The sequence below is a fragment of the Lathyrus oleraceus genome, chromosome 1, assembly GCF_024323335.1.
Source record: "Lathyrus oleraceus cultivar Zhongwan6 chromosome 1, CAAS_Psat_ZW6_1.0, whole genome shotgun sequence".
Lineage (NCBI taxonomy): Eukaryota > Viridiplantae > Streptophyta > Magnoliopsida > Fabales > Fabaceae > Lathyrus > Lathyrus oleraceus.
The window spans coordinates 267340998-267413086 of NC_066579.1; the positions used below are offsets into that span (position 1 = coordinate 267340998).

At 36.0% G+C, this 72089-nt stretch overlaps 1 protein-coding gene across 1 annotated transcript; it reads right to left on the bottom strand.

Annotated features, from left to right (window-relative positions):
* Positions 1-31013: 31013 nt before the first annotated feature.
* LOC127102610 (uncharacterized) lies at positions 31014-41106 on the bottom strand (the record flags this gene model as incomplete). Its single annotated transcript, XM_051039962.1, has 2 exons — positions 40927-41106; positions 31014-31925 (listed from the first exon to the last, which is right to left on the bottom strand). Coding segments are annotated over exons 1-2 (1092 nt in total), but the record flags the coding sequence as incomplete, so codon positions are not given.
* Between the last annotated feature and the right edge of the window lie 30983 nt (positions 41107-72089).

Sequence of the window (72089 nt, forward strand, 5' to 3'; positions counted from 1 at the left end):
TAACTTGTATATTCTTCTCTCATCTCCCCAATCATGTTTGCACAAATATTTTTTCACAAATAACAACCTACCTTACAACATTCGTAAAAAGGGCTCCTTTAGAGTACTAAGGATGTTTTTGGGTGCTTAAAATCTTCCCATTGCATAACCAACCCCCTTACCCAGATCTCTGACATTTTTTTTAGTTTTTGATTTGATAAAACTTCTCGGTTTTTGTTCGCTTTCTAACCTTTCCGTTGGATAAATAGAAGTGAGGTGGCGACTCAAATTGTATGATTTACTTTTGATTTAGTCAATAAATCTAAAGGTAACGAACACCCCGCTACACAATCGTTATCAGGTCTACACCTGAACTGTCTCCGCACTACATCCTAAATAGGCCAAGTTGGGTTAAATGTTTTACGGTCCTCAGCTTCTCGGACCCCATATCAGAGAAAGTAATGCCTAACCACAAATAACTTGTGTGACATTAGTAACTCAAAAGGATCTCCACCGAGTAGATGGGTCTCAAGCCAACTTGTTAAGGACTACTCCACACAAGTCGAACATGACTATACCATCCTCCTATCTTAATTGCACTCAAGTTTGGGTTAGACCTTATCTCACCACTCAGAGATCACCAAGCACAACAGCCATATTATATCATACAAGCAAATATACAAACATCAAATATACAAACATATACACATAAAAAGTAGGCTAAACACACTAGGGACTACTCCCCAGCAGAGTCGCCACTTAATTTATGTAGCGGTAAATTCATGACCATCAAGCTATGCATAAGCTTAACATCAATAAAACTAGAGTCGCAATCGTGCTTTTATCGTTTCCAAAGATAAGAAGTTTTCAAATCAAAACTAATAACATGCCAGAGATTACAGGTAAGGGGGTTATTTACACATAGGGAAGGTGTTAGCATCCAAAGTGTCCTAGGTACTCCTAGGGAGCCCTTTTTTATGTGGGTATGTGGTTTTGGCATAAATGATATTTGAGAAAAATAGATGTGGGGATGAGAAAAGAATTCATTGGCATAAATGATTTTTGTGTGTATGTGGTTTTGGCATAAATGATTTTTGTGTTAGACAAGACCTTCAGACTTGTGCCTACGTACCAACATAAAAATGAGGGATCAAAACCTCGTAGTTCGTGGTAACAATTTCAAAGTTGGTGAATTGCTTTTAACAAAAGGTTAATAAGAAAGGCACATAGAGCCAAAAGTTGAGTGAAGTTGTTGGTTCTTTTTTTGTCTTTTTGAAATTTTAAGTCAATATGATTAAGTTTATTTACAAATTTGATTTAAGAAAAAGGTTTGAAAATCTATTGGCATAAGGCCAAAGTTTCTATTTAAAATAAGTTCTAAGTTTGAAATCACAAGCAAAGAAAGTTTTTGAAAAGGGGGATAGATTTTGAAATTTAAGAAGTGGGAGGAGATGAAGAGGCTATCCTAAGCACATATTAAAAGTTAAGAGTTGAAAAGATCTGACAAATGAGATGCAATCCAACAGATAAGAATGTCATATAAGCAAGAAATCCCCATAGTTATCAGTTTTCTTTGTCTTCTCGTGTATCAAATGAAACATTCCTTGATCAACTCAGAACAAAGCATCAAACCTAAGATCAAAATAATAATCAGCACCAAGACAAAGTAGCAGATGAATTTAAACAAAGTCCAAGGCTTGCATCAGATGAAGGCTTGGTTCACAATAACTTTGTCTCAAAATGTTGGCATTGGCCAAGTCCTTTTTGCACATGGAATGTTGCCTAATCCTAAGTCCAATAGTTCAGATCAAGATCAACAGTCCACCAGACATTTTTTAGGGTTTTTGTTGTTATTAAGTATTTTAAGGTCCTAAGACCACAAACAAATCCATGACGCACAAACAATATATACAATCCCAAGATATGGCTCAAATGAGAAAAGTGAAAATGACATAAACATAAACAAGTTAAATGGAATGTAAATGGCAATGAATGATAAATGACTGAAATTTAAATTGCATAAGGTAAATGACTTGAAAGGAAAGCAATATTAACAAGAGTTAGTCAAATGTTAGTCAAAAGTTATTCAAGTGTTAGTGATGATTTTTTTTAATTAATTAAGTCATTCTTTGGAGAACACTCAACCATCCATTCACAAGCATGAATCCTTAAACCAAGACATCTTCCATGAGAAGGGCTCCAACTTGGATAGTTCAACAAGTATGTCACTAACTCTCATGAAAGGAAAAAAGGTCAAGTATCTATACAATACCATGAAGAATAGGAGACTTACAATCTCACTTACTAGAATGTTATGCCTTTAGGATCAAATTTAGCTCTATGTTAAGCAATCGTAATTGGACTTATGTAGAAGTCACAACTATCTGAGGTCGGGCAATAAAAATTTAGGTGTTAATTCATGTTAGAGATTTGGTATGAAGAACCAAACTCCTAAAACATACCACACACTAAAAGAAAAGAACCAAACTCCTAAAACATATCTCAGTCATACTTGTATTGGTTCATCTGACACAAGGTCATTGATGAACCAATTAGCCTTAAGACATTAGAGATTTCATTGGTCAAATGAAGGAATGGCGAAGAATAGGGATGAAGATGAAGATGAAGAGGGAGGGGAAGATAGAAACACAAATTGACCAAGGGAGGATTTTATCAAATCAAAACCATTCATTCATTTAGGGAGATGAAATGTACATTTCATCAATCCCCAAATCCAATGGTTTTGATCCAACAAAAGTCAAATCAACCTTGACCAAGCCCCAAACAGAAAGTCAAACATCACAAGACCATAAAAATGGCTCAACATAATTTTTAGACAGTTAATCAATTAAAAATCAATTTAAAAATGCATTAAAAATACATTTTAATTTGGTCAAAACCTAAAATCTCTTCAAAACACCAAATAAATGGCCAAGAGATTTATCTTAGGTCACACAAGGTCAAAGGACCTTAGACAAAAAATTTCATGATTTTTAAAAAGTCAGAAGTATTTTTAAACAATTAAAAATATGCATAAAAACATTTAGTTCATAAAAAATATCAAAATTATTCCAAAAAATAATTTTAATTCAGAATATGAATGAGAAAAATATTTAAATATTTTTGGTGAAAGTATCGTATTTTTAGGATTACAAATGAAGTTAATATGAATTAAACAAAATAAAAGGATTAAATATAAAATCAGAAATTAAAATAAAAATAGAAAAGACAAGGGCCATTAGATCTCCCTCATGAATTAAGGTGGAAGATCTGATGGCCACACGTGCGTGTTCTATGGTGGTCATCAGTCAAAGAGATGTACGCGTGGTAATCAAAAACAATGGTCCAGATTATAACATCCAATCATGATCAGATGGCTAGAAGTTGTGCTAACACACCACCGGAGCTAGGGCTCCGGTCGTCTTCTCCGGTGACCTCCACCGAAATGGTCCAACTTCATCTCAATGGAAAATGAAAAACAAGGACACTATTTCAAAGAGAAAATGCTCAGGATCATGAATCTCACCTCAATTTTCTCCAATTCCAAGTATATAGGAAGATACAAGGATTTGAATTTTAAGGATCATGAACTGAGTTGCTTCGATTTAACCTCAAAGCAACTCAATCTTGTTGCCTACATTGGTAGGACTTCAGCCAACCAAAAATCACAAAGATGGTGAAGAATTGAGAGAGAATCGAAGAGATGAAAATTATGGAAAATCACTTTTGAGTGAACTTCTAACATGCTTGATCTTGCTTCTAATTGGCCTTGGCTTGACTTCAGAAGCTTGTAGGAGTTAAATTGGATCAAGGAAAGGCTTGGATTCTTGGAGTTTCAATCTCAAAATAGAAGGAGATTTGAAACTCGATTTTCAAATGAAAACCTTCAAGATTATCCTCTAATGGTGAGGGTTTGGATTTCAGGTTCAAAGCTTGGGCAAGGTCCCTTAATTCTGAGCAATGAAGGTCTTATTTATAGGCAAGGCAATTGCTTTCTACACTTTTCAAAAATTGGCCAAAAATAGCAATTCACTTGCATGCTTGCATGGGCGTGTGATACCCCTATGAAATGATACAATCAGGTCCAAAATCCCTCATGTGCAATTCTGAAAGCATGTCATGTGATCATGCAATGGAGTTTGAAATATGAATGTGAATTTCATCCAAATGAACCCTTGAGGAGAAACCATGTGCAAGTCCTCCAATTCTTGGCCAAATGATATGATCTTGAACATTTTGGAAAGTTGAGATCAAGGGGAACAACTTTCATGTTGAATACTTTTCCCTTTGAAGCTTGGATAATGATGAATTTTGAGGTGGAAGTTTGGAAAATCAAACATATTTGAAAATTTCCTAAGTACCAAATCAAATGTTCACTTCTTCTACCTTGAATAATATTTGCTATGGGCTCCAACTGAAAACAGTTCCTTCATCAGAATTGTAGCTCTTTCAAGTATATTCAATTTGGTCACAAATTTGTCCTCATTTGGATTTGTCATGAAAGAGTTATGCATTTTAGAAGTTGAGGAAAATCACTTGTTCAATGGTAATGGCCCAAAATGACCTATAATGTTTCCTCTTGGCACATTCCCTTGCAAGTTGAATTTGAATTTCTTATAAGAATAAAACTTGGATAATACATCTTTAATTTTATCATTAAACTTCAATGGATTTCATATCATAAAAATTGAGCAACTTATGACAAAATGACCTATAATCTTTCACCATTAAAAATGACTTTCCAAGCAAACCAAGCTCTTGAACTAAACATGAAAGTTGTTTGTAATGTCATAAGGAGTAACTTTTCTCTTGGAATAATTTTCATATGACAAAAATTGTAGGAGATAGGATCTAGGGAACCCCAAGTTTGACCAGTTGTCTTTTTCTGGTCAACCACCATGAACCAACTTGAAAACTTAAAGTTATATTGATCTCTTGGACTCATGGAGGATCATATTTGTATAATATTATGTAATATGAAGTATCCCTTTAAATATTTGATCAACTGGTGAAGAAACTTATCGTTGGAGTCACACAAGATACCCAAATGAATTAGGGCTTCCAAGGCAAACAAGCTTCAAACTCTTAATGATTTCTTGGTCAATGTGAACCATCTCTTGATTAGTCTCCTTTCATTGAGGGTCTCAAACCCTAGATATGAGCTTGATGGAGCATGGGTGAACACACACGTTACCTACAAAAGAAGTAAACCATACATTGACATATTTTTGGCATTTTGGTTAGTAAAAATTGAAAAATAAAGTATGATACAATCAAATGTGCTTGGTGACCTCTCGCAATGCAAACCCAATGAATGGGGGGTAAGGAGGATGTCAAGGTGTAATCCCAAAGCTAATGCATATGATGAGATACCATGAGGGATCTTAGGGTCAAAATTGAGGTCTTACACTTCTCACTTCATAAGACTCACACATTCAGATCCAAAAAATATCCCAGAGTCTCGTTTGACCATTATGAGAAATTAACATTCTGAGAAAAACATATTTTTCATTGTGGACATACGTCCATTTTCAAATTTTTCAGAATGAAAACAAATATATCCTCAGCAAGGGGTTTTGTAAAGATATCAGTCCATTAATGACATGTATCAATAAATTTAAATTTTAAAATTCCATTATGAACATAGTCATGTATAAAACGATGTTTTTTCTCAACATGTTTTGCTCTAGAATGCAAAATGGGATTCTTAGATAGACAAGTAGTAGAATTATTATCATAGAGTATAAGGATGTTACTCTCATATATATAAAAATCTTCTAGCTGACTTTTCATCTAGAGCATCTTAGTGCTGCATGCAAAAGATGCAATGTATTCAGCTTTAGAAAATGAAAGTGCTATTATTGATTTCTTTTTGCTAGACCATGAAATTAAGTATAAGAGAGAACCAATCATACCTTTGTATATATTTTGTTCTACCTTAGCACTTACCTCATCCTTCTCAAGGATACATATAGGATGCATATGAGTCTTTGACATCTTGCATTCTGACATGTCAAACTTCTTCATAAGTTCCTTGGTGTACTTGCTCTGATGGATCTACATTCCTTATGGACTCTGATTGATCTGAATCCCCAAAACGAACTTGAGTTCTCCAATCAGACTTATCTCAAACTCTGTCTTCATTGACTTCGCAAATTCCTCGCACAAAGCAGCATTAGCCGAACCAAATATGATATCACCAACGTAAATTTGAACAACAAGATATCATTTTTGAATGACTTGCATAATAAAGTTGTATCAACCTTCCCTCTAGTGAAATCATTTTCTAAAATAAAATTGTTTAGTCATTCATACCATGCTCTGGGAGCTTGTTTCAAACCATATAATAATTTCTTAAGTTTTAAAACAAAATCTGGATTTTTAGGATTTTCAAAACCAAGGGGTTGGTTTACATACACTTCTTCAGTAATGAAACCATTCAAAAATGCAATATTAACATCCATCTAGTATTAGATGATGTTATGATTAACATCAAAGGAAATTACGGTACAAATAGACTCTACCTTGGGAACTGGTGTAAAGGTTTCCTGTATATTCAATCCCCTCTTGCTGACTATAACCTTGTGCTACCAATCGAGCCTTGTTTCTTACTACCTATCCTTGTTCATTCATCTTTTTTTATGAAGACCCACTTTGTTCCAATAACGTGAGTTCCTTTAGGTCTTAGCACAAGATCATGTACATCATTTCTAGAGAAGTGATTGAGTTCCTCTTGCATAGCCATAATCCATTTTGTCTATAAAAGCGCTTCTTCAATTGATGTAGGCTCTATCAGGGACATCAAACCCAAAAGAGTATCTTCAGAAGGTTTGAAAGAGGATCTGGTTCTGACATGTTCAGATTTGTCTCCCATAATAAATTCTTTAGAATGTGAAGATATATATTTGTGCCTCCTCATAGGAGTCTAGGCTTCAACAACTTCTAGTTTGGGAGCTTCAGAGTCTTGTGCTGGCTTCCGAAGTCTTTCCTTTAGATTCTAAATAAGTTATCTCTAGATCTGGAAATTTCTCAACTAGATTTAACTTTTCAGAGTCAAACTTAACATCGAAACTGAAATGGATTGATTCTTTAACAATTTGTGTCTCAATGTTATATACTCTAAAACCTTTCAAGCGTTCGAAGTATCCTAACATGATGCACTTATGTGCATTCGAATCAGACTTACTCAGATTGTCCTTAGTGTTTAACATAAAACAAGAACATACATGTTGTACCCCAAATTTTGACCTCCTTTCTCATAACCTAAGGTCTAGGTCACTAACATGTCGAGAGTCCATATAATCATATGATCAACCCCAATGACCTAAAAAGTCCAGAGTCCATTAAGAACTGGTTTTATTTAAGAGATCATAGATTAATGTCATACTGATTAAAAATTATCAATTGGATTAAGTGCATTATCCTTTGATTAATTCATAAAATTGGTTAGATTAGATTAATTAAGTAATTAGATTAGATTAGATTTAGTTTCTAGTTTTTTTTAATTAATTACTTGAAGTTTATTAGGGTGGTAATGATAAGTACACGGTTGTTATTTGGGCGTGGTCAAGGTGTTGACCGAATCAGGTCAAGCCCAATTCAATTGGGCCAAATAATGGACCCAAGTCCATAACCCAACTAGTCACCGATGAGTTGAGCCCTTGTGCATTCAGGCATTTTCAAAAATCAATTATTTCTCCGCCCCGATGAGTTGAGAACTTTCAAAATTTAAAAAACTCAACAAACAAACATTTTCTAGAAGAACTACGGTACTCTGATCCTTCACCTAATGTGGAGGTACGTAGGTATAGAGTCTTAACACTCTAACAAATACGTTAATCAAAAAACGTTTTCTGTGTCTAACTCCATTGATCAATTATTTTCTCTAAATAATAGCATTTTCCTTATAAATGAGAAACATAGGTTGTTTAGGGTTTATATTATTAATTTTAGTATTTTCCTTATTTTCTTTGATCCTTCACCTAAAATTTTACTATTAATTTTTATTTAAATACAAAAAATAAATTATTATTAATTTTGTATTTATTTATATTTTAAAAAATTATCATTAATTTTAATATATATTACAACATAAAACAATAATTATAGTCTTTTATTTTAAAAAAATATTTTGTGACGTGATTTTCACTTCACAATTTTGTGACATGATTTTCACGTGACAAAAAAGTTGTCACATATGCTTCTGCCGCGTGAAAGTTCACAGGCTAAAAACGTGTTGTGAAGTGATTTTTCACGTTGTGACGTGAATATCACGTGTCTACAGATAAACTTTTTGTTGCGTAGAATTTAATTTTTTTCGATAAATTATGCAATAAATGTCATCGGAAGATAAAATATTTAAATCTTAAAATGATTTTCAATGAAAAATTATATTGACTCTTTTCTTTTTTGACTTTTAAAATAAAATCTCTTCACAAAAAATTATTTAAAAAATAGATATTTTAGAAATTATTAAAAAAAACTATACTTACTGGTGGAGTTGTTATAATTAATATATCGGTAAATAAAGAGATTAAAGATAATGGAGTGTAAATTAATTTTAAACAATTAATTAATAGAATTCTAAATATAATATTAATATTTTAAAATTAAATATTTGATTTGACAGAATATAAAGGGCATGATAGTGTAAAATTACGGACATATAGTCTTATTCTTTTTTCTCTAAGATATAATAAGAAGAAATTTGTTGGCAAAGAAGCATGACGATGCATGCACGACATGCTTTGGCACACTGTACATACTAGACAAAATTTTGAGATAAAGCAAGTTTCACGCGTTAATGTAAAAGAAAAACAAAAAAATCATTGTTAGTTGAAAGAGCAGAAATAAAAATAAAATTTGCCTATGCATGCATCACGAACATTCCTAATGTATGGAATATGTTTTGCTTCATAACATATAATGCATGGATGTTGTATGTATTTGCATATGCATGCATTCCCACGAACCATCGTTACTATTAAAATATATTTGTATGTGTTGAATTTAACTTGATACCACGTGTTTAGAGATTACTACTACATCGCTTTAAAGTAACATTGTATTACTTTAACATAATTATATAATATATAATTTGTCATTTCACACAAATTAAAAAAAATAAAAAAATAAAAAAATAAAAAAAATACTTTTACTAAATTATTATTGTTTATTATTAATATATTCATATTATTAAATAAAAGAATAGTAAATTAAAAATATTAATTAGAAAATATAATTTGAAGATAAACATTAAAATTGTATTGGAAATTAAAATATAATATTATTTTAGGACAAACAATTTTATAAAATACAATAATTATTAAGAAATAAAGAAAAATACTTTATATATATATATTATGAAAAAGAGGAAATAAATCCTAATAAAAAAATTAGCACAAGTAGTCAACAAGAAACCCAAATAAAAAAATAAGCATAAAAATAGAAAAACAACCAAAAACACATATTACCAGAGTACAACAAAAAGTGAAAGGAAAATCTCATAGCAGATACTGACGATCATTTTTAAAATCAACATAATAGAGTTTCATAAACAAAAACCATAATCACTATACATTTTTAGAGAAGAACTACATTTTTAAGTTGCTATTGGTTTAGATATATGATATGGTTCTGAAGGCACTTAGAGAAGCATGATGAGTTCGCTGGTGACCTCCAAAGATACCAACTTCAAGTAAAAAAAATCTTATCATCCATATCTTTCATGTTTATTGAAGAACCAGAGAAAACTTATCATTATGCATATACCAAATTGTCATGCCACATCATGGTAAATCATGGAAAAACCACCCAAACCTTAGCCCTAACTCCTATAAATAGAAACATCTCAAAAAGAATGCTAGGACCCCTAGGAAGAGCCCCCGAAACCCCAACCACTTAAAAATCATGTGCCAAACAGTGGCAGCTAAGTTACAAATAACAGACAAGTGGGAAGCTGATTCGAGCAAATCCCTACAAAATACAATAGATTCCCTCTGAATCTACTTTGACTTTTCATTTAAACATATTCTTTCTAAAGAGGAACCTATTCTCCAGGAGTTTCCAAGAAAAATCAGTTATCCCAAATCAGGGGAAGAGTTGAAGTCTCCCTTCCAACAAACACATCAGAAAGAGATGTGAGATGCACTTAGGTATGATAAGTCAAAGCCCAGAAAAAATACCATGAGTATTATGACAGCAGACCCACCTATCACAATCCCTATTATGATGGACCTCTTGGAAAACCAAAAAGAACTCAGAGACCAAAAGTTCCACATGGGCAACAAACGGTCTCCTCCATCTAAGGTCCCAAAAAATTATCCCCTCAACCCACTTACCTATCTCACCCACAGACCTATCCTGAACTTGAAGATTTGTGAATAGTCTATAAAACATAATATTTAGAAGTATATTACTTATTCAAGGATCACCTCACCCCCAAAAGGATGTTTGAAGACCCGATCCTAGCTTCCTAATAGTTACATCCTCAAACCAATTGGAAGGATTCTTCTTTTGGGATAGAAGAAGGAAAACACCTTTCTACCATGGGGAAGCGCAATGCGACCCAAATTGCTTTCCCCCCCAAGCAAGGAAGAAACAACATAGCCATCATAATGGGCTGACAAAATGTCACACCAAAGGCCAAAGGAATCTACTATTTGTCTCCTTCTCCATTTGGCTAAGAGAGTTAACTTAACCAGCTAAAGATCTTTAACTCCCAAGCCCCTTTTCTTATTAGATTTACACATATCTGACCACTTCACCCAGGGGATCTTAGAGTCACTTTTCACAACTCCCAAAAGGAACCTCTTCTGAATCCTGAATAAGCTCTTCTACATTTTCACATGTATTTTTAAGAAGGACAAAAAGAAAACATGAATAACATTGAGACCATAATTAAAGAGTATATGTAACACCCCAACCCCCAAAAATTATATAAAAAGGTTTACTCGATAATTTAAGGTGTCACCTACGATAAAACTTCATCAAATATTTGAAATTTATGCAGCGAAATCAACATACTAATATCTTTCAAATTAACTTCGCCAATAAAGTATTAAACTTTTAAACACCAAAAACAACATTAACTCAAAAACATAACAAACGCCCAATTCTCGATGTTATAAGATCATAGCACTAAAACACTAATGTGTGATAAAAAAAAAGGTAAATAAAACCAAGAGTATCTCCAACAAGCCACCTTCCACAAACAACTACAACAACTTTACTTTCTGGGTATTTTAAAGATGTCCATGGTGGACAACATTTAGCAAAAGGGGCAGAAAGAAAATTCAATATAAACAGTATAAAGAATGCGAAGGTAGAGAAACAAACAACATAACACAAATTCAATACACAAACAACATCACCATAATCTCACGCCCATCTACAAAAATATGCACATATATATGTAATTTGAATCGTGATACAACATAACACTTATGCATGTGGTGCCAATCAACATTGGGTTCTCTCTCGAACCGGGTCCCCTCTTCGGAACCCATGAGCCCCCCCTTCTGACCTTTAAACCTCCTCTCCCTTCTATGCTTGGGACAAGACACTAATCCCCCATTTTGAACTAGCGAACATGCCTCTTTCAACAATGCAACACAATGATGCATGTCCATACAAATCAATACAACAACAAAATAATGCTTATGGTCCCCCTTCTGGCCATAAATAACATGCATTCGCACACAATAACAATTTCCCCTTCTGAATTACTATCCACCAATAGTCACAACACATGCACACCAACAATATATAATGAATCACCGTATAATCATGCATTGCAGTCACCATACCAGTCATATTCACATCATATAGCATCAATATATAAGTAACTCAATTATCCTTCAATGACGATAACTTCAGAAAATTAATTAATTCATGATAATTAATTAACGACATCCACATAGCCAAACAACCACTAAATGTCACTGAAATAGAAACACAACACAAAAAGTCTTAATCGGCAACTCAGATCATGCAACAGGGACGAGAACACCTCTTATGATAGCATGATGGGTAGCCATTCACCCTGGTAACACCCATCACCTTCCTAAAATTCCCATACCATTATCATAATGACGACCGGTTTGGAACACAAGCGATGATGCCAGTCATCTGGGTGACATGTGTCACCCTTTACTTGAAGGAAAAAATACGATTTCTCTACCATGAGAGTCCCCTTGAACTCCACAATTTGATCCCCAATCTCCCAAACACACCCAAAATATATATTATAGGTTATAACTTCAAAACAACATGCCAAATCATAGAATTACACCAAGTAATCATTCAATTTCATCAAAATCATGATTATGTTCAAACCTCCAAAACCTCCAACAATGGCATAAACACATATGTACATAAACAAAATAATACACATGTAATTAAGCCACAAAATTGAGTAATCACACATTAATTTATAAATTTTCAAAATTACATAAGTCAACAATAACTCGTGAATAATTCACGCAATCCTAAAGAGAGTAAGTATCTCTCTTCTCTACACTTTCATGCTATACACCCATAAAAAAAAGCCCTTTATCCCCCCCCCCCCTTTACCATAGATTCCTTACAAGAAATTTCAGAATTGATCAATGTTTATGATTAGAGATCTCCCTCCTTCAAGCCCCAGTGTCGTACCTCGAAAAATGAGAATACGACGCTCGCGAAATGCAATATAATACAGATATGCGCGTTAGTGTTAGCTTAGAAATTTTAGGCTTCTTGACTTATTAAAAAGGAAAGAAAAGGACAAAAAGGTTTAATTTTTATTTGGGTTCCTGACGATATTTTGAATCTCGCTCCTATGTATCTCCGTGTGCGATGGAGAACTCAAGGCTACATAATTTTCGTAGTAAATGTTTGTTTGTTGGTCGATCTTTGTCAAGATCGATGGAAAAATATTTTTTTTGTCAAAAACTGTTTAGAGGAGCGGGTAATTTGCATCACATTGAATGGGTTTCTAAATATCAACATTCACGGGAATACGTTACTTATCTCAACTCACACATTTGTGGAGGAAGTGTTATTTTGCATCGTCTCGAGACGAAATATATTTTGTTTGTGAAAAGGTTTTAAAGATAGCACGACGGTGAGAAAAAGAGTTTGATTGGTTTGATTGTTTTTGGGTTGGAATACGAGGATTTCTGGCTTGCAAACTCTTACAACTTGGGTCTAATACTCAGGACTATGACTGGACCTTTCACCCAGGTAGTCTTTTTCTTCTATTTTGTTATGAAAAAGGTCAAAGTTGTTTAAGTCAATCATTTTTGGATTTGCTTGAGAAAGGAGCTTGACGTTGGATCAAGCATTTTATTTGTGTCGTGGAATAGTTGTTAAATGATTTGAACATGAAATGAAATTGACTGGAAATGGTTGATGATTTATCTTGAGAAAAATGGTTTGACGTTGGATCGAGCGCTTATTATTTTTTTGTTCATTTTGAAATGGTTGATTTTATTTTATTTTTTATTTTTTTGAGTAATAATTTATCTAAAGGAAATAAAAGCAATAAAAATGAATAAAACTTACAAAAAAAAAGGATGAGGGTACATTTTCCATTTGGAGGATAAGATAAACGAAAATAAACCAAATAATACTAAAGTAGATGTAAATAATAAGAAGCTAATTGTAAGAAGGCTCAAGATTAAGCCACGGGACTGGAAATAGACCAAAATCAAGAGCACCGAATGTAACTCTAAACTAACTTAAAATGGATTCATGTAGGAATCACTTTATAAGAAGTTGAACAAACGAATCTATGCGTCCAAATGATTTTCGAAAGCTAAATTGAAACTAAACTTCTGAAGTAGCAATGCATGAAATCGATGCAACAATTAAAAAATAATAATTAAAGGATCAATTAATCGATTAACATCTAATTAACTAACTAATTAAACAAATTACTAATTAATTAATAAATTAAACTAAAAATAGGAAAAGAAATTAAAAGATAATAGTTAAAAGACATGATAGGAGTGTATATATGAATATGAGAGTATAAGTTAGTAAAAGGAAAAATAAAGGACCCAATCCCAAAACCAATATGTAATCTAATACAAATAATAAAACAAATATAATAAAATAAAATTAAAAAAATCAACAAAATAACAACAAAAATAGTAACAGGGGCGGCGTCCCACTCACTAAGAACCCTCCCAAGTTTGTATCAAAATTTAATCATCCACCCAATCTTTCATCAACAATTGGCATTGCTTTTAATAAAATGAAAATAAATACCCTCCCCATCTCATGCTCGTAAAAAAAATGAAGAAGAAACAAAAAAAGTAAACTTTCTTCCTCACCTCTCTCTCTCTCTAAGAAAAAGTGCTTTCTTCAAACAAAACAAAATCTAAATAAAAGTGAAAAAATAAATAAAAACTTTCCTCTTATGTAAATCACACAAAAACACATATAACCTTTAAATATATGTAATAAGAAAAACATGAGAAAAACAAAGTGATTCTCGAAATGTGGCGAGAGATTAATAAAGGGAAACATCGGTGGATGTGGTGATGTTTGTCGATGGCTGCGGTTGGTGGCTGTTGCGTTTTCTTCTAATGTTGTTATGTCGCATCATGGTTGATGTGTGATGGTGATAACATTTGTAGTTGGATGTGTGCTTTGAAGGTGAGTTTGGATTATAAAAAATGGAGGTTTTGTTGTTAATCTATGGTGGAAAAGTTGGAGGTTTAACTTGTGGTTTTGTTAGGTTAGTGGTAAGTGTGATGTATTATGCAAGTGGAGAATGAGGTTTTTAATTGTTTTTATACTTAAATGGTTTGTGTGAGTGTTATGATTTTGTAGAAATGTAAGATGAAGATGGCTTAAGGGAATAAATGATGTTTTATAGAAACATTGGTGTTACATGAAGAAGAAACGTTTAGAAATGGTGATTTGATCTTTTTAAGGAGAAAATGGTTGAAGATGTGGTGTATGTGAAGTTGGAGAAATGTTATTTATGATTATTAGTTTGTTGTGAACATGAGGAAGAGGCATGGTGTGTTGTCAAATGAAGGCAAGTTGAGTTATATTGTTTTTGCATCACATGAAGAAAATAACAGTGGCTTTTTTTGTGTGAGAAGAATGAAATGTGTCTGAGGTTTATATTGATTGAAGTGTAGGAACATGGAAGTAGTGAAATAGAAAAAGAACAGTAGACCGAAAATGTAAGAAGCAAAGTTTGCATTTTTTCCTTTTTTTTCCTGAACGAGGGAGCACCTTCTTCCTCTCTTTCTTTGTTATGCTCGTTTCTCCTCTCTCAAATTGCGCCACCTGTCTCGATCTATGTGGGCTTCCTCCTTTAATGTAACATAAATTTACAATTTATACAATGAGAGCTAGGCTTTTTATTTTGAATTTAATCCCAAAATGCCCTTGAGTTCTAAAAATGAGTTTAAATTCTAAATCAAATAAAAATAAAATGTTTTTAAATAAGCAAGAAAAAATTAAAAAGAAAATGTAATTAATTCTATTTATTTTTTATGAATATTTTGACTAAAAAATAAAAATAAAAAGACTCAAAATGAATAAATATTGGGCACAAAAGTGCTCAGAAAATTAAACTGAATACACCAAAATAATCAGCGTGAATAAACTTCTCGGAGACATACAGGTTTTGATAAAACTTTGAAATAAAAAATGATCGATTAAAAGTCTCAGGTTGATCAAAATGCGACAGAAAAAGTAGTCAAAAAAATAAAAGGAGTACGCCAAGTTAAAGTACGCGAACCGTAGATTAATAAAATTAATGTATGCAAGCTTGATTTTGAAATTTTTCCCCCGCTAATTTTACGTACATTCGAGAATCATTTAATCTAATTTGTTTGTAAATTTAAAAATTTATTTAGATCGATATTTTAAGTATTATGCAAGATAAAATGCATGTTATGCTATGAAGATGATGCAAATATCATGATGCATGTATCTATTTGTTGAATGAGGGGAAATATTGGGGTATAACAATTGTCCTTATTTAAGTATCTTCGACCAGAGAATATGAAGAAGATCATTCTTCATATGATTGCGGTGGAAGATATTTAAGTACTAAAAATACTCGAATTTTGTCGCTGGATGCAGATGAAATGAAATGTTATGAATGCATAAAGAACTTTTTTTTAGCTTTTCTTTGCTAGGGATATAATGTGATATGAGGTGAATCCTAGTAGGATATTTTATAATGGATGAAGAATGAAAGATGGACATGTGGGGACTGATGAAGACATATTGTAATGGTGAACCATATGAAATGACAAGGACCAAAGGTGAAGACTTATTGAGGATACAAATTACGTTGGAGAAAAGGTACTGGGGAAAATGCAAAGGGGTTATGGAAATACAACAAAACAAAAATGACATATTCAAAAATTCATCGGAGAGTAAAAAATGCATCACAATTACAAGGGATATCTGGAAATACATAAGATAATAAGAAATGGGTTATGGAAATACATTAGAACACAAAACCCAATTTGGGAATACATTAGAGAGACAAAATAAATAATCCGGAAATTCATCTAAGAGTAAAAGGAACGAAATTTGGAAATGGATCAGAGTTACAAGGAATATTTGGAAATACCTTAGATAACATAAAATGGGGGTTCTGGAAATACGTTAGAACACAAAACTCTATCTGGAAATACATCAGAGAGACAGACAATCCGATAATACATCGGATAGGAAATTTTTTTATGGAAATACGTCAGAAAGATAACAGAATATATGGAAATACATCAGATGCGTGGGGAAACATCTGAAAGCACATCAGATAAATTCTGGAAATACCTTAGAACTCAAAACTCAATCTAGTACACGTCAAAGAGACAAACACATATGGTAATAAATTGGAAAAAGACAAGGCACATATGGAAATTCTTCTGAGGGTAAAAGAAAAGATTCTAGAAATGTTTCAAAAATACAAGGGAATATTTGGGAATACACCAGATATAAGAAAAAGGGTATGGAAGTACATCAGAATGATAAGACATGTCAGGAAATTCATCGGATAAGTTTTGGAAATACCTCAAAACTCAACCTTAATCTGGAAATACATCATAGAGTAAAGAAAGGAATTCTAGAAATGCATTAGAATTACATCAGATAACACAAAAGGGGTTTTGGAAATACATCAGATAGATATATGACATGTCTAGAAATTCATCGGATGACAAAGTAAACAAACTTTGGAAGTGCAACAAAATTAGAAAGGAATATATGGAAATACTTTAGATAACAAGAAAAGGGTCCTGGAAATACGTCAGAACAAAAAGGGACATCTGGAAGTACATCAGATAAACCAAAAAGGAATTAAGCCTTAAAGACAAAAATTTGTTTTGATAGGTGCTAGGTGAGCTGGACTTTGAAAAGTGAACTGTCAGATGAGAACTGGACTAAAATGATAGTTTACCAGACTGGAACTAGTTTTTTTTCTCAAATGAGAACTGACTCTAAGATAGTCTACCAGAAGAGAACTGGTTTTTTCTGATATATTTTTAGACGGGAACTGACTTTAATATGAGCTACCAAATAGGAACTGGTTTTGAAAAGAAAACTGACTACCAGATGGGAACTAGAGTTTAAAAAATAGGCCACACAACGAGAATTAGTTTTAAGAAATGGACTATCCGACGGGAACTCACTCTCAAATTGTCTACTAAACAAGAATTGGTTTTTGATGTTTGATTTTTCATGCTATGGGCATGTGCTCCATGAATGAGATGATACACATCGCATAATGCTAGAGAAAAGCGACATGATAAATGCATGAGAATGATTTATGTAATGACTCTAAGGCTTCCAAAGATTCCTGTGAGGAGAGTAATAACTGGAACCCTTTGTAGCGAAGCTTCTTTGTCAAAAGACAAAGGATATTTGATGGGGTGATAACATGATTCCCCTAAACTCGTCTTGAACTTAGCAGTTGTTGACGTATGAGAAATTTTGCTTAAGCAGCTTGAAGGCATGTAGAGGACTTGCCCCTTTGTAACTCATCTTGCCCCAACTTAATGTCTTTGAATAATTACCTCGAAAGGAGTTTGGAAGAAGCTTTCCATGACCCTGAGGAGGCTTACCCCAATGTCTTAAATCTTGAAGGCATCCTTGACCAACATGATCTTGGAGTGGTAGACTTCTGATTGACCTTCCTTTGAAGAGTGCTAGACTCATTGAGCTCTTTATTTTGGTTTAGTATGAGCCTTAAAGCATTTTGCTCTCAACTAAATGACTCTTAGGGTGATTGGCTCGGGCTTATCAATGCTCAAAGTGATTTTCCCCTGACATGGACTTCTTTCACATGATTAAGTTCCTCAACTGGTGGCATATTGTTAGAATTACTTCGATACTAAATGTTAACATGCATTTAAAATAGCTCATTCAAAAATGGTAATTTTAATGCAGTGCTTACGCTTAATTTTGAAATCAACATTTATTGATGTCAACTAGGTGAAATACAGTGAACGAGTCACTAATCAGAAAACAATGTTGATCTAGCCATTCACAGTGTGAAATGTGGTGTGATCAACACAAATGATCAGCAATGATTGTTTGGAGTTAGGATAACGCAACCTTGTTATAATATCCTTTCAGAATAAACCTTGCCTCAATTAGGTCTTCTAAGGTTTTTAACATGGTATGGTTAATGGTATTTGAACAAAAGGATATCAGGATCAAATTTAATTTTAATCCACCCTTCTTCTTAAGGATCTTCATTCCTACGTTCAATTAATTCAACACATACATTCAACTTCTAAGAGGGTTCAAAGGTGTGATGGTAAAGATGAGGACTCAAGATGATATTTTCTTGAAATGGAAACCACTTTATTTTATTTATTTTAGGATTTGAATGACCTCTTTTTATTGACCTTTTTTTATTTTTATCCTGGATTTTTCCTGGACTGCTTCTTTGAAGCTTTCGGTCCACCGAGACGCCCTTATTTTGCCTAAGTCACCTTTTGTGGTGTTCGATTTAGCAGGATTTTTCTTTTTCTTTTTTGAAATATTGTGATTGCCTTATTAATGATTGGTAAGGAACAACCACTATTAATTTTTGGATTTTCACGACTTCTTCGACACTTCAATGATATGTGCAATGGAAAGCATGTGGTTGAACCTTGGGTGGGATGTGTACCGATGGACTGATTGTCTTGAAGGTTGAATGAATAGTTTATTGGAAAAATAGCAAGTGTACTATTTTTCCTCTATAGTAATAAATAGGGGAAATCCCCAGTATCGATCTCAAGGACTGCTTGATGATACAGAGTTCTTGATTAGTTTCAACTAAACAAAAGCTTGGGGGGGTTTTGGGATAATTTAGTGAAATTATGAAAGAAATTGCAAAGAAAGTAAATAAAGTGTGTGCATGGTTAAAACATATATGAGCAGTAAGCTAGGGAAGGTGTTTGATTCAATCATGTAATAATTTCAATCTCATAGTGCAATAATGCATTTTAGATGATTGATTACTGGTTCTAAGGGTGTTAACTTCTAAGTCCTTAGTGAGAAAACCTTTAATCAATCAACCTAATTTCTATGTCCATAGACAATCACGAATGACATTATATATTATTATATCAAGAATGATCTGGTTATTATAGGATATCCTTAGTCCTAGGTGATATCTACTATGATATATGTTCAAATAAATCATGAACAATAGCGGTCAAACCTAATTGTTTCACATACATCAAATCCATTTGTCCGACAGAGAGCAATAAGATAAATCATGAGAATAAATAAATGGTAATATAAATTATTGTTATTGCATATGGTAAGTCAAAATTATTACAAATCTGAACCAGGGACACCCATTAGTACTGGGGGGGTTTGCTACTCATAAAAAGAAAAGAAAACATAATAAAGATTGTTGTCATTACATACATATTAGATGAATTCGTTTTCAATTGAAGAAAGCTCTTGAAAATCTGAATCCATCTTGAAAATATGAGTTCTTCAGCCTTTAGAACGTGTTTTTGCTCTGTAAAATCATCCAACCCTCGAAAAATCGTGTTTCCGAGTTAAATAGACACATTCTGGGCTTCCTAAGTTTTCGGGCTTCATTACGCGTATGAACCTATGTGTTACGTGTAATTCCTTGTTCAATAGCATTCTTGCAGGCGTACAGGAATGTCCTTACGCATAACGCCTTTCTTGTTAGGCGTAATGCCTTGTTCAATGCCTCAGTCTTCTACGCATAAGCCTTCTTATAAGCGCACATGCATGTATCTATGCGTAACGCCTTACCTGTTACGCGTAAGGGCATAAACTCATATTTTCCTCCTTTCTGTTGGAACTCATATCATACGAGTAAGGGAATGAGGCGATACACGTATTGTCTAGGCATTATGCATTTTGACCCCTGATTTTTATGTTGGTACGTAGGCATAAGACTGAAGGTCTTGTCAAACAAAAAAATTTAATCAATGAATTCTTTTCTCATCCCCCCACTCTATATTTTATCAAACATCTTTTATTCCAAAAATATATACACACATAAAAAAGGGCTCCCCAAGAGTACTTAAGACACTTTGGGGGCTAACACCTTCCTTATGTTTAACCAACCCTCTTACCTGTAATCTCTGGCATATTATTAGTTTAAATTTGAAAACTTCTTACCTTTGGATTTTGCTCATACTTTCCCCTTTTCCTTTGGAAACAATAAAAGCGCGGTGCCGACTTTGGTTTTAGTGACGTCAAGTTTATCCATAGCTTGATGGTCACGGATTTACCGCTACAGAAATTAAGTGGCGACTCTACTGGGGAGTATTCCTCAGTGGGTTTAGCCTACTTTTTTATGTGTATATATTTGTATATTTGATGTTTGTATATGTTGTTTGTATGATATAATCTGTTTGTTATGCTTGGTGATCTCTGAGTGGTGAGATAAGTTCTAACCCGAACTTGAGTGCAATTAAGATATGAGGATGGTATAGTAATGTTCAACTTGTGTGGAGTAGTCCTTAACAAGTTGGCTTGCGACCCATCTACTCAGTGGAGACCTCTTTAGAGTTACTGATGTCACACAAGTTATTTGTGGATAGGCATTACTTTCTCTGATTTGGGATCCGAGAAGCTGAGGACCGTAAAACATTTAACCCAACTTGGACTATTTAGGACGTAGTGCGGAGACTGTTCAAGTGTAGACTTGATAATAGTTGTTATGCGATACTACACTCAGACGAGTTTCTCTTAAGACTCTGGGAACTTTTATAGAACATGATCTACACGTTTTTTATCCTTAGTACACTCCTTTGGGATGGTTCTTAACCTAACTCCATGCTCGTGACTCACAATAAACCCTTCGATTCTCGGTTGATCCGATCAAGTCTCATCAATATCAATGGAACTTGGGTGTTGACAAGGTGAAAACCATAATCCAGCAAAATGGATGATTGATCTTGATGATGAGTTGATCCATCCCTTGACCTTTATTTATGCTTGCCTTGTGTGTGATCCCTTGTGTGTGATTGTTGCATCCATGCATAGATCCACATCATGACATGCATCACACAAAAAAATATTCAAGGAAACTGAGGTCTTATTTGCAAATATTTTTCAGACCCTGGATTGTGGACGAAGGAACACTAAGAAGTAATATTTCAGATGTTCTGATTTGAAGGAATTAAGGAAATTATCATCCTTTGTATTAGATCCTTTGGACTTCAAGCAACTTCATGGGAAGCTTTTGTCCGTGTTATCTACTGATGTGGTTGAAGGACTTCTGAGTGGTTTAGTTCAGTTCTATGGCCCTCTTTATCGGTGCTTCACTTTTCATGACTATTAGTTGGTGCCTACGTTGGAGGAGTATTCCCATCTCTTGGGTATGCCTGTATCTAACAAAGTACCTTTCAGTGGATTAGAGGAGATTCCCTTATCACATGTCATAGTTGAAGCTCTCCATCTGAAGAAATTTGAGATTGATGCTCATTTGGTGAAGAAAGGAGGGATTCTTGGGTTGACTTTTGAATTTCTCATTGGTAGAGCTACTGTTTTTGCTCAAGCCGGTAGCATGGATGCTTTTGAAGCTATCTTTGTATTGATCATCTATGATTTAGCTTTGGTCCCTAACATTGACGGTTTTGTTGATGTTAACGCCATTAGATTCTTATTGATCGGAAATCCTGTTTCGACTCTATTGGGTGACATGTATTTCTCTCTGCATTTAAGGAATTCTAAGGGTGGTGGGACTATTGTATGTTGTGTTCCTCTTCTGTACAAGTTGTTTATTTTGCACTTGCCTCAGACACCTGCTTTCCTGGAGAACAAGCAATGTCTATGATGGTCTCAGAGACTTATGTCTCTCACTAATGATGATATTGTTTGGTATGATTCAACATTGGACAGTTATGATATTATTGACATTTGTGGTGACTTCACTAACATGTCTCTCATTGGTACGCAAAGAGGAATCAACTACAACCCTGCTTTGGCCTGTCGTCAACTTGGGTCCCCCTTGAGAGATAAGCCTGATAACGTTTAGTTAGAAGGTGTATTATATGAGGAGGGTAGAGATCCCCAACATTCGAACAAGAGGATGATACATGCTTGGCACAATGTGCATAGGAAAGAAAGATCCAAGATTGGTCCATGCAACTGTGTAACTTTGAAAGCTTACATTATTTGCATGAAGAAAAGAGTTTTTGAGCTGAAGATGTTGTACGCTTGTAAGAGACCTATATCTTTGGTTATGGCTGAGCCATCAACCCTCCTTAACCAAGATGTAGAGGAGTTGGAAGATGAACTTGCCAAGATGAAGCAAGACAGATATTTGTGGGAAGAGCGGTTTCATGCTTTGAACCAAAAGCATGAGGAGTTGCAAATTGAGGCTAAGGACAAAGATACACTTATTGAGATTCTTAAATACCGTGCAATTAAGAGACAGAGAGAGCCAGCGGATTTATTTTCCTTTAGCATACCTCCAGCTTCCGGTTATTGAAAGAAGATTGTTGATCAGCTTGTCCTTGAGAAGGCTCAGATGAAGACATCCTTTGAGTCTGAGATTTGATGCATCTGCAGGAAATACACTCCTTTATCCAGATCATTTGATACACTTACTAAGGATCCTTAGGATGATAGTTTCCTTTTCTCTTGTATTTGTACTTTGGTTTCTGAAGTTGTACTCAGTGTAATCCTTCCATTTTTATGAATAAAAAGAGATTTGATGGTCCATTAAATTATTATTGTTATTGGTATTATTAATTGAATATATAAATTTGAAAATAAGACTTCATATATTCCTTGAAATTACAAACAACCAAAAATATTGCATTACATGCATCATTTGCATAACATGTTTCTTCCGCTAGATGTCTTATCAATTCTTCTGCTATGCATCAGCCAAGCTAACTCACCACTACAATACTCGTGCTAATCGACTGAATAGAATAGAGCATCTAAAAAAGGTAATAGAGATATGAAGGATGAGATCTCCAGGCTTACGGTGTGGATGGAATCCGTGATTGCTGCTCAGAACCAGTTGTCACTGTCTCTTGCAACTCCTCCTCCTCAGGGGACTGCCATTCCTGAGATTGCTTCTCCGTCTGTAACTGTGACAGCTGCCAGCTAGCCCATTCCTGTTATGCCTCCTAGGTTCCCTTGGGGAATGCCACCAAATTTCGTGCCAGAGGGGTATGGGCCCACATTTGTTTCTCTGCCGGCATCTAGCCTGGCCATGTCAGTGCCTCCTCCCATCGTTCATACTCTGCCGTGTGTTGAGGAGACTATCTACCACTCTGAGCCGTCTAAAGGTACAAATGTCTATGAGAAGATGGATGAGATGAAAGATCAATTCCTTGAGTTGCGCAAAGAATTGAAGACTCTAAGAGGGAAAGACATGTTTGGGAAGAGTGCTGCTGAACTCTGCTTGGTTCCCAACGTTAAGACTCTAGTGACATTCAAGGTCCTAGACTTTGAAAAATACAAAGGGAATACCTGTCCATTGAGCCATCTTTGTATGTATTCCAGGAAAATGTCTACTCAAACTGATAATGATCAATTGTTGATTCATAACTTCCAAGATAGTTTGATTGGAGCTTCCTTGAGGTGATATATGGGCCTGGATAGTGTTAGCATTCGTACTTTCAATGACTTAGGCGAGGCCTTTGTCAAGCAGTATAAGTAAAATGTTGATATGGCACCATATAGAGACCAATTGAGGTCTATGTCTCAGAAGGACAAAAAGACATTTAAAGTATATGCTCAAAGATGGAGAGAGCTTGCAGCTCAAATTAGTCTGCCTTTGAAAGAGAAGGAAATGACCAAGATTTTCCTGAAGACACTGAGTTTGTTTTATTATGAACGCATGATTGCAAGTGCCCCCAATGATTTCACTGAAATGGTAAACGTGGGGACGAGACTAGAGGATGGAGTCTGTGATGGACGTTTGTCTAAAGAAGAGGCATCAGCTAGCAAGAAGTATGGAGGGAGTTTTTCTAAGAAGAAGGAAGGAGAAACTAATGAAATATCAGCTAGGAGGCTGAGGCGGCCTCATGTAAGGAAAAGTTCTCAATCCCGTCAATATCAGCACCATGTTTCTTCAGTAATTCCAATTTTTTCCAACAATTCAAACAATCAATCAGTTCCAATTCAACAACAACCGTAACAAAGAACCAACTACAACAACAGCAATCATCATCAGCAAATTTTTGAAAGGAAGAAGGTCTCCTTTGAGGCTATTCCTATGACGTATGCAGAATTGTACCCATCTCTGGTACTAAAGAATCTTATTCAGCCGAGGAACCCTCCTCAAATTCTTGAGCCACTACCATGGTGGTTCAAGCTTGATCGTCGTTGTGCTTTTTAGCAGGGAGCCCCTGGTCATGATATAGAAAATTTCTATTCGTTGAATATGAAGTTCAAAAACTTGTGAGGTATGGTGTTCTTCGAGGACAGAGTGCCAAATGTAAAAGCCAATCCGTTGCCTGCTTATGGTAACACTTTTGTCAATATGGTGAAAGGTTGTCTAAGAAATTTCAGAGTTTTTGATGTGCGATGTATTTGGAGATTTATGGTGGAAATGCATAGAACTTTGTGTTTAATTAGTGAATATGAACATGACCATGATGGTTGTGTCATTTGCAGTGTGAACCCCCGTGGGTGTATGTGTCGCATCTCGGAGAAATGCATACACAAAACATAGACACCACCAATGTTATTTATCCCATGAGAGGGAAAGGAAACACTGAGTAAATACAGAAGGATGAATCTAATGATCTCGCAACCTAAAGATGGGTAAGGGAGTCGATTATGCAAGGGGAAGGTATTAGCACACCTCACATCTATAGTACTCTACAGGATCCACTATTGTTGTTCTAATAAAAAGGGTGTATTTATTCTAAAACTTACTGACTAAAAGGAATGCATGCAAAAAATTGAATTATAAACAAAAGAAATTTTTTATTATTGCACTCGCTTAGGCTTTGCAACCCAATGCCTACGTATCAAAAAGAATCAGAGAATTGTAGTTCTTCTTAAACATGTTGGTTTGTTGGTGCTTTTTATGGGTAACCACCCTTATCGAAAATTTTCATAAGAAAATCCAAGCGGAAAAATAAATTGGATTGGTTGAGTATTTTGTTGATAGAATACATCAAATGATCCATCCAAAGCAGGAGGCATATGTGCACTTCTTCCTTATTGTTGAAAGAGTTCAAGTAGTATTAGGATGTTTTTGGATTTTGATTAAGAAATGGCTTTTGTTTTAGAATGAATGCAAAGGAGAAAGGAAAATCTAAGGGAATTCTAAAGAGAACCCCTATTGTTAGCATGCAATAGTGGTCCTAAAGTTAGGATAAAAGGGAAACATCTACCTAGATTAACATGCAAAGATTGACCTAGGGTTAAGGATCAAGGGGGTCTACCTAATGTTGTCATGATTTGTTAATAAGCCTAAGATCTACTTTAATTCAAACTTAACCAAGAATGAACTAAAGAAATCTTGTGGGGAACATGTTATCCACACAAGGAAAAGAGATAAAAGAAGACAAATGCATATCAGGTTATGATGAAAGTAGAAATTGTAACACCCCTTTTTCTACCCCAAAATACTTAACATATAATCAGAGTAAATAAGCACGCATATAAACAAAAGGGCGTCACATCGACGTTTTCAAAAACTAAAAGCTTTCAAAAACCAACAACTTTCCTCTTCAATATACAATACACCTGGTCATTTAAAATAACACACTTCAAATATCATGAGTCATCAAGAATATGCGTCCGCAGTGGAAAATAATGAATACTCATGCATTTCGTAAAATGATCAATGTCCCATACCATGATCATCTCTCAATAATCTCCTCAAGATAAAATAAAACCATATTCAGAATATTTGGCACTATGGCCTCTCGGACAACAATTGCAAATAAACAGGTTCACAAGTAATAACATAATACATATCTAAATAAGATATGAGTTCAATACTACTAATCTACCCCGTGTTACATGACTAGAGCATTGACTCATTACCAAGTCTCTAGGCTAAAACACAGAAACTCTCCGGCTAAATCTCGAGTGAGCTACCGTCCACTTAACTTCAGCAATACTACTCTTGAATATTTACACGATGCCCATGTAAAGGCAACATTCGAACAGAAGGGTGAGAATTCAAATCATTATGAAGAAGTATAATAAGGCACAATGATTAAATCAACAATTAACGGAACTCATCACACCTTGTATAACCATGTCAATAATATTAACCAACATTTATTTCACATGTTTCAAACATCCATCAAAACCCAAGTAGTACAATATTAAAATCCAATACTATAGTCCCAAATATACACATAACTACAATTATCACATAATCACATATTTTGCAAAGTTATGTATCCAAACATCATCAAATTCAATTGCCATATCTCATACACACCTCACAATCACATCAATGCATACATTCAATTATCACATAACTCTAATGTGACTCAATGCAAGACATGTGTCTCTATGCATGTGGTACCGCAATGTGAACTCAACGTTTCATTGCTTTCCGATTCAATATCTAGAATCCAAGCCACGCTTCCGATCCGGATAAGATCAAAGCCACTACGCCTATTTCCAATTAAGGATCAACGTTTGCTACGCCTATTTCCATTCAAGGATCAACGTCTATTACCATGTGAACTCACAGTTTCACCGCTTCCACCATGAAACCGACCATGCCATGAATGAATGTACAAATACCAACACATATGCAATTAAGATCATCTCTACCATCTTAACATTCCACATATCACCATAATTCAACTCTATGAATTATCCACCAATGGTACATATACACATTCATAACAATATATCATTCACAAATATAGGTTAATTATCAAATATGCACACTTAGAGTTCATTTCAAAATGAATACAACATTTAAAATCTCAATTTTTCATTTTTCAACAGTGTTAACCGGTTAACGCTTTTAGGTAACTAGTTAACGCGAAACAGAACGCACTTCCTAGCAGTTTTCAACAGTGTTAACCGGTTAACGCTTTTGGGTAATCGGTTAACGCAAAACAGAATGCAGAATTTTCTGCGTTTTTCATCGTTGGAGGCCTTTCGAACCTCCGATTCCGATTCCGTAAAAAGCCAAACGCTCAGAAAATTATAACTCATACGATACTCTAAGTATATAAAGTTAATTTGCAGTTTTAAAACAATTATATCACCACAAATCCAGAATACTCATCAAAACCTAACAATTCCAAACAACCATACAAAATTAGGGATTTTAACCTAAACATACTTCTACCCATTGACCCAATCATACTAACTCATAATAATAAGGATTCTCCCCCTTACCTCTTCAATTTTCTAGAAACCTTAGCTTCTCTCTTGTTCTTCCCCTCTTCCCCTTACTTTTCCTCTTTTCTTTCTTTGTTGCCGTCAATTGATCAAATGAATCCTACTTCTCACTCTCCTCACCTCTTACTATTATAGTATTATATTTGGGCTTAAAGAATGATACTTCTAATTTAATTATTAGGCCCAATAATACCTAGTATTATAATATCTCTATTTAATTCAAATAAATTAAACTAACACAATATACACACCAAGTTAATTAATATAATCAATTATTCAATTATATTTCATATCAACTAAATAATTAATTAACACACCAAATTAATTAATATAATCAATTATTCAATTATATCTCATATCAACTAAATAATTAATTAACACACCAAATTAATTAATATAATCAATTATTATACTACCTAACAAACAATTAATTAATTAACACTCCAAATAAATAAAATAAAATATAATAATAATAATTTAAGAAATAATTACTAAAATTGGGTTGTTACAACTCTCCCCCACTTAAAAGATTTTCGGCCTCGAAAATTTACCTCAAACGAACAACTCCGGATACGATTCCTTCATCTTATCCTCGAGTTCCCAAGTAATATTGTCATTGGCGGTTCCGCCCCATATCACTTTCACCAAAGCAATCTCCTTACCATGAAGCTTCTTCACTTCTCGATCTTCAATTCACATAGGTGATGTATCAACCGTCAAATTATCCCTCACTTGAACATCATCTAATGGAACAACATGCAATGGATCCGCAATGTACCTCCTCAATTGAGACACATGTAACACATCGTGAAGATTAGAAAGTGACAGTGGCAATGCAATCAGATATGCCACTTCACCTACCCTCTCGGAAATTTGATAAGGACTAATGAAACGCGGCGTCAACTTACGCGACTTCAAAGCTCTACCAACACCCGTTATTGGCGTAACTCGAAGAAACACATGCTCATCTTTCTCAAACTCAAGAGCTTTCCTCCTCTTATCATGATAACTCTTTTGACGACTCTGAGAAGCCTTCATCTTCTCTTGAATCATCTTAATCTGATCCGTAGTCTCTTAAATCGGCTCGGGTCCAACCACAACACTCTCTCCCGATTCGTACCAACACAAAGGAGTTCTACACCTTCTACCATAAAGAGCCTCAAAAGGTGCCATTCCAATACTCGAATGGAAACTGTTGTTATACGTAAACTCGATCAAAGGCAAGAAACTATCCCAATTTCCTCCTTGTTCCAAAACACAAGACCTCAAAAGATATTCAAGTGACTGAATAGTCCTCTCCGTTTGACCATCAGTTTGCGGATGATATGCCGAACTCAACGCAACTTCGTACCCAAAGCACTTTGCAAACCTTCCCAAAATCTCGAAGTGAACCTCGGATCTCTATCCGAAACAATGCTCGACGGAATACCATGCAAACACACAATCCTCTCGATGTACAACTTAGCAAGTCTCTCCATCGAATAATCCATCCTCATCGGAATAAAATGAGCACATTTCGTCAACCTGTCCACAACGACCCAAATCGCCTCACAATTAATCGATGTTCTCGGCAAACCCGAAACAAAATCCATAGAGATACTATCCCACTTCCACTCGGGAATAGATAACGATTGCATCAAACCAGACGACTTTTGATGTTCAATCTTTGACTTTTGACAAGTCAAACATGAATACACAAATTCTGCTACATCCTTCTTCATACCTTGCCACCAAAACATCTTTCTCAAGTCTTGATACATTTTAGTAGCACCAGGATGAATACTCAAACCACTTCTATGCCCTTCCTCAAGAATCCTCTTTCTCAAATCCACAACATCCGGAACACAAAGTCGATCACGACACCTCATGATACCATTCTCATCAATCCGAAAGTCACCACCTTTTCCTTGATTAATCAATGTCATAACATCGACTAATTTCAAATATGACTTCTGACCTTCTCTAATCTCGTCAAGAATGCCACACGTAAGCTTCAACATACCAATCTTAACACACGAAGGCGTTGCTTCACAAACCAAACTCAAATCTCTAAATTGCTCCAACAATTCAAACTCTCGAATCATCAACATAAACATGTGCAATGACTTCCTACTCAATGCATCGACTACAACATTCGCCTTTCCCGGATGATAATTCAAACCAAAATCATAATCTTTCAAGAATTCCAACCATCTTCTTTGCCTCATGTTCAATTCTTTCTGATCGAACAAGTACTTCAAACTCTTGTGATCACTAAACACATCAAATCGCGATCCAAACAAATAATGTCTCCAAAGTTTCAACACAAACACAACGGCGACCAACTCTAAATCATGCGTCGGATAATTCCTCTCATGAACTTTAAGTTGCCTTGAAGCATAAGCTACCACTTGCCCTTTTTGCATCAAAACACCTCCCAAACCCAACAAAGAAGCATCACAATACACAACGAAAGTTTCTAACGGATCCGGTAAAATCAAAATAGGAGCCGTAGTCAATCTTCTCTTAAGCTCTTAAAAATTCGCTTCACACTGCGAAGTCCAAATGAAAGCTTGACCTTTTCTAGTCAACTGCGTCAATGGTAACGACAACTTAGAAAATCCATCAATGAACTTCCTATAATAACCAGCCAAACCAAGAAAACTTCTAATCTCAGCAACAGACTTAGGAGCTTCCCATTGAGATACAACTTCAATCTTCGTAGGATCCACAGAAATACCACCACCCGAAATCACATGCCCAAGAAAACTTACTTCATTCAACCAAAACTCACATTTAGAGAGTTTAGCAAACAACTTCCTCTCTTTCAACACCGATAACACAACCTTCAAATGCTCGGCATGATCTTCTTCACTCTTAGAATAAATCAATATATCATCGATGAACTCAACAACAAACGTATCCAGATAATCATGAAAAATCCTATTCATATACTCCATAAATACACCAGGTGCATTAGTCACACCAAAAGGCATCACGGAGTACTCGTAGTGACCGTACCTTGTTTGAAAAGCAGTCTTTTGAATATCCTCAGCCTTTACACGAATCTGATGATACCCAGACCTCAAATCAATTTTGCTAAACACACAAGCTCCAACCAGCAGATCCATCAGATCGTCAATCCTCAGAAGTGGATACTTGTTCTTAACCATCACTTTGTTCAGTTGTCTATAATTAACACATAATCTCATAGAACCTTCTTTCTTCTTGACCAACAGAACAGGTGCACCCCACGGCGACACACTAGGACGAATAAACCTCTTCTCAAGCAAGTCTTCTAGTTGACTCTTCAACTCTTTCAACTCAGAAGCAGACATTCGATAGGGAGCCATCGATACAGGACTAGTTCCAGGAACTAAATCAATCAAAAACCCAACCTCACGTTCCGGCGGTAAATCACTTATATCTTCCGGAAATACCTCCGCAAACTCACAAACTATTGGCAATTCTTCAATCGTCCCCTTCTCACGAATATCTAAGGTTGCCAATAACATAAACAACTCGGCACCACCTTGCACCGATTCATCAACTTGCTTAGCAGACACAAACCAATCTTCCTTAGCACCAACCTCAGGAAAAATAATCGTCTTCTCAAAACAGTTGATATACACCCGATTAAATTCTAACCAATTCATACCCAAAATCACATCAAGTTGCTCTAAAGGAAGACAAACAAAATCAATTCCAAAATCCCTACCAAAGATACTCAACGGACAATTCAAACACACATAGGAAGTAGAAACAGAACCCATAGCAGGTGTATCAATAACCATACTTCTACGCATATCAAATAATATAAGATTCAATCTCTTAGCACAATCCAAAGAAATGAAAGAATGTGTTGCACCGGTATCAATAATGGCAATCAAAGGTGTACCATTAATAAAGCACGTACCTTGGATTAGCCTATCATCGGTAGTGGCCTCCGCACCAGACAATGCAAACACCTTTCCCCTCGCTTTCTCCTTCTTCGGATTATCACATTTGGTACTAATGTGACCTTTCTCACCATAATTGTAACAAGTCACACTCGAACCAACTCCACACTGGTTTGCTCTGTGACCACTCTTGCCACACTTGAAACACGTCACAGAATCCTTACTACAATCAGCAGCACGATGACCTTCAACGCCACATTTGAAACACTTAAGTGGAGTAGAAGATCCTCCCCCACTTGGCTTCTTGCCAAAACCAGATTGTCTCCTCTTGTCATCATACGCTTTCCCACGATCCTGGTTTTTCCCCTTCAAACTCTTGTAGAAAGAAGCACTTTCCCTACTATCCTCATCATAAATCCGACTCTTGCTAACCAACTCCGCAAAACGAGTAATCTGTTGGTAACCAATGGCCTTCTTGATATCATGTCTCAAGCCATTCACAAACTTCAAGCATTTAGATCTCTCAGCATTAGCAGTATTGTAATGAGGACAATACTTGATAAGCTCCTAAAATCTAGCAACATATTCAGCAACAGTACCATTTCCTTGCTTCAATTCAAGGAACTCCACCTCTTTCTTCCCACGACAATCTTCTGGAAAATAGTTCTCCAAGAAGACATCACGGAAAATAGCCCAAGCAACCTCAATGTTGTCTTCTTCAAACCCCTGAAGAGTGTTATTCCACCAATCTTCAGCTTCCTTCTCAAGCATATGAGTACCCAACTGCACTTTCTGAGCATCAGTACAGTTCATGACTCTGAAGATCTTCTCAATTGCCTTCAGCCAAGCTTGAGCTTTATCAGGTTCATGCTCACCCTCAAAGACAAGAGGATTGTTCCTCTGGAATCTCCCCAAAGCCCGGAACTCATCATCATCCCCATTTTGGTTACCAGCATTCGCTTGAGGGATCTGACCAATGGAGTCAGCCAACATCCGCAGCGCCTCAGCAATGGCATCATCATTCTTGCCTGCAACCACCGTCCTGAACAGCCCGAACAACCAGACAACCAGTATTTGATCGTGTCAGATACACAAATCAAAGACAACATGATGGAAAACACTAACGACTATTGACCAACTGGTCGGCCATGCTCTGATACCACTAATCTAACACCCCTTTTTCTACCCCAAAATACTTAACCTATAATCAGAGTAAATAAGCACGCATATAAACAAAAGGGCATCACATCGACGTTTTCAAAAACTAAAAGCTTTCAAAAACCAACAACTTTCCTCTTCAATATACAATACACCTGGTCATTTAAAATAACACACTTCAAATATCATGAGTCATCAAGAATATGCGTCCGCAGTGGAAAATAATGAATACTCATGCATTTCGTAAAATGATCCATGTCCCGTACCATGATCATCTCTCAATAATCTCCCCAAGATAAAATAAAACCATATTCAGAATATTTGGCACTATGGCCTCTCGGACAACAATTGCAAATATACAGGTTCACAAGTAATAACATAATACATATCCCAATAAGATATGAGTTCAATACTACTAATCTACCCCGTGTTACATGACTAGAGCATTGACTCATTACCAAGTCTCTAGGCTAAAACACGGAAACTCTCCGGCTAAATCTCGAATGAGCTACCGTCCACTTAACTTCAGCAATACTACTCTTGAATATATGCACGATGCCCATGTAAAGGCAACATTCGAACAGAAGGGTGAGAATTCAAATCATTATGAAGAAGTATGATAAGGCACAATGATTAAATCAACAATTAACGGAACTCATCACACCTTGTATAACCATGTCAATAATATTAACCAACATTTATTTCACATGTTTCAAACATCCATCAAAACCCAAGGAGTACAATATTAAAATTCAATACTGTAGTCCTAAATATACACATAACTACAATTATCACATAATCACATATTTGCCAAGTTATGTATCCAAACATCATCAAATTCAATTGCCATATCTCATACACACCTCACAATCACATCAATGCATACATTCAATTATCACATAACTCTAATGTGACTCAATTCAAGACATGTGACTCTATGCATGTGGTACCGCAATGTGAACCCAATGTTTCATCGCTTTCCGATTCAATATCTAGAATCTAAGCCACGTTTCCGATCCAGAAAAGATCAAAGCCACTACGCCTATTTCCAATTAAGGATCAACGTCTGCTACGCGTATTTCCATTCAAGGATCAACGTCTATTACCATGTGAACCCACAGTTTCACTGCTTTCACCATGAAGCCGACCATGCCATGAATGAATGTACAAATACCAACACATATGCAATTAAGATCATCTCTACCATCTTAACATTCCACATATCACCATAATTCAACTCTATGAATTATCCACCAATGGTACATATACACATTCATAACAATATATCATTCACAAATATAGGCTAATTATCAATTACGCACATTTAGAGTTCATTTCAAAATGAATATAACTTTTAAAATCTCAATTTTTCATTTTTCAACAGTGTTAACCGGTTAACGCTTTTAGGTAACTGCTTAACGCGAAACAGAACGCACTTCCTGGCAGATTTTCAACAGTGTTAACCGGTTAACGCTTTTGGTTAACCGGTTAACGCAAAACAGAATGCAGAATTTTCTGCATTTTTCATCATTGGAGGCCTTTCGGACCTCCGATTCCGATTCCGTAAAAAGCCAAACACTCAGAAAATTATAACTCATAGGATACTCTAAGTATATAAAGTTAATTTGCAGTTTTAACAGAATTAAATCACCACAAATCCAGAATACTCATCAAAACCTAACAATTCTAAACAACCATACAAAATTAGGGATTTTAACCTAAACATACTTCTACCCATTGACCCAATCATACTAACCCATAATAATAAGGATTCTTCCCCTTACCTCTTCAATTTTCTGTAAACCTTAGCTTCTATCTTGTTCTTCCTCTCTTCCCCTTACTTTTCCTCTTTTCTTTCTCTGTTGCCGTCAATTGATCAAATGAATCCTACTTCTCACTCTCCTCACCTCTTACTATTATAGTATTATATTCGGGCTTAAAGAATGATACTTCTAATTTAATTATTAGGCCCAATAATACCTAGTATTATAATATCTCTATTTAAGTCAAATAAATTAAACCAACACAATATACACACCAAGTTAATTAATATAATCAATTATTCAATTATATTTCATATCAACTAAATAATTAATTAACACACCAAATTAATTAATATAATCAATTATTCAATTATATCTCATATTAACTAAATAATTAAATAACATACCAAATTAATTAATATAATCAATTATTATCCTACCTAACAACCAATTAATTAATTAACACTCCAAATAAATAAAATAAAATATAATAATAATAATAATATAAGAAATAATTACTAAAATTGGGTTGCTACATAAATAAATTCACCAAGTAGGCCATATCAAGTTATGGTAAAAGAAAAGTAATGGCAATCCATATCATGTCATGGGGGGAAGAAAAAAGAATATAAAGGCAAAGCAATCCATATCATGTCATGGAAGAATACATGAAAGATAACAAAGTAAGACATACCAAGTCATGGTAAAAGAAAAATAATAGCAATCCATATCATGTCATCGGAGAGTATATGAAATATAAGCACAGTAAGCCATATCAAGTCATGATAAAAGAGATGAAAGATAATCAGAGTAATCCATATCAAGTCATGGTAAAAGAGATGAAAGCTAAGCAGAGTAATCCATATCAAGTCATGGTAAAAGAGATGAAAGATAAGCAGAGTAATCCATATCAAGTCATGGTAAAAGAGATGAAAGTTAAGCAGAGTAATCCATATCAAGTCCTGGTAAAAGAATAGAAACAAATGATAAGTTATCAAGTCGAAATGAGCAACAACATCACATCCACATAAACATAAGGACATGTCTTACTTCTAAAGGTTATGCATATATGGTTTAAGCAACAAAATACACAATCATCATGTAAATTTGTAAAGAGAAATATCCATAAGTATGTGAATAATTAAACATGGAAAAAGGCATAATATAGGATTGAGGTCAAAATATTGCATCAATGCATAAATAAACTCAAGGCATCACAAATACACCATAACAAAGCATACTCAAAGGCTAAGACATGTAATAATCAAAACCAAACCCTAGTCATGCTCCTAAAGACTAATGAACTTCATGCAAATATAAATGAATTAGAATGATGGGAAAACAATATCAAATCAAACAAGTCAGAAGTACATAGCGCATTAAACTTTATATATAAGACACTTAAACATCAAGAATGAATCACACAAGCCATGCCCCAAGATAGGCCAAAAGATGAGCAAACAATCACACAAGTTCAAAGAAGTTTAAGCATGAAATAATCAAACAATGGAGGAATACACATGCTATTAAGGTATGTGATACTTGTGCAATAAGTTAACTCAAGATAAGGTCTAAGAGTAACAAAAGAAGTCATCTAAACTTCATACACTAATCAAAGTCAAGCAACTTGATAAGCAAGTAAAGATATCATCCTAGAAAAGGAATCCCTTATTAAAATACACAAGTCGAACAAAGATTAAAAAAGGTATGCTCATAGGTCATGGGACAATAACAAATTCCTCTTCAAAGCATAAAATACAACTTCCAAACTTCAAGAGGTATCAACAAACACACAAACTCAAAATTCATGTACAACTCCCAAGTCAAAAGGTAGACATCACCCAAGCAAGGAATACTTTGTCAAACCAAAGTAAGAAGGCAATGTAAAATGAAATTGAGACATAAAGAAAAAGGATGAGTATATCACTAAAATACACAAGGATGGATCCTGAACTCCTAAGAGTTTCACCATCCACCAAACTCAAAACTAGGTTAAGAAAAAGAGGAATGTAGCTCCTAATGTGTCGTCAGGATGAATGGCAATGGAATACCATTCAAAGAATCATAAGATCAAGGTACAAGGATACCAAGACCAAGGAAATCAGAAGTGTAGACAAGGGGGATCAAATTCAACTGCCCCCATAGTACTCAAGTTGGAAGGCACAAGACACAATCCAAACTATGATCTCAAAAAGCAAGCAAATAGAATTCAAGGCAATCAAACAAAGAAACATTAATTTGAAAGTACCCAAAAGGGGTCACATGGATGAATTTAAGACCTATAAATGATGATGATGATGAGGTCAATGACAATGATAAATAGATACTACATGGTTGCACAAGTGCATTCCAAAATATCCAACTATATGCAAAATATGTCATAAAGAATCAAGCTTTCTTGGATAATTCAAGAAAAATGTTTAAATGCAAAGAAAAATTATGAAAATTTACACAGAGCAAGGTGAAACCCTAAACTTAAAATGTACCAAAGTATATTCAAAATTATATGCACAAGGGTTCAAACTAAACTATCATTCAAGCAAAGCATCAATAGTGGATCAAACAAACCCAAACTTCAAAATAAGACTCAAAAATAACTTAAAATTATTAATCTTTATGTAAAATGAAAACCCAAATGCCCTATGTACGTGTGCCTAAGAGTGTACAAAATATTGGGTCAAAAATTAAATGGGAAAATAAAACACCAAACCCTAATACACAACTTGAATTAATTAAACCTACTTAAATACAATAATTGAAATAAGAGTGCACAAAATATGGTTTAGTTTAGGAGAAATAAGGCATGAAAGTCGAAGAAAAGAGATTGTAACCAATATTTCAACAAACTAAAGTATTCAGATGAAAATAACATATTGGGCTAGCTTCAAGCAACATTCTTAATCATTTTATGGCATGTGCATATTGAAAATGTAGGTGATATAATGAGTAGATGGCCTACCTATTGGAGAAGATCCATTGCTTCTTGATCCCAAAAAGGTTTTTGAAGCAAGGCAAATGAAGCTTGGTCCTTTTCTTGAAACCAAAATGGTGTTGAATGAGTAGTGAAAATCCAAATCCAGAAATGAAATGTGTAAACTCTTTGTGATGTGCTGCAGCTCCCGAGTTTTTTCTTTCTTTTAAATGGTCTCTCTTATTCACAATTAGGTTAAAGTTAGTTTAAATATCCTCTTGCAGATGAGGTTTCATGCCTTGCCTATGTACAAATCCGTTGGAGGGAAAGTTGGTCAACTCACGTATAAAAGATGTCTGGCATGCAAGTGTCATACCTCATATGAGAAAATGGGAATACGAACTAAGCGAAGCGCGATCGCACGCTCGCAATGATGGACTGAACAGAGTCACCACCGAAATTTATTTATTCCTAAAAAGGGAAGGGAAAATATCGATAAAACCCAATACAAAATGACAATGATTATGGTCGTCGCAACCAAATCAGGGTTCGGGAGTCGATTACGCAAGGGGAAGGTATTAGCACCCCTCACGTCCGTTGTACTCAACGGGAACCATTAGGTCATTTGTGCGCATTAATGTTAGTTTGAAATGTTAGGCTTTTCAAGTTATTAGGTGGGAAAGAAAGAATAGAAGAAAGGAAAATGTTTTTGGATTTTTGACGAAGGACTAAACCTAAGTTTTTTATTAGTGGGCCTGACAAGATTTACAAATCCTGCTCCTACGTATCTCAACAGAGAAATCAAGGCTTACGTAGTTCTGGGTAGAAAAATGTTTGTTTGTTGGTCGATTTTAGCAAAAGCTACTTTGTGTCAAATCGACGAAAACATTGTTGGACTACCCAAAACAGGTGGAAAAACATCACCTTGCATCATTTTGAAACAAAGTACCTTTCGTTTGAGAAAAGGTTTGGAGGGTTAATCGCACGGCGGCGAGAAAAAGAAATTGATTGGTTTGATGTGTTTTGAGTAATGGCGAGAACTTGGATGAGCGAGATATCCATCTCGAATCCTAGTCTCAGGAGTGCATGGTATACACCACGTTCCATTTCCATCTTATTTACAAAAATGTTTAATAAGCATTAAGTGTTTTTTTGAGGTTTGATTGAGAAAGGGTTTAAAGAAACCGCATTGACAAATTTAAATGATGGCGAGAGCTAAGATAGGCGAGGCATCCGCCTCGAATCTTAATCTCAGGAGTGCATGGTATACACCATGTTCCATTTCCATCTTTATTGAAAAATGTTTAATAATGGAATTAAGTATTTTTGAGTTTTTGTTATGAAAATGACTTGACATTAGATCAAGCATTTGATGAGCGATTGAGAAAGATTTTAATGAGTGTTTGAGCGAAATAGAATAGATAAATTTGGATGATGGCGAGAGCTAGGATCGGCGAGATATCCATCTCGAATCCTAGTCTCAGGAGTGCGCGGTATACACCACGTTCCATTTTCATCTTTATTGAAAAGTGTTTAGATAGGAATTAATATTTTTTGAATTTTTATTATGAGAAATGGCTTGACGTTGGATCAAGCATTTGATGAAGTTTTTGAAAGAAATGGAATAGAATGGGAGGGAGAAATTGATTTGATTTGTTTATTGAGAAAATACTTGACATTGGATCGAGTCTTATTTTTGATCTTTTGGAAATGGTTGATTTTATTCTTGTGTTAGTAGCTAACTAAACAATCAAACCAATAAAGAAATAAACCAGTAAAATTATTACACTTTGGGGGAGTGGGGTACATTTTGTCAAATGGGGATTCAAAATACTGGAATAATTAAATCAGGCCCAAACAACAAATAATGCAATTTATGAGTGTAAGTGCAAGCGAACTGTCTCATTGTAAGAAGGCCCAAGAGTAAGCCATGTGAAAAAAATAACACAACAAGTTATATTTACAACAAACTTAAAAATTAAATCGAAAAAAGGTAAAATCGGGATTTGCACTGATGGAAATTGAGGGACACACAAAACCTAAATAATATGCTCAAAGTTGGCTTGCACATATTGACAACAATTGAAATGTCATATGTGATTAGTCGAAATGTGGCGAAATACTATCAATGTATCGATAAAAATAATCATGGATAAATAGCACGAGAATTGCCAAATCCATAGATTAAAAATCGACGTTGAAGCAGTAAAATAAAACAAGGGCAGACATTAATATCAACAAGTGTCAGAAAAATGGGAATGAAACATAAAAGTATTAAAAGAGAAAATAATACTTAAAAACGATAAAATAATATAAATAAATGGGAAATGACATGCATAAGGATTGAACCCACCATACAAGGGGAGATGAGACATCTTCCCCTCCACCCAGCCACAGGTGGTCAGCTGTTACTTTAACAGCGACTCGAATATGAAAACAAGGAAACCAAAAAGAATAAATAATAAGAAAAAAATGAAGAAACTAAAAGGACATGGGCCATATGCGTTTGGGCCGAGTTAGTGACCACCTGCTCCAAGTGCTGACCCAAACACGAAAATGACGAAGGGAAACCAAAAGGAAACAACCTGGCTGCATGGTTGTCTTGGTTCTAGCAAAAGGATGCTAATAATCATGGCTGACATATAATAATTGTTGGGGAACACGCAAAAATTAAAAGGCAATGCATTGGAGATGGAAAGCTTTATATACACCGATCCAACAAACTTAAGTCATTTAATAAACCAAATAAATACAGCAGCATGGGAATAAACAAATAGGAAAGATGATAAAGCCCACAAAGGACGCTCATCTGCCATTTCAGAATACCATCCCTACTTCTTTATCCCAAATATACCTTTTCTTTCCATTTTGACCATACAATAAAACATTAAAAAAATAAATAAAAAGCAAGATAACTCCACAAACACGCGTAGGTGACGGTAAAGCTAAACCAAGTGGAAACTAGAAGGAAACCAAACCGGCATGCAAATAACTCCCTCAGAATGATGCAAAGCGAGACCGAAGCATGGATTAGAATTAAAACTCGTAAATGAGACTAACCAGTTGCAGCGAAGTCGACCGACGGATGTAAAGAGCGATTTTGGATTCCCCTTTAGAACGTTAGCTGTTTCGGCTGCTCAACTTCAACTTTGTATGAATCTTCTGGTAGCGTTCCGATGAATCCTTCGTGTTTTCTCTGAGGAAAAGTAGAGATTCTAGCTTATCTCCTTCATCTCTTTCTTTGATTTTGTTAGGGCTTTAATGTTCTCGCCTCCTCACCGTCAAAGATTCTTAGGGTTTTTAATTTTTGTTATTTTGCAGAATTTTCTCTCCTTTTCGTGAATAGTGGACGCGCCTCCTCCAAAATTAGGGTTTGTGTGCTCTTATATGCATGAACAACAGGGGCCACAGGAGTGAATTCGTAGTCTCATAGTACGGAGTTGCCTGAGGAATTTTGTCTTCTTTCAACAGGTGGTCCCTCCTTCAATCCTTTCCATCTCCAAACTTCACCACTGGTAACAGGTGAATTTACCGCTGTAAACCCACTAAGACGAAAATAGGATGTATTTTTGATGTAAACTGATCTCTGTGTGTTTGTTGTTGCAGCAACTTCCATGGTCTTGGAGAAGTCAATGTTCGATCCATGGATTCCGTTTGAAGTTAACAAGTTTCTCTGGATGATTTGAAGGTCAAAATTTCACCTTCACTTGCCTGTACACGCTCATTATTACCCCATTAAGCTTGTTCATTCGAAGCTTCAAGACTTGAAGACTGATAAAATTTCCAAGTTCTGGTGGCAATGCACCGGTCAATTGATTCTCAGCCAAATTCATCAAGGCCAATTTCTTACGATAACCTAATTCAGGAGGTATCAAACTTGTCGACTGATTATTATCCAACTCTAAGTATGTCAAATTATGCCCGGATTCATTGCAGGTACTCGAAAGAACTTCTCTTGTCAAGGAATTTCCACCTAATCTTAACCTGACTACATCATGTGAAACGTTTACAGGTACAGACCCTTGCAACCTGAGTCTTGACTATTGTGTGGTTTGGTGCAGCATGTATCTCATTCACAAGCATTTGTAATGCCGTTTGAAACATTTTCGTGTATGGAGACATCTTTTTTTAGAGAAGTATCCAGGACATCACATAAACGAGCAAAACTTTGGTGAGTATCCGTGGCAATGGTTTAATGTCTATTGTTAATGGTTTAACGTGCATCTCATTCGGCTTGTTTGGAAACCAAAACCTACAGGGTTGAGGTATGCAGCATGGCTCGATGACAGGTCGGTTTGTGGATAGTCACGGCATAGAACAAAAATGGTTAACTTCTTGGTCTCTAACCACCATTCATGTGCATTGCAGAGCTAGTGAGTTTATGCAGAAATGATCTTTGGTTGGTCCTTTGTAGATCACGCACGCATTGGAAAGAAGTAGCATGAAGACTCCCACTTGCACCTGCTGGAGAATTAAACTGCTGCTTGTGAAACAGGGACCAATGACGACTGTGCGGCGGTGTTTGAATCTCTAGTACCAGTTTGATCGCCAATTCTACCCACGTGAATTATGTGCTCGTTAACTTCACTCAGTCTTTTATCAGTATCGTTAATTGAGAGGTTGATGTCGTCGTCCAAACCTCTGAAATATTGGAATTCAGGCAAGTAAGAGTAACCCTTTAAACGATAGAATGCAAGTAACTGAGCCTTAACTATTAAAAATTCCAACCGATCAAAGCCTCCCGTTGGAAACTTGGATAAATCTTTCTAATATTGCATAAGCTTCTCAGGTAAAAAGGAGCTAACACTTGAAGATTCATCAACTCTGTTTATGAAATTTGGCTCTTGTTGAATCCCACAGTTTTCAATAGTCTAGTGTACATTGCAAGCTTGCTTTCATAAGTTAAAACTTGAGTTTCTTCACCTGTTTTAGGTAGCATTGTAGCAGAAATACTCCAGCCTGAATTTCGGGCTGCGGCGGCTAGAAGAAATGCAGAATTGGCATGGCTTTGAGATGCAGGGAATATCATTTGCTGCTGCTCGCTATTTCGACCTCTGAGCTGAGCATCTTGATTTGGATCAAATGTCCCACACTTGAGTTTGGTTGGATTTCCATCGAATAATCTTAGTCCAATTTGAATGGAGAATAGATTGTGAAGGGCACGGTGGATTTGAGATATTGGTACTTTATTTTGTAACATTGCTGATTTAGCATGCTTTGTTAAGTAATCACCACATTCTACATCAATTCCAGCTTTAAGTGTATCGGAGACGGCGTCCTCTGGTGTTTTTTTGCATAACCTTGCCTATCATGTATGATAGCTACCGCTGCACAATCAGATGTAATATACCCATTGAAATTCCACTTTTGCCTTGCGGTATTTTCAATATGCACCAGTAAAGAATGCAGGGGCTCTAGTTTATGTGTTTCAGCAAACCCTGAATATATATCATTGGATTTCTGATGAAGCTTCCCATTGAATATTGATGCTGTTAACCAACGCAAATTTTTTGACACTAACGAGTCATCATAAGACGCTTCTCGTAGTTCTTTTTTAAGAAAATGGAAATAGGAGGTGGGCTCATAAGTATGGCTTCAAGAGCAAAATTCGGGTTAATGCCTTTTGAAGCTTGATTACACACACTGCCAGCCTGGTATATCTGATATAAACCCTCTATTGATAAGGTGAAATGTGGTTGACATATTTTCCTTTTCTGAGAGAGTTTCAACACCGACACTATCATTTGTAGAAAAGGATTAACTAATTCCACAGATTCATCTGTCATTGTTACATCATGGAGTACGAAACTGGATAGATTAGATGAAAGCTCGGTGAGCTGCTCAAACCCATGATTTTAAATCCACTAGGACATGCTTCCGGACAAAATAACATCATTGACGACCTTCAATACTACCAATACATGCTTCATGAAAAATTTATTTTCATCTCCATTAAGCCCAACTCTTCTAGTAACCGAGATGAGAGAAGATAACCATGAAAATAGAGAGCAATGTTTCACTAGATGACGAGCAATCTTTTGCAGTTTAATGGATTTCTTTATCACTTCAATGACCAGGTCCTTTGACACAGCATCTTCATATTCAACTTAGAAGACTGTATCAAGAACGTATTTATAGCTGCATAATGATCATGTGAGGAAAATAACAATACACAAGGTGCCTCTGCAACAAACAGAGCAATAACTGATGGGATTCTTTTCCATGACTCTTCAATACTGTTTTGAATAGAGTTTATTAGAAGCCGAAGTCTCATTACATCCTTCCTCTTTTGGCACTTCTCTAATGCATTCTTATATTTAAGAAGTGTGTCATAAGCTAATCTTCGTATCCCTTGATTTGGAGAAGACATGCTAACAAATGCAATTGCAAGCAAACCTGATCCAGCAAACTCTACAGGCACTATAGATGCTTTAGACAGGCCATAATTTTAGAATCGCAAGATAAATACAGGACCATAATGTTCTTTAAGTTCAACATGAGAAGAGTACATCTTTTTCCTGATATTGTTAATTTCAGTCTTGTTTATAGATGGCAGTTCATCAGAAATACTTCTGTCATAAGAAAAAAAAGAGCACTGTTGACACACATACGTCTGGTAAAAAGATCCCGCGACGGTCTTGGAATATCTGTTACGGAGGTACACGACGAAGAATACGACAGAATTGCGGTGGCCGGAAAATGGGAAGTGGTGGAGAGTCCAACAACAAATGACCAGATGGAATGGTCATGAAAAGAAGAATGCAAACGAATGATTGATGTGAAAAAATTTCAGGGCCAAAATCGGGGTATGACAGCAAGGTCGTGTTTGAATTGTATGGAATGCGGGTGTTGTGTCAATTTTGGCAGCATGGTGTGGAGTGAGGGAGCACAGAGTGGTTACTCAATGGAGAGAGAAAAAGGTAGATATAAACATTTCCCAATTTTTCCAAGTTTGGATAGGATGTCTAATTGCACGAGTCAGGTGTTGTTGGTCCATTTGAGGAAAAGAAAATGTGTGTTGGTTGTCTGGAAACGGATTTGTTGCAAGGGAATGCATTATCCTTCACCAATTCGACCAAAAAAGTGAGGTAATAGAGTTTGCAACATGGTGACTTTGAACTAGTATAACTTCATGTCCCCCTGGTCAAATGGAGTGAGTTAAATCTTTTTGAAGAGAGGGAATTGAGAGGAACCTGTTTCATGTTGGGGGGAAGTTGAAACAAATCCTAGAGCCCTTTTAAAAATGGCCACAAAGATGACTACCTGAAACTGCATATCAAGATGACAATCATAAGTCAATTAGTGATCACTGAGATCCTAACTTGTTATGTCCATAACTTGTTCCTCAAGTTACCAAATGTGAAAATGTTTGAATCAAAAGTGGAGAGGAGAAAGTGCCTTACAACTTTCATGTTGAGATTGAATCCAAATAAAATTTGTAACCTTATGAAAAATGGGCATGAAGTATGTGGTTTGGAATGAACAAAAACATAGAAAAAAATTCACTAAGTATAAAGGCCACTAAAACAATCCAAGGTCATGACTTGTGAGAGTGATATCTTGAGATATGATGATCCAAATGACTTGTTCTTGGGATCAATGGAAAGGGGAGACCTAATACTATAACTTTCATGTTGGAAACCAATTGAGATGAAACCCTGAAGGTCATGAAAAACTTCCATGAAGATGCTTGGGAATCCTGACTTAGGATACATAGAAGTTTTCTAAGTCTTGGTACAAATGGATGAATTTGAAACACTCCACTTTCAACGACCATATCTTGAGCTATGGTGATCCAAATGCTTCAATCTTGGTACCTCCTTGAAGCTTGGTGAGAAGATAACAAAATCCATGTTAAGGTCCACTTTATTTGAAGTCTTGAGCATATAAAACAAAGGCCATGAAAGTAGTTGTTCATTAACACCGAACTTGCCAAAAATAGTAAGTTCCAAAACCCTAATTTCCAATTTAAGCAACTTTCCACAATTCTTGATTTTTGATGAATCTATTGACTTTTCTTGATCAAATTTCACACATAGACCAAATTTGACTTTATGAATAAAATATTGACCAAAAAAATCAAAAGTTGACTTTTTAACCTGCCCAATTGACTTTTCCCAAATTGAATCAAACCAATAATCATCTGAACAATTGAACCTCTTATGAATGGAATTAATGGTCAATCCTCTACACATAGACACTTAAGGAAACATAGAATACCATGGAATCAAGTCTTGCTCAAAATGTCAGAAATAAACTGACTTTATCATAAACCCTAATTTCAGTCAAAATGGTAAGATAGGAGTGTACACCTTCAAAACCTTGATTCTTCTAGGGAAAGTGAAAAGAACTTAGGAACAATGATGTCTCGTATGATAATATGATGAAGATGATTCAAAAGTAGTCCATAGGTATGCCACATACTGAGATAACCAACATTCCTAGCTCAGGGTTCAAAAGATAGGAGAGTGTGATCCACTTCCATTTTCTAGCGGTTCCCATTCAACTGATGAAGTAATGGACCATTTGAGATTCCTAAGGAATGAGGAAACCCTTGTAGCTTGAGTGATCAAGAGGTTGAGGATATCCCACCCTCCTTATATTGATTGTCATTTCTCTCCCTTCTAAAGCTTGAAGAAAGTCACAAGAGAGATGCTTTGATCTCAATAATCATAGAACCAATGATATGCATGAATGTATGTGATGATAAAATATAAGCCAACTATGGTAACAAAAGAATACGGTAAATTTTGGGGTACAATAGCAGTCCATATTCAAACTTCTTGCACCTGATAGGTTGAAAAAGCGGCAATTTCAAACGTTCAAGGTGGGAGAGGATTGAATATCCAAAGAACCCAAACATTTGCACTCTGGAACGAAGGCAAAAAGGTCAGTAAGAAAGTCCAAACTTTAGCGCGTAAGTGAGCAAAAAGATTTAATCACAAAGACTGCCAATCTAATCAGGCACGTCCTAGGACAGAGGGTGTTGTTCCAGGAAAGAACTGGACCACCAACAAAGATTACCAGGATAGAACTAGATTTATCAATCACGAAGACTACCAACCTAAACGGGTATGTCTGCATATAGAAGATGTTATGGCAGGAAAGAACTGGATCACCAACAAAGATTACTAGGATAAAACTGGATTTATCAATCACGAAGACTACCAAGCTAAATGGGTATATCTGCGGACATAAGATGTTGCGCCAGGAAAGAACTGGATCACCAACAAAGATTACCAGGATAGAACTGGATTTATCAATCAAGAAGACTACCAAGCTAAACGGGTATGTCTGTGGAAAAAAGATGTTGCGCCAGGAAAGAACTGGATCACCAACAAAGATTACTAGGATAGAACTGGATTTAGGTCGGAAGAGTCAAATGAATATTGTAAGGATAGATAAATGACTGGAGAAATACCAAGGTACTGATAACTTTTCCAGGAAAGTAAGAAAAACATCATTGGCTTATGTTATGATGCATGTTTGAATTTTTCTATGGCGTAATGCTCCGTGTAAATAGGAGTGTCACGCATTTTTATGGATGTGGTATAATGATGCATGATTTTGTATGAGAATAAATAAAACAACAAAAAAGTCTATTGAAGACAGATCTCTAGAATATCTAGAACTATATGGGGAGGAGATTCGTAAAAAATAAATTACAATCTCAGTGACTCTTGCTGGGAAGAAATATCCCTTATATGAGAAGTCTTGATCTATAAGTCTCATCACCGCAACTCTACTGGGTGAATTAAGAAATTCTCAACCAAGGATGAAACATTGCTCTGGGGACTATACAATCTTCAATAAGCACAACTGCTGGGGGAAACAAAGTAAAATTAAGAGTCATTCTTGCTGATTCTTGGTCTCATGTTGGCATGTCATATGTCTGCGTGTGAACATCCTTCCTACAACACAAATCACCACCAAAATGTCCCAAGTATTGTGTAACCACTTTGTCTACCAATCCGACCACACATACAATCACAAGCATATTCAAATGTCTTTTTATCGTATTATGTAAAGCCCGAAATTTCCAAATGCAATGATTATAAAAAATTCGGACGTTTTTGCAAACAAAAACAGGTAAAAGAAAAATAAAGAACACATTTTTGAATGAAAAGAAACTTTTATTGATTGAGAATTCGCCTGTAAATAGGCCTTTACATTAGGAGGCAATCTTTAGGAAGAGGTAATTGGAAAAATAACAATAAAAGATTTATTACAAGAATGGCAATGTGAAAAACAAATTCCCATCAGATTCCGATTTTACTACAATTCCTTATGACCTTAACGCTCTCATCCCTTAGCTTTCTGAAGAAAATGATTCGAACTGATTCCTGCCCCTTTGGTTTTTCAAATTGTAGTAGCATGATGAAATGAATTGATCCAATATCAGAAGTAGTCGTTCGCTTTAAAACCCTAACTTTTGCCTGGATCGCTCTTTCAGGTTTTCGATCCACTGGGATACCTTTTTTTTCCTAAGTTGCCCTTTCGGGTTTTCAACTTAGCGGGTGTACTCAATATTTTTTTATATCCCTAATTTTTTCCCGAATCTTATTCATTTTTTCTCGGTTCTCCGGAATGCCCATTTTTGCCTAAGTCGTCGACTTAGCGGGTCCTTTTTTATGCGAAGTATTTTTTACTACATTTGAATTTACAGGGAGTGGAAAATCTTCACCATCCATAATAGATAGCATCATGGCTCCGCCAAAGAAAATTTATCTTATCACATATGGCCCTTCATAATTCGGAGTCCACTTTCCCCTGGGATCAGACTGAGGAAGAATAATTCATTTCAGCACAAGGTCACTAGCTTGGTAGCTTTGAGGAAGAACTCTTCGATAGAACGCTTTCTTCATTCGCTTTTGATATAGCTACCCATGGCAGATATCATCCATTCTTTTCTCTTCAATGAGGTTCAAATGATTGAATCTGTTTTGCACCCACTCGGCCTCAACGAGTTTTACATATGTCATCAGCCTTAAGGAAGGGAATTCAACTTCGACCAGTAAAACTGCCTCCATGCCATAAACCAATGAAAACGGAGTTGCCCCCGTTGAGGTGCGTACCGAAGTCTGGTAACCGTGCAGAGCGAATGGTAATAACTCATGCCAGTCCTTGTAGGTCACCACAATTTTTTGCACTATCTTCTTTATATTCTTATTGGCTGCCTCCAAGGCCTCATTCATCTTTGGGCGGTAAGCAAAGGAATTATGATGTTGAATCTTGAAACTCTTTCACAACTCTATCATCATCTTGTTGTTGAGATTGGACCCATTGTCTGTTATGATCTTATTGGGGATCCCATAACGACAAATGATATTGTGTTTGATAAAATGAGCGACCACCTGCCTAGTTACGTTGGCATAGTAGGAAGCTTCCACCCATTTGGTGAAGTAACCAATAGCCACTAGGATGAAGCGATGTCCATTTGAAGCCATAGGCTCAATACGTCCGATCATATCGATACCCACATTGCGAAGGGCCATGGAGAAGTCATAACATTTAAGGGCACGGAAGGAACATGCACTTTATCAACATAGATTTTGCATTTATGATATGATCTGGTGTGAAGATGGAAGTAAGTATTCAATAATAGTCTGCTCTCAAAATCCTTTTCACCATGGCATGACCACTAGAGTGTATTCCAAATGATCCCTCCTGAATCTCTTCAATAATTTTGTCTGCTTTGTGTCTGTCCATGCATCTGAGTAGAACAGAGTCATGATTCCTCTTATACAACACATCATCACTTAAGAAAAACCGGGCAGACAATTTCCTTAATATTTTCTTGTCAAGGATGGTCACATCCTCCGGGTATTCTTCTTTCTCCAAGTATCTCTTGATATCATAAAATCAAGGCTTATCATCCCGGCCTTCATCATTATTATAACAAAAAGCTGGCTCATCCAACCTCATAATGCTGATGGAAGGGGCTTCATTTTCCCATTTGACTTGGAACATTGACGTTAGAGTGGCTAGCGCGTTTGCTAAATGATTATCTTCTCTTGGAATATAGTTGAATGTGATTTCCTCAAAGTATGGAATAAAATTCATCAAATTTTCTCAGTATGGAATTAAATTTGGATGACGAGTCTCCCAATCTCCATTAATTTGGCTAATGACCAAGGAAGAATCCCCATATACCTCAAGATGCTTGATTCTTAAATAAATAGCAGCTTCAATCCCATAGATGCAAGCTTCATATTCGACCATGTTATTGGTGTAATCAAAACAGATTCTGGCAGTGAAAGGAATGTGAAAACCCATGGGAAAGGTAATGAAGGCTCCCACGCCATTTCCTAAAGCATTTGAAGCACCGTCGAACACGAGCGTCCATCGCGATCCTGGTTTTGGGCCTTCATCTAGGTCTGGTCGGTTTTAATATTCGTTGAGAAACAACACGTCTTCATCGGGAAAATCGAACTTCATAGGATGGTAATCTTCCATAGGATGATGATCTAGGTAGTCAGCAATTATACTACTCTTGATGGCCTTCTGAGTCGTATATTAGATATCATATTCTATTAAAATCATATGCCACCAGGCAACCCTCCCTGTGAGAGCAGGCTTCTCAAAAATATATTTGATTGGGTCCATCTTCGAAATCAAAAGAGTAGTGTGGGTTAACATGTACTATCTTAGCCGGTGAGCAGCCCACGCTAGAGCACAACAAGTTTTCTTAACTAGTGAATATTTGATTTCACAGTTGGTAAAATTTTTGTTCAGGTAGTATATTGCATGCTCTTTTCGGCCAGACTCGTCATATTGGCCTAATACACACCCCATCGACTCGTCGAGGACAGACAAATACATGATTAATGGTCTACCCTCTATTGGAGGCATAAGAACTGGAGGTTCTTGCAAGTACTCTTTTATTTTCTCGAATTCTTTTTGACAATTATCGTTCCACACCACTGCCTGATCCTTTCTTAACAATTTGAACATCAGTTCACATGTAGCTGTAAGATTAGAGATAAACCTAGCAATGTAATTCAGCCTCCCTAAGAAACCACACACTTCTTTTTCGGTTCTTGGCTCAGGCATCTCTTGAATCACTTTTATCTTCGCAGGGTCAACTTCAATTCCTCTTTCACTTATCAAAAAGTACATTTGTTGGGGTTTAGCCTTAGACTGAACTTCCTCAATCTTTCAAATAACTTCCACAAGTTTATTAAATGTTCTTCCTCTGTGTGGGATTTCGCAATCATATTTTCTACGTAGCATTCAATTTATTTATGGATCATGTTGTGGAATAGGGTTACCATTGCACGCTGGTAGGTTTCCCATGTGTTCTTCAGACCAAAAGGCATAATTTATAACAAAAGGTTCGCCAACGTGTAATAAACATGGTCTTCTCCATGTCTCCAGGAGCCATTTTAATCTGATTGTATCAGGAGAAGTCGTCCACGAAAGAAAATACTCAGAACTGTGTCGTGTTGTCGACCAATACATCAATGCGAGGGAGAGGAAAATCATCCTTAGGACTTTCTTTGTTCAAATCACGATAATCAACACACATCCTTACTTTACCATCTTTCTTAGGTACTGGAAAAATGTTAGCTACCCACGGAGGATAAGAAGTAACTGCCAGAAAAATTGTATCAAATTGCTTTTGCACTTCATCTTTGATCTTTTTAGACATATCAGGACGCGTTCATTGGAACTTCTGCTTAACAAGTGGACTCTTCTTTCAAATACAGCCTATGCACCACAATATCGGTGTCCAATCCCGGCATGTCTTGATATGACCAAGCAAATATGTCAATAAATTCTCGTAGCGTGTCGATCAACCTGGTCTTCACACTTTCTTCCAAAGAAGACCATATTCTGACATCTTTTAGGTCGTCCTCAGTTCCAAGATTCACGACCTCAATGTCTTCTTCGTGCGACTTGATGACCTTTTCCTCTTGCTTTAATAATCTTGCCAACTCTTCAGGGAGTTCACAATCTTCGTCTCTTTCTTCTTCGGCTTGGTAGATCGGATTGTCAAAGTCATAATGAGCGATAACAAAATTGTTATCAATGGGGTCCAAGGCGGACGTGGATCTGCATTAATGATGTTTTATGCTTTTTAGGAAATGTGTGGTGAAAGGAAAATATTGCCATTTTTAAAGGAAAGATAAAATGAAATATAGAAAGACAAAGATCAAAAGATTTGAATGCGAAAACGTCGATTATTTTATGATAAAAGTTGAAAATGAAACAAGGTGACCCTATATGATTCACCACACCTTGGGCAGAGCACATGAATTATTGCATGATAAGAAAACAAAATAAAATTACTCCTGATTAATCGTGACTTGAATGACGTGCTTTACATTCCAATAGCAGAGTTTTTCACCTTGAACACTTTGCCGAATCCAGTTGTTGATGTCGTAATCACTGTCATCATCATTACCAATAGCATTGACTTGATCATTATTTATAAATCCAACGCTTGTAAATCTCACCGAAGTGAGAAAATTTGCAGCTTGGGGAGCTTCAGGAGCTACATCTTGCTGGGAGTTACTGAATATGAGGCCCAATTTGTCAAATTTCAAAGGAAGATCTAACACATAACCTCAACCTTCGGGGTGACCACTCTCGACCACTGCTCTGGCGTCCTTCAAGGAAGACATGGAAACTAAAGGCCTCTTATCCTCATAACGAGGGGTTTTGATCATTTGGACTGCCTCAAATGCTTGAAGTGGAGTTTCATGTACTTCCCCTTTAACTCTACATACCGAAAAGATGTCAAATGACTCACCATATACTCTTCTTCGCCACACACGGTAACAATCTTACTACCACTTGGGAATTTCAATTTCTGGTGTAATGTAGATGTTACAGCGCATGCCCCATGAATCCATGGGCGTCTTAGCAAACAACAATATGCGGGTTGTATGTCCATGAAGAAGAATGTCGCACCAAAAACTTGGGGTTGAATTTTGATAGGTAGGTCTGCTTCACCAAAAACAGCTCTTCGAGACCCATCAAAGGCCCGGACTATCAAGTCATTGGGGCACAATTCATATCTTGCATAATCAATCTTCATCAGGGAATATTTAGGCAGCACATTCAAGGATGATCCAGTGTCTACTAACACACGGGATAATGTAGTTTCTTTGCATTCCATAGAAATGTGCAAGGCTTTGTTATGGTTGCGTCCTTCTAGAGGAAAAACAAAGTATGTAAAACCCAAACGGTTATCAATTGAAATACTGGCCACAACCCCTTCTAGTCGGTTGACAATGATGTTTTGTGGTACAAAAGCAGAACTCAATAATTTCATTAGGGCATTCAGGTGAGCTTTAGAACACAAGAATAAGGACAAGATTAAAATTTTAGACGGCGTCTGGCTCAGAGATCTGTCACTTTGTAGTCACTTTTTCTGATTAATCTCAATAACTCTTCAACTTCTTGAGACGAAGAATTCCCATGTACTACATTCAAAACATTAACTTGTACGGATCCTTGAATTATCACTCACCACTTGTTTACTCTTGGATCTTCCTAGGCATTAACATTATCTTGAATGTTTTATGGAGAATATATCCTACCTCTTCTGGTAATTCTTCCTGTACCGACGAAGTTGTAAATATTCAAACTCGTGTCTTCACTTGGTTTGTCTTTGGAATTCCTCCCTTCTTGCTTTACTCCATGGTAATAAACATCTGGCCCATAATTCCAAGGTACAACATTCTCGTTGGAGTAAGGGGTAGGACCAGGAAACATAATTGTCAAGGGTGTAGGCCTAACAGGCGCCAAAATATTTGCAGGAGTATATGGAATGGAAATTACTATCACCTCTTTCTCTTCAACTTTCTCATCTTTCACGATCCTATCACACTATAGGATATCTTTATTGATCAAATTTTGAATCCCAATCCTCATACTATCACAACCCTCGGGCCCATTCTAGCATTCACAACAATTTGGAGGACAACCAGGAAAAACACCATTTATGGTCAGGTAACTCTTAACACACAGCAAAGGAGTGGATAACAGGTTCACATCCATGATGAAATTCAAACTCTCACTCTCTTCCACCATATTAATAGTAGGTCCATCATAGTTGGCATCGGATTTTGAATGACATTAGGCCCATTTTCCTAGGTGAACTGAATGGCCTTGGAGTCTAATAATTCTTGCACTTTGTATTTAAGGTCTCAATAATTCTCCACATTGTGGCCTACACCGCCATAATGAAATTCGCCACGAGCATTAGGATTATAACCTGCAGGGAGCCTCTTAGGAGGATGTGGCATGCACATCAAATTAACCAACTTCAATTGTAATAAATGCTGGAGTACTTGAGAATAAGTCATCGGGAGAGGATCAAACATTTTCTCGATTCTGGGTTGTCTTGGCTGATTGTAGTTGCGACGAGGAGTGGTTTGCTGTTGTTGCTGTTGTTGGTACTATGGTTGTTGTTGTTGTGGAACTGCGATGACTGGAATGGCCACAACATTCACCTGTTGTTGTTGACGTGGTTGGTGATGTTGATAATGTTGTTGATTCTTATAGTGTTGTTGGTGCTGATAGCGTTGTTGATGTTATGGTTGGTTTTGTTGTCTACCTCTGCATCTCTGAATATATGCAACGCTTGATTCACCCTTCTTCTTCTTAGGGTAACCATTGAACAACTTCTTACTAACTCCACTTGGAGAACTCCCAATAGTGGTTGACTGTATTTTACCCATCTTGAGGCCAACTTCAATTCTCTCTCCAACCATTACCAACTCGGAAAAACCAATAGAAGTACTACCCATCATTCTATCGTAGAAGGGACCTTGCAATGTACCCATGAACATGTCGACCAGTTCTCTCTCCATCAATAGAGGTTGAACTCTAGTAGCTAGTTCATGCCATTTTTAGCGTATTCCTAGAATGATTCACTTGGTCCCTGAGTCATACTTTTTAACTAGGTCCTATTTGGTGCCATGTAAATATTGTATTGGTAGTCTTTCACAAACGCTTCCACCAAATCCCTCCAATTTTTGATATATGTTCTTTCAAGATGCATATACCATTCCAAAGATGCCCCAACTAGGCTATCTTGGAAAAAATGCATTAACAACCTCTCATCTTCAGAATAAGCCGACAACTTGCGATAATAAGCTTTGACATGTGTCTTTGGACAAGTTGTACTAGTATATTTGTCGAAGACATGAACCTTGAACTTAGGTGGAACCCTTACCCCTGGCACTAGTCCCAAGTTAGTAATATCCATCCCTAAAACACCTTGTCCCTCTACGGCCTTCAACCTTTCTTCCAATAGACGGTATTTCCTATCATTAGCATGAGCACTTATGTCACTGTTATGTATGGAATACATATCTTTGTTATGATCCATTTTCAAATATTGCATTTGAGGGTTTCCTCTTACATTACGATGCCCCTGCATGTTCCCAAAAATGAGATACATCCTTCATTATTGTACAGTGGTGGTGGAGGTGGGGGAAAATTTCCATGCAGACCCTGGTTACGAGCATGATAACCATTAGCATGTTGATCATTAAAATTCGGCCCAACAAAATTCAAAGCAATATTGGGACGAGGCTTCCCCACAGAAACATCTTCAAATATCAACTCAGGTCGTTCATTCTAAACACAAAGTCTCTCCACAAGAGCCCTCAATTCTTCCTGATTATGAGTCACATTAGTAATGGCCTCCTTGAATGTGCCATCCTAGCATCCATTTGGTTCCTCGTCTCTTCAATGTTAGCCTGAATTTGATCCATCTGACGTCTCTGGTTTCTTCTTGTGGCGTAGCAGTTAATGACTGGGTTTGTAATCTCTGCTAGTAAGAGCAGAGTCAATAAGAGAATTCTAACCAAAAAACCTGTTATTAATGTAGGATGAATGCATGAATGAATGTAATGCATGTAATGACATGTTTGCGTATTTCCAGGGTCGTAAGGTTTTGATTCAAGTTATATAAGTGAAAGGTAATAGAAGATAGACAATGAACACTGGATAGACTGAACATCTAATTCATTAAAAAACCAGAGTAACATAAATAGTTCTTACAAGAGGAATAAGTAGATAATCAAAGAAAAAGTGCAAATCAAAAGACCCCATCAACAATCCTGATGGTGGCCACTAAATGGAAACAAATAAGACAAATCAATCTTTCCAATCCACATAGGTCAGAGGTCCTCCACTAGTGAGATACTTCAAGCTCCAAGCTTTGGACTCTTCAAACAACTTCTTTGTTTCTTCCTGATTGTGTTTCTAGACAAAGCTTTGGATAACTACATCTTTTCAAAATATCTTACCATCCAAGTACCTACATTGATCAATCAACTTATAGCATTTGTTGCATTCTGGGAGTTGGATTTGTAAGGGAGCGTCATCTATTTCTTTCAGCTGAGCTTAAAGGTTTGCAATATCCCCCCCCCAACTTTCTCCAAATTAATGTGGCTTCCTTTGAGCTGAATTTCCACTCTTATCCTCTGAGTATTTTCCTCTTAGAATTGAGCATTCTTATCCTGAAGCTGCTTCTCCAGTCTTTTAATTTTGTCTTTGTACCTTCTCTCCATCTTGGCTTTAGAGACTTTAAGTGATTCATGTTCTCGATGCGTTTGCTTGATTTCTTCTTTAACCTCTTCAAGAGCTCTCTTTTGTTCTTCAATAACCGTAGAAGTATCCCCTCTAATTCTGTCAATTTTACTCTTCTTTCTGACTCTTCCATCCATAGCTAGACCATATTCGCCAAGCAATTCATCCCTTTCTCTAAGTTTATGAGCCAAATCCATCTTTTCTTGCCTAAAGCTAAAAAGTTGCATGCTCAAATCTTCCTTTTCCCGCTTCAACTTCTTATTCAAAAGCAATGTCTGACTGAGGTATTCTCTAGGCAAAAAATCAGGGTAATCTGGCTCTTAAAGATATAATGGCTTCTCTATCGGAAAAGGAAACAAGACAGTTGGAACTCTATCTTTGATCCACTCCGTGTAAAGAGGATTAGTAACACAATCTTTCTTGCCAAAGAACTATTTTCCTTTACGTGAAATGTGGTTCCAAGCCTTAGGAGCATTCTTCTTCATCTCAACATCATCAGTCACATTGTAGAACAAAGATTCTTATATACTTTTATCCTCTAGAGGTCCTTTTAGAGCATGACCAAATTGTCTTTGAGACAACACATGATTGTAATTTATACGTCCCCTAATGCCCATGAGTGGCACATTAGGAAATTCTCCATAACTCACAATCACCTTAGACCTTTCCATCATATCCAACATCAAGTTATACCACACTAGGTCTTTAGAAGTAAGCCCCATCAATCTCTTGGACCATTTCGAGGTTTCCTTGTTATTTGCGAACGCTCCTTTACAAGGGAGATGACTTCGGAACCAATGATACAAAAGAGGAGCGCAACACCATACTAAACCACCTTTCTTCTTGTGATTTCTAGAATGAATGGAATGATAAACATCTCCCAAAAGTCTTGGTACAGAGCTCCCCATCTTGAAGATACAAATGACGTTCATATCGACAAAATCAACCACGCTGGTGTAAGACCCCAATTTTTACCCTAAGATCCCTCATGCAATTTCATCATAAGCATTAGCATTGGGATCATGTCTTGGCATCCTCCTTACCCCTCCTTCATTGGGTTTGTTCTGGGAGAGATCCCCAATCACTTTGTGGTTATATCATACTTGTATTTTATCATTTTACTAACCAAAATACCAAAAATATGTCTTTGTATCTATATAACTCTTTTGTAGGTAGGGGCGTGATTTCCTTGATTCATTGATCACATCTAGGGTTTGAGACCCTCATGAACAAAGAGTACAACCAAGAATTGATTCAAGAATGGTTATGAACGTCATATATGAGTCCCAACCATCTCTACATGTTATATTGATCAAGTTTGCTTAAAGAGTTTGAGGGTGATTTGCCTTGGAAACCCTAGTTTGACTGGGTATCTTGAGTAACTTCTCCAACAAGCTATCTCACCAATTGATAAAGTTTCTCAAAGGACACTTCAAATATCATCATATTATGCATATATTATTTACCATGAGCCAATAAAGTCAAGAGAATTAGAAATTAGCAAGTTGGTTGATGGTGGTTGGCCAGATGAATTCATTTGATAAAAACTGGGTCTCCCTAGACCCTCTCTCCTACAATTTTCACCATATGAAAATGATTCCAAGAGAAAACTTACTCTAAATGACATTATAAACAACTTTCATGTTGATACCTAGAGCTATTTTTGCTTGGAAAATCATTTTCTATGTTGAAACATTATAGGTCATTTTGTCTAAATCCTAATTTGAAAGTCAACTTCCCAAGGCCATAAGTTGCTCAATTTTTATGAGATGAAAGATTTCCAAGTTTAAAAATCATATTCAATGTGTCTAATTAAACTTTGGTGTTTGGAGTGGGAGCTAATTCAACATCTTTGAACATGTGATATTAGGCCACATTATAGGTCACTTTTGACCTATACCATTGATCAAGTGATTTTTCCAAACTTCAAAAATGCATAACTCTATCATTTCAAATCCAAATGACACGAAATTGGTGACCATTTTGAAGGTCTTTGAGATAGATACAACTTTTATGAAGACACTTTTCTCATTTGAATCTCCCATAAAAAGTTAAGCAAGGTGGAATATTGAGACATATGGCTTGACACTTAGAAAATTTTCAATATGTCAAAATTTTCCAAACTTACACCTCAAATATCTCCAAGTTCCAAGCTCCAAATGAAAAAGTGTTAAACATCAAACTTGTTCCTCTTGATCTCACCTTTCCAAAGAGCTAAAATTAATTCATTTTGGATGAGAAATGCATAGCTGCGCATGGCTTAAACATGCTAATATCATTTGTCATGGATCAATCTTCAAGTGACAATGCACATATACCTTGCAATCCAATCCATCTCCAAAGCATTTGATCATTCATTTGGACTTTTAAACAATCATTCCATGGGCCTATGCATGCCCATGCACCATGCTTTCATCATTTGCCAAATTTGGAAGGTTGAAAAGAGTGTGCAAATATCACATGGATTTGGCTATAAATACAATTGCATATGCTCAGAATTCACACACGCATTGCGCCAGCTTTGAATCCCCATTGAAAACCCTTCATTCTAAGAGGATAACCCTGATAAATTCATTTGAATTTGAGCTTGAATCTCCACTGTTTTGGAATTCAACTCTCCAGGAGTCCATTGATTCTAAGCCTTTCCATTCCTTTTCTGCAAGCAATTGAAGTGAAGCCAAGCACGATTCAGATCAAGATCTAGCAAGCTCAGACCTCTATTGAAGGTAATTTGCAGAAATTTTAAACTCTTCGATTCTCCTTGATTCTTGCTCAACTCCATGATTCTTGAGTTGTCTGAAGTCCTACCAATGTAGGCAAGAAGATTGAGTTGCTTTGAGGCCAAATCGAAGCAACTCAGATCATGAACCTCATTTTTCAATTCCACATATCTCTCAATATAGTTGGAATTGGATGAATTGGAGGTGATATTCGTGCTCAGTGATGTTTTCTATTTAAAATCATGTCCTTGTTTTTCATTTTGGTGATGGTTCATGTTGACCAGTCCGGTGAAGCTCACCGGAGAAGACAACCGGAGCTCTGGCTCCGGTGATGATGTGTCTTGAGTCTGAACCGTCTGATCCATGTTCCACGTTTTAATCATAGCCATTCCTTTTGATTACTCACGTTATAATGCATTTGACTAAGGTGTACGTGGAGCGCTCATTTTGGATCATCAGATCTGCCACCTTAATTAATGAGGGAGATCTGATGGTCAACGTATTTTAGCATTTTCTGAATTTCCATTTAATTCCATTTTCCTCAATAATTTATAATAAATTTAATATTGTTGATCATTGAGGTCCTAACTGTAGCGGGGTTTTCGTTACATTTAGGTTTATTGACTAAACAAAAAGTAAACATACAATTTGAGTCGCCACCGCACTTTTATTTGTCAAAAGGAAAGGCAAAGAAGCGAACAAAAGCCAAGGTAAGAAGCTTTATCAAATAAAAAACTAATAAAAATGTCAGAGATCTAGGTAAGGGGGTTGGTTATGAAATGGGAAGGTTTTACGCACCCAAAACATCCTTAGTACTCTAAGGGAACCCTTTTTGAAAATATGTGTTGTAGGTTGGTATTTGTGAACAAATGTGCAAAAGATTGGAGGGATGAGAAGAGAATAGATTATATTTACAAGTTTGTTGTTTGAATGGATGAACCCATTGCCTACGTACCATCACAAAGGTAGGATCAAAACCTCGTAGTTCGGGGTAAAAATCATAAAGATTGGTGAATTGATTTGATCAAAAGCCTTAAGGTCTTTTGTTATCAAAGGGAGAAAACTCAACCTAAACCAATAATCCACCATGTGAGGAGAGCTTCAACATACTAGTGAGGGGTTAACCCTATAATAAGTATGGAAGACTTATAATCCAATCACTAAGGATAAGGTGAGATTTACATCAACCACAATGATATTTCAAACCTATGACTAATGTTTGTGAAAAAGGCTTTAATAAGGTGGCCATTGGAACCACAAAAACAACTTGAAATGAGTTATATTTACAAGTTAGATTTATTTACAAAATGAAGTCAAAGTTGGATTGAGATTTATTCACAATGAGTATTTATGAAAAATGGTTTTGAAAAGTCAAAGGCATAAGGCCTAGGTGTCTAATTTGAAACAAAGTCAAAGTTTGAAGAAAAGATTTTTGGCTTGGGTTAGAGTGGAGAGAAGAAGAAAAAGGCTAGTCCTAAAGCAATTCAAAGATAAGAGAGAAAAGATAAAACCCTTGGAGTTCCTTTTCTTGAAATCATAGGGATGATTCAAGATGCTCCTTCCCTTTGGACTTAGCACACAATCAAGCAACCAAAATATTTGGATTCAAGCTGCTAGGATCTCCATTTGACTTGTCTCTCTTAACTTGGCTATTCATGACAATGGTCCCACTTACTATCTCAAGATGGAATCCCTATCACACAAGAGCAAACATCAAAAAGTTCACAACACAATAAGATGAATGGACAAAGAATAAGTTTTGGAAAGGAAGTCCTTTAAAGTCAACTTTGAAATTTAGCATTCTAAAGGCATGAGGCCTAGTTGCTCTTCAACAAGTTTAGCATTCTAAAGGAATGAGACCTAGTTGCTCTTGAACTCCTTTAAGCATATGTATGTCCTAATTCTAAGTCCTTTCTCCTTTTTGCATCAGGTTCACACAAAACAAAGACAAAACAACCACAAGACAACAATATATTTATATACAATAATGAGCTCAAATGAGCAAAAGAAAAATGACATAAACATAAAATATGTGCTCAAGTGAGCAAATTGAAAAGCAAGATGAATAAATGAGTAAGAAATAAATGGCATTAAAGTAAAGGGAAAGAAATTAAATGCTCAAACTAAAGTTAGTAATTAGTGGAGTTATGTTAGTTTGTCATAATACAATATAGCGCTATGTTAAGCAATCGTAAGTGGACTAATGTAGTAGTCACACCTATCTGAGGTCGGTCAATAAAACTATAGGCAAATAAACACAAGTTAGATATCATGACTAGTAAGCCAAGCTCCACAAACTTATCATGCCAAAACAAAAGGGGAAGGGCCTTGTATGGACTTTAGGTTTTTTGCTTGATCAAGAAGCAACCTATCTTAGACACAAAACAACTCACTTGATGTTGGATCAAGTTGAGTTTGGTTTGTATCAAAGAAGGTTAAACCTCTCATTTGTCAAGACCAACCATAAGACATTAACTCATTGGCCAAAGTATGAAAAGAAAGGGATGAAGATGAAATGGATGGAAAGAGAATTCAAGTGTCAAACTCAATTGATCAAATGTGAACCAAGTCATCATCAATCAATGCCAAACAGAAAAGAAATGAAGATTACAAGTCAATAAGTCAACCATAATTTTCTAGTAATTTTTGAATTAAAAATAAAATGAAAAATAAAATAAACAAAATATGGTCAAATCTCAAATTTAATTCAAATCAACTTCAACAAGTCCAATTAAATTCTCATAGGTCTAACATGGTCAAACAAACTTTGACAAATTTTTTCAACAATTTTAGAAATCAGAAACTATTTAAAAACAAATAAAAACAATGGAAAATAACACAATATGAATGAAAATCTCAAATAAATCTCAAATCAAATAAGAAATTGATGAGACTATTTTTCATTGACTTATCATGATCCATAGGTGTTAGGAAAATATTTTTGGATTTTTCAAATATCAGAAAGTAATTAAAAATTAATTAAAACTATTAAAAATCAAATAATTCACAAAAAATACTAAATGAAGTCACAAAAATTATTAAAAATCAAAATATTAAACTAGATTTTTCAAGAAATTTTTTCGCATTGGTCTCGTATTTCTGTGACTTCAAATAAAATATTGATGAATTTTTGAAAATAAAGGGAATTAACTGAAATTAAAAGAAAATAGGAATAATAGAAAAAATGTGCAACCATCAAATCAATTCATTAATTGACGTGGCAAGGGATCAAAGGCTCAAAGGCGCGGATGCATGGTACGCTGGAGTCAAACGCGTGACATGTTGCATTAAATCAAGTAAACATAAAGACTGGTCCAGATTAGAATGTGGAAGCACAATCCAAGGGTTGGGAAGGCTACCACGTGGGGATGGTGGTGGAAACCACCATCTTCTCCGGTGAAGTACTAGATTCCGACCACCACGCGCAGGAAAAAAGTTTGTAATGAAAATAAAAAATGAGGACATCAAAATGAAGCTCAGGTGATGTACATCACCACTGTATCCATGGATCATCCTCACTCTTCCTATTTAAAGAGAAATGTTAGATGGAAGATCATGGTATGTCAACTGGAATGGCACGATTTGAACAATTAAGACCACCACTGGCCTGCCTCAAGTATGAGGACTTCAGGAAACCTCATAAACCAAAGAAAATCACATTGAATTGCAAGATCTAGATCAAAAAAGTTTGAGGTTCTACCACTGAAATGAAGCTTCAAATGCCACGAATTCTTCAAGATCTTGATCTGCTTTTACTCTGGAAGTGTGATGGAGATGATAGGTTAAGGAATTGAGCTTTGAAAATCAACTAATGATGTTGAATTTCAAGCTTGAAAGAGAAAGAGAAATCTGAAAATTCCTTTAGTGAGGGTTGGGATTTCAATTCTGCAGCACTTCAGGTCTCCACTTCGTTGTAAAATGAATGGGATTGACACTTATTTATAGCTGAAATGTGGCTGAGATCATGCTTCCCTCATGCGCATGTAAGGCCCAATAGCGGGTGATAAACCATGCTTAGATCAACTAGAATTAAATTGGACGTGCAATTGTGATGGAAATAGCTTGCACATGAAGTTACAACATGAAATGCAAAAATGACCATAAAGAGAAAGCTCTTTGAAACTCCCACATGGAAAGTCCAAAAAATAATGTGAGTAATGGTTGGAAAGCCCTTGAAATGTGGAACAAAAGTCATGTTGGAAAAAATTCATTTGGCATTTGGAAATTAGTGAAAACTGGCTTTGAAAGTTTGGGCACAAAACATGTTTAAGTTACCCTTTGAAAATTTTCACCAAAAGTAAGCCTCTTCAAGTACTTCTATTTCAATGATGCAAGCTTCAAATGGAAAACTCTCCAACAACAAAGTTGTATATCTTTTCAATATGATAAATTTAGACTTAAATTTTGCATCATTTGTGTTTTTCATGAGAAAGTTATGGGCATTTGAAGTTGGGCATTTTTCAAATTCAATGACTTAGGTCCAAAGTGACGTATAATGTTTTGTATTATCACATGTATTTATTTCAGGATTATGAAATTTTGTCCAACATAACATTTGAATTAGACATCTTAATATTTCCAATTCATTTTGTCTCACCTCAAAATCATAAAAATTAAGGAAGTTAGGTCCTTGGGAAGTTGACCCAAAATTAGGGTTTCAGTCAAAATGACCTATAATGTTTTGAAATGAATGATGACCTTCAAAGTTTAAAATGGATTTTTTATGAACATGAAAGTTGTTCATATGGTACTTAAGAACATTGTTTCTATTGGGGTCATCTTCATTTGACAAACACATTAAAAGTAGTATCTAAGTCGACCTCAGCTTAATCAGATGACTTGACTGGTCAACTTTTCAATGCCAAACTTCCAATCTTGATGAATGAATGATTGAGGGGCCTCACATAGGCTCATATATGCATAAAATAGTGAATGAAATAACTTCCCTTGATTAAGTTTGATCATAGGTTGAGGTTTCTTCATGCGCAAGGCACAATCAAGACATAGTTGAATTAGGGTTTCCTTGGGAAACAAACCTCAAGTCCTTTGGGTTATCTTGATCAAATTGGCAAATTGAGATACTTGGGAGACATATATGATGATTAGGAGCTTTGTGGACTATTTTCATGCTTGTTCTCATCTTCATCTAGCCATTTCATTGAGCTTAAGAGTCTCCTAGGAGCAGGGGAGCACATGATCACTTGAGCTTCAAAACAAAAAGAGTTAGTGACATATTTTTATGCTTTTGGTTAGTAATAAAAAATAAGAAAAGCAATACTATACAATACAAGCATGCTTGGTGGTCTCAAACCACTCAAACAAGTCCCAAACCTAGGGTTAAGGAGCAAAACATGTTATGATCTTTGAGGCAATGCACTGAGCAATGATATGAAGCCATGAGGGATCTTAGGGTCAAAATTAGGGTCTTACACTAACTCTTTATGTCCATAAATTGTTACACAAGGTACCAAATGTGAAAATGTTTGAAGAAAAAGTGGAAATGAGAAAGCTCCCTACAACTTTCTGTAAGAACAAAATTGGTTCTACAATAGAATTCAAAGGTTTTGATGATAACAAAGGATGAAACCAAAAATGGCACCCTAACGAAATTTTTCTAAGTGTGCAGGACTCTGAACAGCAACGAAGGACTCTGATCATTTTATCAGATACAAACACTGATCAGATACAAAGTGCTAGAAGATCAGACACCGCTAAGGAAGAAGTACGCCCAAGATGTTTTGAATCTGACCAAAGCAAGACAGTAAAAAGAACCAGAAGCTCTAACAACTATTGGTCTTAGTTCTGATGTTCAAAAAGACTAGTACTCTGAGAAGCTCTGATGAATTCAGACATGATTTCCTTCTGAAGAATGACTCCGATACAACAAGACTCTGATGAAGATTCACCAAGTCCAGAAAGAGTAACAGAAAGAATTTCTCAATATGGAAAGGAAGTATTTTAAGAAAGAAGTTAATCAGGGAGACAAAATGGTTATAGCAAGAAAGTAATGACATTGAATGCTCATCAAAGACCAAGATTTTGTCATCACTCCAACGGTCCTTCTCACTACTATATAAAGGATAGTCTACCTCATTAAGAGACAACAACAACGCATAGAAAAAGTTATTCATATTCTCTCTCATTTTTTCACGAGCTGCTGCTCTTACATGAAAAACTATTGCTCCAATATTTTGCTGTAATACTTGCTTACTCTTAGAAGCACTTTTGATTAAAAATCCTTTTCGCTAAATTGTTTTTATTCCTCAAGTGACTCTGCGCAGTTTGTATACTTGAGAGGACTAAGAGATCATTCTCTTAGACGATTGGTTGTGTAATCTTTCATGATTAGTGGATTAAGTCCTTTTTGAAGACGAAATCACCTTGGCCGGGTGGACTGGAGTAGCTTCGTTTTCTAAGCGAACCAGTATAAAATTTTGTGTGTTCTTATTTCTGAAAAAGATTTTATTTTTTAAAATAATTCAAATCCCCCTTTCTTTTTTTTCTCACCTTCAGTTGGTATAGAGCTTCGGCTCTGTTATTGATTTTCTAATCAAACACTTAACAGTGTAGAGAGATCCAGAACGAGAAAAACTATGGCCAACACCAATGAAAGAGATAGCTACAACGCTAAACCTCCAGTCTTTGATGGAGAGAAATTCGATTATTGGAAAGACAAAATTGAAAGTTTCTTTCTGGGCTACGATGCTGATCTCTGGGACATTGTCACAATTGGTTACATACCACCTGTAACAGATGCTGGAGTTGCCATTCCCAGAAGCAAAATGACAGATGATCAGAAGCGTGAATTCAAGAATCATCACAAAGCCAAAATGATACTTCTCAATGCCATTTCTTACAATGAGTATGAAAAAATCACCAACGGGGAAATAGCTAAAGAAATACTTGACTCCCTGAGGATGACTCATGAAGGAAACACTCTAGTCAAAGAAACAAAGGCTCTGGCTCTAATCTAGAAATATGAAGCCTTCAAAATGGAGGACGATGAAGCTGTAGAGGTAATGTTTTCTAGATTCCAAACTTTAATTGCAGGTCTCAAAGTCCTAGATAAAGGATATACAACTGCGGACCACATCAAGAAGATAGTCAGAAGCTTTCCAAAGAAATGGAGACCCATGGTCACAACCTTAAAATTATCAAAGGATCTAAACAACATCAGCCTTGAAGAACTCGTTAGTTCACTCAGAAGTCACGAGATAGAACTGGAGGAAGATGAACCTTAGAAGAAGATCAAGTCTGTAGTACTAAAGTCCAGATCAGAAAGGCACAAATCTGAGAGAAATAAAGCCTTCCAGGCTAAAGAAGAAGAAATTGATGACTCTAAAAAGGAAGATTCTGATGATGAGGAAGAATTATCCCTTATAACCAAAAGAGTAAAACAACTCTGGAGAAAAAGGAATAATAACTTCAGAAAACCAAGATCCAAAGGAGATCGATCAGAACAAGCTTCAAAAGGTAAATCTAACAAAGATGTAACTTGTTATGAATGTAAAGAAACAGGTCATTACAGAAACGAATGTCCAAAGTTAAAGAAGGAAAGCCCTAGAAAAGAGAACTTCAAGAAAAATTCCTTCAGAACCAAAAAGGGAGTGATGGCTACCTAGGACGACAGTGGATCTGACTCATCAGAATCAAACTCTGATGAACAGGAAAATGTGGCATTCATGGCTACCACCTCCAAGAATACTTCAGATGAAGAATCTAAATCTGAAGAGGTATTTTCTGACCTTTCTCGATCTGACCTAGAATCATGTCTATCTGAAACTCTAAACTCATATCAGAAACTTAAACAAAAATTTAAAGCTGTAAAAGAGGTGCTTCAAGAAACTCTGGAAGAATGTGGTAAACTTGATATAACAGTTTTAGAACTAAAAGATGAAAACCAAACCTTGATATTAGAAAGAAATTCCATAAACAAAAAATGCTCAAAACTTGAAGAAGCGTTATCTCAAGCTCCACAAACTTCAAACACAGTAATTTATGAATATGAAAAATCTTTTCAAAAGTTTCTGAAGAATGGGATAGAGAGGAGCAGAATGGGATCCATGATTTATGGGGTCAGTCAGAACAATAGAAGAGGAATTGAGTATGATACTAGTGAAGATAAAACTTCTACTAATGACCAACCTAAATCTCCATTTTCCTATCACTATACACATACACAAGCACAACACTTTTATAATGCTAGAAAACCCAAAGTGTTAAGAAACTCTGGGAAAACTAATCACAAAGGACCTAAAAGATTCTGGGTACCAAAGGATAAGATTGTTTATGTTGCAGATATCTTATGCAGCAGAGTTAAAACACCAGTCATGGTACCTGGACTCTAGATTCTCGCGACACATGACAGGAAGAAAGTATATGTTCCAAAACCTGGAACTTAAAAATGCTGGATTCGTAGGCTTCGGAGGAAATCAGAAAGGAAGGATCAGAGGCTCTGGAACTATTGGTAATGGTACTCTTCCCTCTATATCTGATGTTCTCTATGTAGAAGGATTAATGCATAATCTGTTACCAATAAGTGAATTAAGTGATAACGGGTATGATGTAATCTTCAATCAAAAAACATGTAAAGAAATAAATCAGAACAATGGATATGTCGTATTCACTGGCAAGAGGAAAAACAATATTTATAAAATAAATCTTTCGGACTTAAAAGAACAAAATGTAAAATGTTTAATGTCTGTTCATGAAGAGCAATGGGTATGGCATATACCCTTGGGCCACATTAGCATGAGAAAGTTATCTCAGCTAAATAAACTCGAGTTAGTCAGAGGTCTACCTAAGCTGAAGTTTTCTTCAAATGCTCTATGTGAAGCATGTCAAAAAGTAAAGTTTTCAAAATCATCTTTTAAAAAGAAAAATATTGTTTCTACCTCTAAGCCTCTGTAACTTCTTCAAATTGACTTATTTGGTCCTGTGAAAACAACATCAGTCAATGGGAAGAAATATGGATTAGTTATTGTTGATGATTTTAGTCGCTGGACATGGGTAAAATTCTTAAAGCACAAGAGTGAGTCTCACTATGTATTCACTAGCTTCTGTTCCAAAGTGCAAAACGAATTTGACTCTAAAATCATCAAAGTCAGAAGTGATCATGATGGAGAATTTGAAAATAAATTTTTTGAAGAATTATTTGACTCTAATAGAATATCCCATGATTTCTCCTGCCCTAGAAATCCACAACAAAATGGAGTTGTAGAGAGGAAGAATAGGACACTCCAAGAGATGGCCAGAACCATGATCAATGAAACAAATGTCGCTAAGCACGTCTGGGCTGAAGCAGTAAATACATCGTGTTATATTCAGAATAGAATCTCCATAAGACCTATTCTGGAGAAGACTCCCTATGAACTGTGTAATGGAAGAAAACCCATCATTTCTTATTTTCATCCTTTTGGATGCTCTTGCTTTATTTTGAATACTAAAGAACATCTGAACAAGTTTGATTCAAAAGCACAAAAAGGTATTATGTTAGGATACTTAGAACGCTCTAAAGGCTACAGAGTATACAATACAGAAAGCAAAATTGTGGAAGAATCAATTCATGTCAGATTTGATGATAAGCTTGACCCTGAAAAGTCAAAGCTAGTTGAGAAACTTGCAGATCTGAAGATTACTCTTGCAGGCTCTGACGAGAAGATCAAAGCACCTGAAGCATCTAGCACTCAAACTTCAGTAGGAACTAAATCCCCAACAATCCCAAAGAAAGCTAAAAGTCGCCTCAACATATCTGAAGAGTTGATTCTGGGAAGCAAGGATGAACCTATCCGAACTAGGTCAACCTTCAAGGTACCTGAAGAAACTCCTCTTGGACTACTATCTCTGATCGAGCCTACTTCCTGTGATGACGCACTTCAAGATAACGAATGGGTTCTAGCCATGCAAGAAGAGCTAGATCAATTCACAAAGAATGACGTCTGGGATCTTGTTTCTAAACCTAAAGGCACTCACATTATTAGAACCAAATGGGTGTTCAGAAACAAGCTGAATGAGAAAGGAGAAGTTGTCAGAAACAAAGCTCGACTAGTGGCTCAAGGGTACAGTCAACAAGAAGGCATCGACTACAATGAAACCTTTGCCCCAGTCGCCAGGTTAGAATCTATTCGCTTACTTGTTTCATTTGCTGTAAATCATTCTATCAAACTGTATCAAATGGATGTCAAGAGTGCATTTCTTAATGGATATATATTAGAAGAAGTGTATGTCAATCAACCTCCAGGCTTTGAAAATTCAAATTGTCCATAACATGTTTTTAAACATAAGAAATCGTTATATGGACTAAAACAAGCTCCCAGAGCTTGGTATGAAAGATTAAGTAACTTTCTTCTGGAACATGATTTTATCAGAGGGAAAGTTGACTCTACACTCTTCTGTAAAAACATTAATAATGATCTCATGATATGTCAGATATATGTTGATGATATCATTTTTGGTTCAGCTAACTCCTCTGTATGTCAAAAATTCTCTGAGCTAATGCAGGCAGAATTTGAAATGAGCTTAATCCAAGAACTAATGTTCTTTCTAGGAATTCAGATCAATCAAGCTTCAGAAGCCACCTATGTTCATCAAAGTAAATACATAAAAGACATTCTGAAGAAATTCAAAATGGCGGAATGCAAACCTGCTAAGACACCCATGCATCCAACTTGCATTCTGGAAAAAGAAGAAGTTAGTCAAAAGGTTTGTCAGAAGCCCTATCGTGGTATGATATGCTCTCTTCTCTATCTAACTTCTACACGTCCTGATATTCTATTTAGTGTTTGTCTCTGTTCCAGATTCCAATCAGATCCTAGAGAATCTCATTTAACAGTTTTTAAGAGAATACTCAGATATCTGAAAGGAACTCCTAACCTAGGCTTGATGTATGAGAAAACATCAAAGTATAGACTATCTGGTTTTTGTGATGCAGATTACGCAGGAGACAGAATGGAACAAAAAAGTACATCTGGAAATTGTCAGCTCTTGGGAAAGAATCTGATATCTTGGGCCAGCAAAAGACAATCAACCATAGCCTTGTCTACTACAGAAGCAGAATACATTTCAGCATTATTATGCACTGTTAGACGGTGTGGCTAGTGATCGAGAGGGGGGGTGAATAGATCACCTTTTTAAAATTGAACGGATTTAAAATTTTATCAGAGTTTTTAAACTTGGCGGAAAATTTCAGTCCCGAATCGTTTCCGTCTATTCTGAACCGCTACTAGAAAACCGGACACGCGAGTTTAATGCTGGATTTGGATAAGAATGACAGAAGTTATTAACACCAGAATCTTAGCTAGTTGAATGCACTTATCATTAAAGTCTATTTCCAATGAATAAAACCTGGCTAACAATTTTGTCAAACAGTTGGTGTGTATGTGCTTAATGATGAATAATGGTGGACTTTAGTTTGAAAGTTTTCTTGCCACTATTGTATCGCAAAGAGTTCAGCCACAACACACAAACTGATATTGCAAAACTGATGAAAACGTAAAGAAAAGTAAGGAAAGAATACGATACGCAGAGATTTGGTAAGGAAGTTCCCCACGTCGTCCTCGCGTGTGGGTACGTCTCCCTCTCAATTTCAAATGAAATTGAGAACTTTGATTATCAATTATGCCGAATTCGTAGATACAAGGTTACGATACAAAGACAGAATTCTAAATTCCAAGAACTTCTTCTTGTATGAAACCTCCACTTGATCTGAGCACGATCAAGAATTTCCTGCACGAAATTGCAAACAATTCACCGGTTCCACGACTTGTTTGCGAAATCCCCTGATCTCCAAACGCAACGCTGCGGTTGAATCTATTCTGCAAACGTGACTAACAAACCCTCAAGAACACTCCAGTTCTTGAAGGACAAACCAATTGGTTTTTCCTCGAAAGCCCCTTCAATATTCAACTCAGCTAGATCCTCGATCGTTCCACTGAAAAAACTCAGCTAGATCCTTGATCGTACCACTGAACGTTATCTCGTTGATCCTTTAATCCAAAGAACAAGAATGATTATGTGTTGATGTTCTTGAAGAAAAGTGATTGAGAAGATGAAGAAGATGAAGTCTCTTTCAGGTTTCTGATTGCTCCAAAAACAATTGCTGATACACTCTTTTGATCTTGTGTTCAACTGTTTTTCTTCACAGAATTCGTATCTACCCCTGCTGTCACAACATTTCTTATATATGCAAAAACAGAAGCTGTTAGAACATAAAACAGACTTATGCATTGATACATGAGGGTATGCATTGATGCATACTGTAAGATAAATGAGTTTTTGGTGAATTTAAGTGAGCATGGATCGATGCATAATTCGTATGTATTGATGCATATGACATTTCCACTAACATGGATCGATGCATAATTCACATGCATTGATACATAGGACATTTCAACTAATCATGGATCGATGCAAGGCTCGTATGGATCGATCCATAGAGCATTTTGCCTGTCCATGTATCGATACATGACTCGTATGCATCGATGCATACTGAACAACAGAATTTTGTGATTTACAACATACTGTATGGATCGATGCATAGGATTATGTGTTGATGCATACTGACACAAAATGGATTTTATGAGTTCTTTTAAGAGATGTATCAATATAGGTCTTTATGTACAGTCACGCAACAATAGAATGGAATAAAAACACAATAAAAACACAGATGTATCATGTAAGGTAATGCACAGCCAACATTTGGATGATGATCACACAATTTGCTATCATTCAAAATTTATTCAAAGTAAAGAATTTTCTCACAAACTCCCCCTTTTTGATGATGGCAAATGTTTGGCAAGATGTGTGATACTCCCCCTGAGTTTGTGCATATCTGCATTTCTCCCCCTTTGTCAACATCAAAAAGAGGAAGAAACAGGTTTATCAAGGCAACATAAAAAAGAGTTTGTAGCAGGACATGGCAAAAAAATTGATAAAAAAGCTAGCAATCACAAAGAAGGAAGCTTCAAGGTAAAGAATCACTCACAAAGAATGACAAATAAGGGCAATAACAGTAGAAGTAAGCAGAAAGTGAAAAGCATTTCAGGATTCGAACGAGTTTAAGAATTACATAAGCTAAACCATATATTGTGCAACAAAATAAGACTTGAGCAATATGAGATGAAAGGCAGTGAAATGAAATGATGATGGGTTAATGGGGATTGTGGCCACCACAGGACTCCTCATCATCTCTATCATGATCTCTGTAGCTTGGCGGAGGCGGAGGAGGAGGCATTGTGTCTGGATTTTGGCCCATGAAGGAGTAGTGCCTAAATCGGTCCTGAACTTCAATACTTCTAAATCTGTCCATAATACCAGGATTTTCACGGCA